Source organism: Monodelphis domestica, chromosome 8 (genome assembly GCF_027887165.1).
Source record: "Monodelphis domestica isolate mMonDom1 chromosome 8, mMonDom1.pri, whole genome shotgun sequence".
NCBI lineage: Eukaryota > Metazoa > Chordata > Mammalia > Didelphimorphia > Didelphidae > Monodelphis > Monodelphis domestica.
The window spans coordinates 112256949-112329037 of record NC_077234.1 but is presented as its reverse complement, the minus strand read 5'-3'; the positions used below and the strand labels follow the sequence as shown (position 1 = coordinate 112329037).

The window sequence follows — 72089 nt, the reverse complement described above, 5'->3', positions numbered from 1 at the left end:
CATGATCAGTACCTCCTATTCCCTTCTCCTTCTATTTCCCATTGGATAAAATAGTTTTCTATACCCAATTGGGTCTGTATATTCTGTCCTCTGCCCTCTTTGAACTAATTCCAGAGAAAGTGAATTTCAAGCATTGACTGACATCCCTTATACCTCTTTCTTATATGCCACTTTTATGTGAGAAAAAACATTTTTATTCTATTTCTTCCTTCCCTCTTCTCCTTTGGCATCCCTTTTTCTTAATTCATTTTTAAAGAGATCATCCCAACATAATTGACTCCTACTATGCCCTCTGTCTAAGTAGATTCCTTGTTACTGCCTTATTAAAATTCTTAGGGTGTCTTTTGCATTGCTTTTATTAAATCTAGTTCTGGGAGACTGGAAAGTTCCAGCACTTACAAGCTGATATGTTCTAAAGAGAAATGTGGTACCTGCTCTTCTTGTCTGTGATTTTGCCTTTACTCAGGAAGAATCCCTGTTCCTCTGCAGCAGCAAGGGTTCATGCTCCTTTTGACTTCTGAATGGGGACTAAATGCTCTACTCTCTTGCTCTCCTGCATTAGTGCTTCTTTTCATCTTGAAACCAAAACTGGTTATGGGTAATAACATTGATAGTGCCAGCTGCACTTTGTTGAATATCTCCTTAGGTTTCTTGTCTGTTGTTAGGTTCTATGGAAACATGTATGTTGAGAATGAAACTGTGTGCCAAGTGTGATCATAAGGGTATAAAATAAAGCCAAGCCTCAGTCAAGGGGGAGAAGTTTATCCTGTGAAACCTGTGCTGCAGATTGACTAGAAAGCTGTGTCCCATTCATCATTCTGCTGACACCATACCTCCAAGATCCCACCCCTGTAGGAGGCTGGCCCACCCCATAGCACACTATGATTTTATTAGCATGCCATCATATCATCTGAAAATGTGATAATTTTATTTCCTCATTGCATTTTCTAATTCCTTCAATTGCTTTTTCTTCTCTTATTGCTATAACTAGCATTTAGAGTACAGTATTGAATAGTGGTGATGATAATGGGCATCCTGGCTTCACTCTCCATGGAGAGTGCTAGTTAATCCCCTTTAGAAAAGCTTATGGTTTTAGATACATTCTCTTTATCATTGATTCCATTTATTCCAATCTTTTTAGTGTTTTTAATAAGAATGGATGTTGTATTTTGTGAAAAGCTTTTTCTTCATCTATATAGATAATTATATGATTTCTTTTGGTTTTATTATGGATATGGCCAATGATGTTAATAGTTTTCCTAATATTGAAATGCATTCCTTGTATAAAACCCACTTAATCATACTGTGTAATCCTTGGGATATGTTGATGTAATATCCTTGCTAGTATTTTATTTATTATTTATGTGTTCATATTCATTTGGTAGATTTGGTAGTTTTCTTTCTGTATTTTTTTTTTTGCTTCTTCTTGGTTTAGGTAATAGCATCAGATTTTTGTTATAATAAGAGTTTGATAGAGTTCCTTCTTCTGCTATGTTTCCTAATTGTTTACATATTAATGGACTTGCTTTCTCTTTAAATTTTTGGAAGACTTCACTTGTGTATCCATCTGTCTTTGGGGTTTTTTTCTTAAGGAATTCACAGTTGCTTTGTTCAATTTCTTAGATGAAGTTGTCTGTTATTCTGGACAATTTGTATATTTAAAAAAATTGACTATTTTTAGATAGTCAAATTTATAGGCATATAATTTCACAAAACAACTCCTAATTTTCATTGCTTGTGGATTCACCTTTTCATTTTTGATACTGGTAATTTAGGTGATTTCTCCCTGTATTACAGGGTTATTTTGGGTATAATAGAGAAAATGTAGATGATAAATGTCCAGAAGGTAGAAGGAGGGTGAGATGCATTCCCCTCCTTCAGTCTTCCTCAAAATATATCTCCCCACTAACCCTGCCTTTACTCCTCTCTAATAACTGATTTTAATGGGTCAACTCTTTTCCCTTGGGGAAAGAGAGAGAAATCAGCTCTCTCTTCCCCTTCAATATGACAAGGAAGTCATTTTAGGACAACTGACAACTTATATTCTAACAAATTGTGGTTACAGGTACGATAAGAAACATGTCTGTAGGTTGGATTTTATAGGAAAGAGTGTAAGTCCCTGTCTGTCTAAATATCTCTTTTCTCCCTCCCTCCAAAGTTGAGAGACCCAGGCTTGTCAGCCTGGTCTCAAAGAAGTTCAGGGTTTTGTGACCCCTGATCTTTATCATAGCAAAGCCAATGTCTAGACCAAGGATGTCACAGGATCTGTGTGAGATCTTCTGATGCTGTTCTTATTCTTTTCAGTTTCTGCTACAATTCTTGGGGTCTGGGGCAGGGGTGAGGGGAATGGTGGTTAGGATCAATGAGGGGTTTTTATGGCTCAGGAGGGGAATCTCTGATCATCCTGTCACCCTTGCTATCTCAAGATAGAGAGAGAGAGAGAGAGAGATAAACTATCTCCCACATGGAAGATCTCTTCCCTTAAGATTCCAAGCGTCCTCCACCATCCCCTGCTGTGGATGCAAACCTCTGCATGTCTTCCAAGCTCTGTCCTTCAATGTCTCTGAATCATTTCTCTATCACACTCCCTCAAATTAATGAATTTTTTATATTTTATTTTATTTTTCATAAAATCGGTTCTCTATCTTATTTATTAATTTCATGGTTTTGTATTTTCAATTATATTAATTTTCTTTTTAATTGTCAAGATTTCTCTATTGGTGGTTTATTAAGGATTGTTAATCAATTTTTAATCAGTTAGTTTCATTCCCAATTCATTGACCTGTTCTTTGTCCACTTTATTGATGTAAGCATTAAGAGATTTAGATTTTCTTCTAAGTAGTGCTTTGGCTGTGTTCCCAAAATTTTAGAATGTAGTCTCCTTGCCATTCTCTATAATGAAATTGTTGATTATTTCTATGATTTGATCTTTGACCTCTTCATTCTTTAGGATAAGATTATTTAGTTTCCAATTAGTTTTTAGCCTTTTTATCTATAGTCCTTTGCTGAGTGTAATTTTCTCTGAAAAGGATACTTTAATATTTCTTTTTTTCTGCTTTTGATGGTAAGACTTTTATGTAATATTACCTGATCTATTTTTGAAGGTATAATGTACTGCTGAGAAAAAAAAATATATTTATTTCTATTCCTATTCAGTTTTCTCCAGAAGTCTATCAAATCTAACATTTCTAAAATTATATTTGCCTCTTTGATTTCTTTCTTTTAATTGTCTGTGGTCTAATTTATCTAATTGGGAGATGGAAAGGTTAATGTCCCCTACTGATATTGTTTTATTGTCTATTTTGCATTGTAACACATAACATCTCCTTTGGTAATTTGGAATCTACATGATGTAGCATATATATGTTTAATATTCACATTATTTTATTGTCAAAGGCACCTTTTATTAATATTTAGTTATTTTCCTTATCCCTTTAAATTAAATCAATTTTCATTTTTGCTTTGTCTGGAATCATAATTGCTATTCATGCTTTTTTAACTTTGGCTGAAGAATGATAAATTCTGCTTCAGTCCTTTACCTTGACTCTGTGTATGTCTCCTTGATTTGAATTTGTTTCTTGTATACAGCATATTGTGGAATTTTGGCTTTTAACCCACTCTGACATCCTCTTTTGTTTTATGGGTGAGTCCATCCCATTCACAATCAGAGTAATAATTACTGTGTATTTCCTTCCTTCTTATTTTTACCTTGTTTATCTCCTTTCATTTGCCTGTTCACCAATGTTTGCTGCTGACTATTGCCTCCATGATTTCCCTTCTTCTTCGTTTTATTCTGTAGGGTAATATGGGCTTCTGTAGCTGAGTGTGGAGGTTATTCATGCCCCATGTGCCACAAACTTTGTGGCTCAGCCTTTGGACTTCAAAGCCATATGAGGGTACACCATAGATGAAACTGCACAAAGACAATAGTCATTCACCGAGAGACTACCACTATACCAATTCCACTGAGAATAGTTTCAAACATGTTCTGCTATTGACTCCATCCTCTCCTCTACTATGTTGATTCATATGTGCTTCATCACGTAAGATAATTTCCCCAAACTTTCTCTCATTTTTCCATTTCCTCGTATATTTTTCTCATCCTCTAATTAGTTGGGGGTATATAATTTAATCACATTCAACTTGATCCCCAATCTCTATGTATACTACTATTCATTGCCCTAATAGTGATCAAAATATGAAGTATTTTTAGTCTCATAAGTGTCTTAAGTACTTTAGGATAGTACTTAAGTATTTGAAGTACTTCAATCATCATAGATATCTAAAATATCATAGTTATAAACTCATGTAATAATTTAATCCATTTAATCTCATTGTTTCCCTTGTTAACCTTCAGTATCTCAAGTACCTTAGGTATCACTGGTATCATACCTTAATTATCCTAGCTATCACTTTCCCATTCAAGAATGTGATTAACTCCATTGAGTTCCTTGAGGGATTTTTTTCTGTTTCTTTCCAGTGTAAAATTTTATTACCAAATTTTCTTTTCATCTCCGATCATTTCTTGAGTAATACTTGGAAGTCCTCTCCTTCATTAAATATGAATTTCTTCCCTCAGAGTTTCATGTATCTTTCTCTTGGTAGATAATTCTTGGTTGTAGTTCCTATATCTTTTGCCTTGTATAATATCAGATTCTACCATCCCTGCTATAATCCTTTATACTTTCTCCTTTCCTCAGCCAAACCTCTAGCAAAATAGTTCTACAATTGGCATTTTTACTTACTCTTCTCTTGTTCTCTTCTTTAACTTTGGCCAAAAGCACAGTAGATTCTCCTCCTTCTCTTTATGTCTCCTTTCTTTAAATATGTTTCTTGTATACAACATATTGTGGAATTCTGGCTTTTAATCCACTCTGATATCCTTTTCTGCAATCTAGCTTCTGACTTCATCACTCAATTAAAATTGCTTTCTCCAAATATGCCTGTGATCTATTAATTATTAGATCAAATGGTCTTTGTCTCAATCTTCTTCCTTTTGTAGCCTTTTTCCACATTTGGTACTGTTTATCACTCTATTTTGTACAATCTCTCCTTTCTAGGCTTTGGTAACACTGCTCTCTCCTTGTCTTTTCTCTGTCTATCTGATATATTTTACTTAGCCTCCTTTGCTCAGTCATCATTCATCATCCATATAAATGCTCTGTCATGTCCACTAAAAGTGGGGGAAAGGGGATCAAGAGGTTCAAAATTATTTTTAGGTATCTACCATCTCTTTCCATTATCTTTTTTCTAGTTATTTAATGGCTTAGTTTTTTCCTGCTAAACTCATATTTCCAAAATTCTTTATTATTATGGAAGACGCCAACGTCTTTCTAGGCACTCCAATTTATAGTCTCTATATCACTGTCAAGTTCTCAGTCGTACTCAGACTATATGTTCAATCAATTGCCAAATATTATTCCTTACCTCTCTACAATTTTTTCATCTATGTCTCATCTTCTCTCTTAATATAGCCTTATTATAGCCTAAACAATTTATCTCAGGCCTTCCTTGCTTGTGAGGGGTATGTATGTGTGTGTGTGTGCACGAGAGAGAGAGAGAGAGAGAGAGAGAGAGAGAGAGAGAGAGAGAGAGAGAGAGAGAGAAAGAGAATATGTGTATGGCAATATGGAAGATAAGATAAAGAGATGACATCTAACGAGGTGTTGATCACTACAGGTAGCACCATTTCTTACCAGAAACTCCTATATCAGTGATGGTGAACCTATTAGAGATTGAGTACCAGGCCCCACCTCTATCCTACCCCACTCCCAGACCAAGTGCAATACTCATGCCCTCCCAGAGATCACATTCTGTACCTCTCCCCTCACTGAGTGCCAGGTCCAACCCTCTTCCCCTCCTTACGCCACCCAGGGGAGGGAGGAAGTACTCCCATTGTGCTGGGAAGGGGGGTGGTGATGTAGTCAGGCATAAGGAGGGGGAAAGGGGAGAAACCCAGCTACACCTCCCTCTGGCTTTCTAGTTAGGAACTCTGGTGAACTCTGTGCTGCAGGGACGGGCACAATGGATCCTTGGGTCCCTGGGTCCTTGGCATACTTGCCCACAGAGAGATCTATGCATGCCATCTCTGGCACGTGTACCATATGTTCTCCTTCATGGTCGTATACTGATAAAATAAGTCTACTCATAAACAATTACAAAAGTAAACAAATAAAAACTCTGTATACATGTACAAGTTTTTTTTTCTCCTTTTCCTCCCCTTTGAAAATAAGATTCTTGAATGCAGTACCTATTTAATTTTGTTTTTATAGACCCAGAACTTAGCATTGATTCTGAAATATTTATACATATATATGCCGAATAAGTGGTTGTAGATTGACATAATATTTATAGAATTTATATATTTTTAAGATATTTTATTTTTTCCAATTACATCAAATAGTAATTGAGAATTTACATTTTTAATGATAATTGACAATGATTCCTGAGTTGTTCTCAGCAATATATCTTTAATTATACCAAAAAAGTAATTAATTAACAATTCTTAGCCATGTTGAATCCCTCTGTATCACCTCTTATAGCTCAGTGTTCCCTGGGATGGTCAAGGTCAGTGAAAGTCAAGGACTTTGACTCGCTTAATATTAAAGACATTTTTAGAGCTAGCCTTAGCCCAGTCCACTCTGAGTATGATGGATTTGCTAGCTTCCTTTCACACAGAAATAATCAATTCTATTGAAAACACATTTCTCTCCCATCATGCTTATTCCTTTCATTACCACTGGAAATCTGAATTATGTTCTGGGTTTCCACACTTCTGATTTTTGTCATTTTTTCCCCTTATTTTTCAGAGAAGCTGACCTCCAAGACTCTTCCCAGCTGTCTTCTCACCAGGCTCACCACTACCTCCTGTGCTCTAAATCAGCCTTCTATGTTCTCTATTATCTTCTTTAAGGATAGGAACTCTCTTGGTTACTTATATTTCTATTGTCAGCCTTTTGCACTATGCCTGCACATAGTAAGGATTTAATAAAGGCTTAGTCACTGTTTAGCTAGCTAGCTAATGACCTGGAGTCATTATGTCTTGGTTCAAGGCCACCTGAATCCCCTATGCTCTAAGAAGATAAATTTCCAGAATAATTGTTTATCTACATTTTAAGGAAAAATCTCTTTACCTATTAGTTGCCAAAATCATTAAGATTCCAGTTTCAAAACCCTTCTTCTAAGCAAATTAACAAAGAAAACAGAACATTAAAGGAGAAGGAAAAGAGAGAAGGGTTACAATTCCTTTTTAAAAAACTATTAATACTTTTTGGAGCTAGGTGGAACAGTGCAAAGAGGGCTGGATCTGGAATCAGAATCCTTTTCCTTAGTTCAAATCTGGCCTCAGACACTTACTAGCTATATGTCTCTGGGTAAGTCACTTAAATCTGTTTGCCTCAGTTTATTTACTTGTAAAATGATCTTAAAATATGGCAAACCACTCCAGTAATTTTGCCAAAAAAAAACACCAGATAGGCTTAGGAAGAATCATATAAGACTGAAATTGAACAGTAATTATATTAATAATCTGTACATTTGATTTGTTCAAAGTCTTTTCAGACACAGCCAGCATAGAGCTCATTATGCCTAGCTATGTAAGACAGGGCTATGGTTCCTACCTTATCCATCATATCATTTGATGTATAAGGGAAAATATATTTTATTTGATAATGATTTTTAATGTAAAAATAAATATGAGCAAAAATTCCTTTGAAAAAAGTAAGAATTTAAAACAAGAATTTAAAGTACAGGGAAATCATGAAAAAAAAAATGCAAAGGAAGGATGACTTGCAGTTCCAGATCTCAAACTATACTATAAAACAGTGCTCATCAAAACAATACAGTACTGCCTAAGAGTCAGAAAGGAAAATCAGTGGAATAGATTTGGGGTAAGTGACTTCAGCAAGACAGTCGATGTCAAACCCAAAGACCCCAGCTTTTAGGACCAAAATCCACTATTTGATAAAAGCAGCTGGGAAAATTGGAAAAAAAGTGTGGGAGAGATTAGGTTTGGATCAACACCTCACACCCTACACCAAGATAAATTCAGAATGGGTGAATGACTTGAACATAAAGAAGGAAATTATAAGTAAATTAGGCGGACACAGATTAGTATATATGTCAGACCTTTTGGAAGGGAAAGATTTTAAATCCAAGGAAGACTTAGAAAGAGTCACAAAATGTAAAATAAATAATTTTGACTACATCAAATTAAAAAGGTTTTGTACAAATAAAACCAATATAACTAAAATCAGAAGGGTAGCAACAAATTGGGAAACAATCTTCATAACAAAAACCTCTGACAAAGGTCTAATTACTCAAATCTATAAAGAGCTAAAGCAATTGTACAAAAAATCAAGCCATTCTCGAATTGATAAATTGGCAAGGGGTATGAATAAGCAGTTTTCAGATAAAGAAACCAAAACTATTAATAAGCACATGAAAAAGTGTTCTAAATCTCTTATAATCAGAGACATGCAAATCAAAACAATTCTGAGGTATCACCTCACACCTAGCAGATTGGCCAACATGACAGCAAAGGAAAGTAATGAATGCTGGAGGGGATGTGGCAAAGTAGGGACATTAATTCATTGCTGGTGGAGTTGTGAATTGATCCAGCCATTCTGGAGGGCAATTTGGAACTATGGCCAAAGGGCGGTAAAAGACTGTCTGCCTTTTGACCCAGTCGTAGCACTGCTGGGTTTGTACCCCAAAGAGAAAATAAGGAAAAAGACTTGTACAAGAATATTCATAGTTGCACTCATTTTGGTGGCCAAAAATTTGAAAACGAGGGGATGCCCATCAATTGGGGAATGGCTGAGCAAATTGTGGTATATGTTGGTGATGGAATATTATTGTGCTAAAAGGAATAATAAAGTGGAGGAATTCCATAGAGACTGGAACAACCTCCAGGAAGTGATGCAGAGCGAAAGGAGCAGAGCCAGGAGAATATTGTACACAGAGACTGATACACTGTGGTACAATTGAACATAATGGACTTCTCTATTAGTGTCAATGCAATGTCCCTGAACAATCTGCAGGGATCTAGGAGAAAAAACACTATCCACAAGCAGAGGACAAACTGGGAGTAAAAAACACCGAAGAAAAGTAACTGCTTGACTACAGGGGTGGAAGGGACATAAATGAGGAGAGACTCTAAATGAACACCCTAATGCAAATACCAATAACATGGAAATGGGTTCAATTCAAGGACACATGCGATACCCAGTGGAATCCTGCATTTGCTATAGGGGGTGCGGAGGAAAAGAAAATGATCTTTGTTTCCAACGAATAATGTTTGAAAATGACAAAATAAAATAAATAAATGAATGAATGAATGAATAAATAGATAAATGAATAAATAAATAAAAAAGAATTTAAAGTAATCTGCCTACTTTCTTTCACCTGTAATTAGAGATTGCAACTGTTTCATTTTTTTCTGTCTTCCCATCAAACAAAAGCTATAATATGAGGAAGACCAGGAGGGAATTCTGTTGCATTAGAGAAACCAAATAGAATTTACAGAATTTTCTTCAGTTAACAAATCATACAACATCCTATATAGTTAATGATCACTCCTGCTACTGTCATCCTTTTTTATTATGCAGACATAAAAAGACAATTAAACTCCCCAGGAGGGTTTTATTGTCACAATCCAGAAAAAGAGTTTTCTTTTTACTAAAAAAATAAAGCAACATAGTAAATGGCAGCCCAGAAGAAGAAGTCGTGACCACTGACAACACACTGTCACTCACCTTCCTCCAGTGAATTAATTTGCCATAAACATTAGGAATCTCATCCTTCATGTCAGAAACAAAACCATTAGATCACCATCCAGAGGACAAAAGGGAATTACAGAGGCCTCTAGGAACGCTAATACTATAGTAATTATATTTTTCCATAACTGAATGGCTCAGAATTTTTTCTCATCTGTTGTTTGAATGGATGGACATCTGCCTATTGCATCTTTGTGTCCTGAGTGGATTCTCAAAATGCCAACAGATGCCTGAGAAACAAAACTAGGAAAAGATTTATTTTGAGGGCAGAAAAGTTTGCCTTGTATCCTTGAAATGTGTATATGCAGGATGCATCCTTATGATTATGTATGTCCTTGACCTATGAACTTCTTTCACTTATCGCTCCCTTTTTTATTCCCACCATCACTATTGTAGATTCTTGTTTTGGTCCTTTAGAAATTGTTCTCTCCATCTTTAGGGTCTTCTGTTACTATATGTCCTTCCCTCTGCTCTGATGAATTTTTCTATAATATCACTTTAATTGGGATGAAACACATTCCAACAGCTCCCCATTCCCTATGCATTGAGTTCTAAATTCCTAATACTGCATTCAAAGCCTTCCACAATCTGATACCAACTGATCTTTCCAAACTTATCTTTTTCTACTTTTTTATGCTCCACTCTAATTGGATGACATTATTTCCCATGGAACATGTTATTTCTTCTACATAGAATTCTCTTTGGTTACCCTCTCAAATTTTACCTGTCTTTCAGGATCTAGTCCAAACTTGTGCTTTCTTTAAAAAAACTCATCTGATCAAATTGTCTGTCCAGGAGCCTTTACTGCTTGCTTACATTCTTCCTAAGTATTGTTCATATTCTGATTTACTTCATCATTAACTTTGTTCATGTCATATAACCATTACTATATTATTATGAACTTAAAAATTACAATGATTATATATGTTTATCATAGTGCTAAGAAGAATTCCTTGAACATAATATGACCTATATATATATATATATATATATATTTATATACATAAATACCTTTATATATGCATACACAATGTTTCTGAATTTTTACTGCCATGGAATGTGCATGGTTATATAATCCTGCATAGATGTTTGTAACCACATACTACCTATGATTCCCTATTGCAAGGTCAGTAGAGAATTTCAAAGCTTTTGAATTTAAGTTACTAGAGATCTTTTTATGATTTCTAAAAGAAAATTGGCCTCATTGTGTGTGCATTGGATTCATGGAAGAACATTTTCAGCATTTAAGATGATTTACATGAAGTCAAAGAAAGAATGTTAAAACTTCAAAATAAATTAGAAATTTATGGTAAAATCATAAGTTTATTCTGTAACAGACATGGTACAAGCAGTTTTGCAATATGTCAATGCAATGGACTGATTTAAGACATGCAAAGAAAATAGAAGAATTGATAAACTTAGTCTGCAACATTTTCAGTGTACAATGTTGGGCAATAATCTTGTCCTTCAGGGATCAACCATTTTTCCTTCCACTGCTGTTAATGGCTTTAATGGAACATAAAATGATATCTGTTTCTTCCTTTCAGCTTAGAAAGCATTTTCCCCTTCCACACTTCTCCACATTCCCACTCAAAAAAAAAGAACAAAAAAAGCTAAATTGCTTGATTAGAGATCCCATGAAAGGCTGACTAATTTGAATCTTGCTGAAATATTTTTGAAAATACTTAGAAGGCTAAGGACATTAGCATCTTCACTCTCACCATGCAGCTTCCCTTCAAATGACTTTGTAATGTCACTGAACTCAGAACTCTGCTGAGCAGGGAATAGAACTATAGATGACTCCAGTAGAAAAGTGTTAAAGGACTGTTTGAATAAAAAACACTCACTGACATTTTATATTTGACATTGGGACTTAGCTTATTGAGAAGAAAAGTTCATTATGGATCTCCCTGAGTGAACGGAGTATACAAATATAAAAATAAGGTCAGTTATGTGTATGGGGGAAAGATGAGTATAGATGAATACATATGTTGAAAGAAAGATTAGAGAAAGTGGGAAGAAGAAGAAAAAGGTAAAGGAAGGAAAGGCAACAGAGAAAATGAAAGGGAAGAAGAGGTTCCCTTTTCTTGGGTCAAAAGAGGGTCATAGTCCCACTTTTAAAGGAAAGATTTAATTAAATATTTAAAAATTCTATCATCTTTAATTGATAAATAAACTCTTTGAGTTCAATGAGTTTGCTGTTTTAAATTTTTATGTTCCTAATGCTTAACATAGGTTCTTTCATATTTTAGACACTCAAATGTGTGTTAAATTGCAATGAAGAAATGTATTGATGTGAATAAAGTACTGGATTTGGAGTCAGAATTGTTGGAATTGAAATCTGTCACTAGCATTATTCCCTTACGAGATGCTGAATGAACTTAATCTCTTGGAGGTTAAATTTTCTCCACTATAAATTGAAAAGGTTCAATGAAAAGACCTTGAATGCCTCTTCCATTTGTAAATGTATGATCCTTCCATTTTAAGAATGGAAAATTACCAGTAAAGATATAGGTCTGTGTGAAAGGAATGAACCCATCTTCCCTCTAGCATTTTACAAGGGATCCCTGTGAATCCAGTATTCAGGGATCTTCCCAAGGAGTCCTGTGAACCCACTGTTACTTCAGGATCCTGCTTCCCACTTCTGAGTTCTATTTTCATTCCAAAGTCTTCCTGGAAAACTATGAAAACTCTTTGACCCATTGCTCTCTATCTCTACTGCCATCTATCCTTCCCCTTCCCTCCTCCACCAGAATTTAATTAGGGAGTCCTGTGAACTCTATTCCTCTGAGTCTTTCCTGAGTTTTGTGAACTCTACATTATCCAAGGATCCAATTTGCCTTCTCTGGCCTCTATGTTCCTAATGAGCCTTGTAGCATCCATTTTGCCTAACCTTGGTAAATGGGATGAAATATTGATCTATGCCTAATTTTCACCATTACTGTTTTCCAATTTTTCCCAGCAGTTTTTATGAAATAGTGAATTCTTTTCCCCAAAGTTTAGATCTTGGGTTCATAAAAAACTAGGTCACTGTGTTTATTTACAAGTGTATGTTGAGTACTTATTCCATTGGTCCTCATAGCTATTTCTTAGCCAGGACCAGATTGTTTTGATTGATCCTCCTTTATAATATAGTTTGAGAAGTGGTATAGCTGAGCTACCTTCCTTCATTCTTATATCAATTCCCTTGATATTCTAGGTCTTTTGTTATTCCAGATGAAAATTTCTTTCTGGTTCTAGAAGATAATTTTGGGTACCCTTTTACACATGGCACTGAACAAGTAAATTTAGGAATAATGGTCATTTTTGTTGTATTGCCTCAGCATACCCATGAGCAATTATTGTTTTTCTAATTGTTTAGATCTAGCTTTATTTGTATGAAAATATATTATAGTTGCAATCATATAGTTCCTGGGTTTATCTTGATAGGTAGACTCCCAGGGATTTTATATTGTCTACAAATATGTTTGAAGGGATTTCTGTTTTTATCTCTTGCTGTTGGGCTGTATTGGTAGTGTAGATATTACCTGATACTGATGATTTTTTGTGAGTTTGTTTTATATCCTGAAACTTTTTTAAAGTTGCTAATTATTTAAATTAATTTTTGCTTGATTTTCTAGAATTTGGGGGGTATATCATCATATCATCTGCAGCTAGTGATCATTTTATTTCCCCATTGCATTTTCTAATCCCTTCAATTTCTTCTTCTCTAATTTCTATAGCTAGCATTTCTAGTACAATATTGGATTATAATGGTGAAAATAGATATCTTTGTTTCACTCTTCATCTTATTGGCAAAGGCTTCTAAGTTATCCCTATTACATATAATGTTTGCTGATGGTTTTAGATAGATGCTACTTATCATTTTGAAGAATTTCCAGTTATTCCAATGTCCCATAATGTTTTAATAGGAATGGGTATTACATTTAGTCAAAAAAATTCTGCATATATTGAAATAATCACATGGATTCTATTGGTTTTGTTATTGAGATATTCAGTTATTTTGATGTTTTTCTAATAATGAACCATGTCTGCATTCATGGAATAAAACCTACTTCATCACAATGTATGATCCTTGTGATATATTATTATCATCTTGCTAATATTTTGTTTAATTTTTCCATTAATATTCATTAGGAATATTGATGTATACTTTTCTTTCTCTGTTTAGGTATCAACACCATATTTGTGTCAAAAAAGGAATTTGGTAGAGTTCATTCTTAAAATATTTTTCTGAATACTTTATATAGTATTGGAATTAATTGTTCTTTAGATGTTTCAGAGAATTTACTTGAGAATCCATCTGGCCTGGAGACATTTTTCTTAGGCAAGTAATTGATGGTTTGTTCAATTTCTTTTTCTGAGATAAAATTGTTTAAGTATTAAAGGAGGAATTTTTTTAAAATTATATTTTAAGGAGTTGAGGTAGCATGGCACAATGGAAATATTCCTAGGTTTCAATTGAGGAAAAATTTTGTTTGAATCCATTTCTGACATTTATTAGCTATATGGCTTGGGGCAATTCAGTCCCCAGGATTAAATTCCCAAGTCATAGCTGGTTTATGATCTGCATTGATGGAGGGATCCCGATGCCAAGGAAAGAAAATTTTTATGAAGTTAGGGCCTTGAGGAATAAAACTTTAATAAAGAGTTAGGAAATAGCCTCTGATTTGTGGAAGTATGCAGACCTGTCTGGTAAATACTAACTTTGTCCAAAAGCCTTTGGAAAAGGAATGAAGTACAAAATAGGGTTATGTCAAAGAATAAATTGAATCAAAATGTCAGCACCAAGCAAGTGAATCAGGTACTATGTTTAATGATGAAAGTCACCCTTACTCAAAGTTATCACTTCCATTAGTTTCCAAGGTGTCAGGAATGAGCACTTTTAACATTTTCTTTTTTAAATCTTTATGCAGAGATGCACACATTAAATGCATTTTCTACTTAGCAAAAAGAGGTCCCTGTGGGAAAAAAAGGATACTTTGAATCTTTGTGTTTGGTGGTAGTGGTAGGGATGGTGATAAAGGAAGATCTGGAGCAGAAGCCCATAACATTTCAGAGATGCCATACCAAATATTCATTTGGTCCTTCCTTCATAACATATTGATTTTTTTTTTTCTTTTTGAAAAATATATAGGGTAAGCCTACTTAATACTTTACCAATATTATCGACTATAAGGAAAGAGAGGGAAAAAAATGTGTGTAACTTGATTATGAAAAATAAAATAAAATGAGAAACAAGTTCACAAAGACATTGTACTTTCCCAGGGAAAGTATTGCCTTTGCATCACAGATTATGCTTTCTTATTTGTATATGAACAACATGGGAACTTGGGGATTAATAACTGAGGAACTGTGAACTCCAGAATGATTTTATAACTTTTGGACGTATGAACGTTGCCTGCTTGTGCTTTAGCTAACAAAGATTAGAATTAGGAAAATGCAGGTTATTCTCTATTAGTTGGAATGAGGTCCCATTGACAGGACTAAGCCATGAACTAGAAAAGGCTGATGATCCCAGAAAGATTTAAGTGCTAAATGAATGAGTAGTAATGGCTTTCTTCCACAGCAGTGTAATGTCTAGAAGAGTGCATTTGTCAAAAAGGAAGACAATCATGTTCTTTAGGCTGGCAAAAATTGGAAAATGAGGGGATGCCCTTCAGTTGGGGAATGGCTGAACAAACTGTGGTATATGTTGGTGATGGAATACTATTGTGCTATAAAGGAATAAAGAACTGGAGGAATTCCATGGAGACTGGAACAACCTCCAGGAAGTGATGCAGAGTGAAAGGAACAGAACCAAGAGAACATTGTACACAGAGACTGATACACTGTGGTACAATTAAATGTAATGGACTTCTCTACTAGCAATAATGCAATGATCCAGGACAGTTCTGAGGGACTTATAAGAAGGAATGCTATTCACATCCAGAGAAAGAACTGTGAAAGTAGAAACAGAAGAAAAACAACTTCTCAATCAACTGGGGAAATGGGGATGTAATTGGTGATGTATACTCTAAATGATCGCCCTAATGCAAATATTAATAATATAGAAATACGTCTTGATCAAAGACACATGTAAAACCCAATGGAATTACTCATTGGCTACAGGGTGGGGGGTTGGGGGGGGGAGAGAAGAGGAAAAGCATATGAATCATGTAACCATGGAAAATATTCCAAATTAATTAAATTGTTTTTATTTCTAAACAATTTTTTTCCTGATTAAAAAAAATTCAACATCTTAAAAAGAAAAAAGGAAGGCAATCTCTTTCTCTACTCTACCCCATGGATATTGTGAATGGGTGAGGCAAAGTGTCACATAATTATGATTCCTATTTGCCTTTTTAATAAATATCTTTGTTAAAAGTTGAAGGAGCTAGAAGTCTGATTTACTCAGAGGTAGTAGAGCAATAGGTTCTGGAGTTTAGCCCTCCCATCCCACATACATAGTAATTCCCCTAGGTTACTGAGAGAGATGCTAGCTTCCCTTCTAAGGAACCCTAAATGGTGGGTGAGCCTATGAGTCTTGAGAGAGAAAGCTAACATAGGGTGGGGGCACACAGCCCAACCCACAGAGAATGCAAATTCAAGTAAGAATCAATAAATCAGCCACTTGGCATTTAGAAAATGCTTATAATATGTTATGTATTATGCTAAGCACTAAAAATAAAAAGATAAAAATGAAAGGGCCTCTTCCTTCAAGGAAGTTACTTGTATAGAGCACTGAGCCGGGTATCAAGGAGGATACAAGTTCAAATTTGACCTTAGACATAAACTGGTTGTGTGAATGATGACATCACTTAACTCCTATTTGCCTCAATTTCCCCAACTATAAAATGAAGATTTGATTGTTTCTTAAGGTGTTGTTTTTCTTAGGCTTCAAATTCTCAAATAACCAAAACATGGAGAAAAATATATGCATATATAAGAGTATACAAAATACAAAATAAATACAAGGATATTTTTCAGGGGAAGCCTCAAAATACCTGAAGATTCATGAAAGGAATCAAATTTAGAGGATATCTCTTGAGGAAAGCTTTGAAAGGCTTAGATCCTACTAATTAGAATTAATGCATTTCCAAAAAAATAATTTAATCCATTGTTCCAGGATTATATACTACTGAAAAATAAATCATGGCAGAGAAATTGTAGACTTTGCCTTTTTAGTTGTTCTTTAGACCTGATAATGTTTTTGAATACTCAAACCACATGCTTTTTTTAAAAAGCCAAACTGTGTGATCACTGTTTTAGTGGCTAGAATCGTTGCAGTGCCTCTGAGCAATGCATTCTCTATTTTCCTAAATCATATCACATTAAGTGGCAAGTTCTATAATATATTGGTGACTACATGCTGATGGGCCAGCTGTACTAAATGAATGCAAATCAAACTGCTAAAAAGTTGAGAAATAAAAACTTTTTGGAGAGTAAGATACTATCAGAACTGATTTTGTGAAACATGAATGTGAAATAAAATAAGAAAGAAAATTTTCATTGGAGTTGAATAATTATTTTCTTGATTTCTGGGAGGAAAAGGGGAAATTTAAATCTACCTATTTATGTATATATATGTGTGTGTGTGTATATGTGTGTATTATATGTGTATTATGCATACATGTGTCTAAATCTGCAACTAAAACTATGTGAAAGGCTTTAAGTTACCTGGTTCATTGACTAAGAGGTTAGTTGATTTTTTCAGGATCACACTAGTGTTACTTTTTTTTTTTTGTGGTTGGACTCAAATATATTAATTAATGGTCACCAGGGATTTAATTTCTAAATCCAAAAATGAATTACTAAAGTAAATGGAATTTATTGTAGTTTATTTATAATATTTACAGTAGAAGGAAGATATTAAGGAATGAGAGAGAGAGAGAGAGAGAGAGAGAGAGAGAGAGAGAGAGAGAGAGAGAGAGAGAGAGAACTCTGGCTTCTTCTGATATCAGCTAGAATTTGTAAGCCCCAATCAGGGGAAGAGAATCTCAAGAATATGGGCCTTACCTGAAGGCTTCACACCTCCAGAAAGGCAGGATCACTAAGCTTTTCATTCACCAATGGTGACAGTCTAAAAGAAGTCTGGGTGTCTGCCTTCTGATCACTCCTTCAGAGTCAGTGCCTGATTCTCCGAACGATTGTCAGTCTTCCCTTCAGCTCCAAGTGACTGATCCTTCACTCCAAGCCTGGGTGACTGACTGTCCTCTTCAGTCTTTTTTTCCTCTATTTAAAGACCTCTTTCTCTTGTGTCACCTCCTCTAAATTTTCACATTTAGCAACCACAGCATATGCTTTTCTCCAGGACTGCCCATTCTTTAGTTCTCACCTTTTTTGGTTAGATTTTCTCCAGGAATGCCCACTCTTTAGTTCTCACCTTCTCTGGTTAGATTATATCTTTTTGGGTTACTTAACACCTATTTTGGTAAGTTAACCTTTTGTAGTTACTTAACACCTTTTTTGTAGTTAAAATCTAAAAATAAATTGTAGCTTACAATTCTAGTTTCACTATAAAGGAAGAGCCAAGTACCTTCATTGTTAAAATCAGGAGATTACAATTTTATCTTCACAATAAAGAAAGAGCTAAGTATCTTCATTGTTACAATCAGGAGATAGCTAAATCCAATCTTCACAATATGGATAGAACATTGGACTTGGAGTCAGGAAGACCTGGGTTCACACCATTCCTAAGACACTTACTAGTTGACTGATCTTAAGAATGTTACTTTTCCTCAAAATGTTACTTTTCCTATATCTAATCTTCACACTTAGGAGGTAGACTCCAAATCTAGGCATTTCCCATCTTCATGCCATGCTGACTAAATACCAGTCTCTACCTCAGATGCAACAAGAGCTTTTTATTAATGACCATTTCAATTATCTTGACAAGACAGATCTTTTATGCCATTTCCTTGCCATCTCCAATATTGTGCCATGACATGTACAGCTTATTCCAGCCTCTTCATTGCACTCCTCATCCTATAAGAAGTAAAAAAAAATAAATGTCATTCTTGGAAAAAAAATGTGTCAAGAAATTGCCTATAACTTCAATTTTAATGCCCTCTAAGTATTTTGTCCAAAAAAACCTCCTCCTTGATTACCACTGTAATAGAGATATACTTCCTGAGGGTGTCTATCGATTGTCCTAGATGGCTAATGGGTCAAGATTTATTCCTACCCTCCTTCCTCTTCTCAAGCCTTTCAGTTTCACCCTCCCCCTTTCCCTTCAAGTCATTCAGTGTGAACTATAAGATTTAAAGAAGATACTTCTTTTTTTTCATTCTCAAATAAGGAGGTCTATTGGGGAAGACAGGACAAGGATAGACGATGAGGTAAGAGGGATGGGGTTTTCCCTAATCTGTACAGGAGCCTTGGTTTTGAGGATACTTGTGAAATGGCAGTTCTGTCACAACTGTGACACAAAGTCAGTTAGATATTCCAATGGAATTGCCACTTGACTGATAGCTCTTCTGTCCTCAGCTTTCTGTCTTGCAAGCATGCCTCTTTGAGGCATGAAGGACAATTCCATTCAAATGTTCCCAGGAGAAGCAGTTGGAGCCAAGCCAGACTGGACTTACTTCTGAGCTAGGCTGAGAGGCTTTCTGAGCTAGGCTGAGAGGCTGGTGAACTAAGTTTTTGGTGTGGCTGATGGTGGTGGTTGAGAAAGAAGAACCTATTTGTATCTCTGAGACTTATCTGGTTGATTAGAATCTGACTTTGTGTTACAGTTGTGACAGAACTGCCATTTCCCCAATATCCTCAAAACCAAGGCTCCTTGTATAGACTAGGGAACCCTATCCCTCTTACCTTATCCTTGTAAAAATGGAGATTTTAACCACAGATTTCAATCCCCAGAAGTCCTTGGCACTTCCCAGAATGCCCTATAATCTCACTTGAGATCCACACCTGGGCTGAGAACAAAATGGGTATTTAAACTGTCTGTATCACCTACTTGGGCTCTCTCTCTGCTTCAGCTTCTAAGCAGAAGCATCAATCTACTGGGCAGGCAAGATGTAGTGAGTAGGTTGCATGGGCTTTTCTTATTTTGTATTTCTTTATTTCTTAATTCTAATAATCTTTAATAAACCTCTAAATATATAATACTTTTAGTAGAGAAACTAAATTAACTGCTACATCCTCTATCCTTGTCCTATCTTCCCCAAATAAACCCCTTACTTGAGAAATCAAGAGAAAAGAGTATATCCTCTGAATCTCATAGTTTACCCTGAGTGACTTGAATGGAAAGGGGGAGGGGAAGCTGAAGGCTTCTGAAGTGGGAGGTAAAGGGAGGGGGGTAGGAAAAACCTTGATCCATTAGTCATCCAGTATTGATCAATAGACACCCTCAAGTATCTCTCTATTACACCACTCCACATTATCTTCAACTATATATGACTGATAGTTTCTTGAGGTTAAGTCCTGCCATGCTATATATATATATATATATATATATATATATATATATATATATATATATATATATATCTTTAAATAATATTTTATTTTCCCCCTAATTCATGTAAAATTAATTTTTAAAGATTTTTTTAAGTTTTATGGTCAAATTCTAAAAATAACTAGTTCGAACTCCAACTACCTCAATTTCAATAAGTCCCTTCCTTTTAAAGAAATTTTCTCTTATGTCACCTCCCCTAAATTTTCACATCTACAAATCACAGTAGACTTTTTTTTTCCCAGGCCTGCCCATTCTTAGTTCTCACCACTCTTTAGTTCTTACCTTCTCTGGGTAGACTGAAACTTCACACCTCTTTTGTTAAGCTTGCCTTTTGTAAGTTGCTTGGCCCTTTAGTAATTTATTTAACCTTTATAGGTACTTAGCATCCTTTTGTATTAGATATAAAAATAGACCTAGGTTAAGGTTCTAGCTTCACTATAAGTATGAATTGGGGACTTTTCATTGTTCAGTAAGGAATTTACAACTTTATCTTCCCCTAAGGCACTGTCTAAGTATGGGTGGAATAATTTTAAAGTTCTCAATACATTCCTGATGAAGTACTGTCATTTGTTTAAATGGGGAATAGCCTTAACCAAATGTTCTAAGGTAGAATCTGAGCAGTTTTAAGATTCACATAGGTCATTTGCTTGTTAGGGCAGGAAATATATCTCATTAATCTATGTATCTTCATCCTAGCCCCAAGGTTCATATTACATGTGCGTATTTCCTTTTATTTGAATGAATAAATGAATGATGAGTACATAGTATTGGGTATGTCCTGCATGTCTGGAACATTCTCTTTTCACTTCTTTTGGAATCTCTGGTTTTTTTCTAGAATCAGTTTAAACATCTTTCTGCAGGAGATTTTTCCTTGTCTCTGAGCTGTTCATCCCTGCCTATCTTAGGTTATTTTCATTTGATTTTTATGTGTTGTATATACTTATTTGAGTATAAGCTGTCAGTTTCTTTAGAATGTAAGATCCTTAAAAACAGCTTAACACTGAGAAAGCACTTAATAATCAACCAACACAATTTTATTGGGCTCTTAATTATTATCAGGAAGGCAAGGATCTAAGACAACTCCAAGGGACTCAAGATGAGAAAGACTATCCATCACCATAGAAAGACCCGATGGAGTCTAAGGGAAAATTGAACCACACCATTCTTTATTTTATTTACTTCATGAATTTTCTCTAGTGTGTGATATGTGTCTTCTCCCACAAAATGATAAACATAGAAATATGAATTACAAAGAATGTGAATGTGAATGAAAAAATATCAGGTAAAATTTACTAAAATTGTAGAATATATATATATATATATATATATATATATATATATATATATATATATGTTAAAAAGACCTGCAAAAAATATTACTAGTTGACTGAATAAGAAAAAAAAAATTCTTACCCTGTTCTAGGCACTGTGCTAAACTGATGATAAAAAAAAAGACAAAAGATAGACCCTATAGTGAAGGAGCTTACAATATAATGGGGGAAATAATATGCAAACAAATATTCAAAGCAAGCCTCAAACAGGATAAATAGGAAACACCAGAGACAAAGGCATTAGAATTAGCAGAGATTAGGACATTTTTTCTGTAAAAAGTCTGATTTTAATTGGGATTTGATAAATGGTTCTTCACTGATTGATTAGAAACAAAAGACCAAGAGTTAAAGAAGGGGTGAATGAACAATCCTGGAACCCTGAGAAAACACAAAATCCTATTAAAGAGGTATGATTGGGTGGAGTTAATGAGTCCATTTAAATCCATGCCAAATTTAGAAGACTGAGGGAATCTTGAGCAAAAAAACAAAAGCAAAAAACTATTATCTAGTTCATTGAGATGTAAATCTTATCTTTAGCACATTTTTTTTTCTTCTTCTGCTAACATAAGTATTTACTCTTACTTCTCCCACCCTGGTGCCCCTAACTGGGTTTTTATGATCTGAAAGTTTATCCCTTGAGGCAGAAATATAAGCCTTGTTCTTTGCATTTCTGAGATTTCTTCTGAAGAGCTTCAAACTATAAGATTCTGTCTCAGAGACCCTGGGAAGTGATTGGCAATCCTCAATGAGCCATTTTCAAAGCATAGAAAGAAAAAAGGAAGACAGCACCAAGCAAAGCTGTCATGTTTTGTTTGTTCAAGTCGATTTGTGTGCAAAGGTGGCTATTTTACATTTCCGAAGGTAGCTTTCAGTTCAGAGGGAAAAAATGTTTTTCAAAATACTCATCTGTCAGTGGGGGCTCTTTAGCATTGGGGAATGTTGTTCCAGTCCATGTCAATTGCACTTTATGTAAATATTACAGGAAGATAAGAAGATGAAAAGGAGAGTAAAGGCAGCTCTGCTCCTCCCAGCTACAAGGAAAGCAAAGTGTTTTTTTTTTTTCCTTTTAAGGGTAATCTATTCAGATTAAATAAAATGCCCCATGCCAGGCCTTTTGAATCATTTGTAGAGTTGAACTTAATTTGAACTTTTTGAACGTTTAATCTGTTTAGGTAACTTTCCCAGTTCATTTTTCTTAGTTACTAAGCTTCCATGTTCTGTCTTGTATTGAATGGGAAACAAAAATATTCTCATGACATTTCAGACCCAATTTCACTACCTTAAGACATTTAAGTATTTCATAAACCTTCAAAATAGCATGTGGATTTGGGGAAACTTTTGAATTCCAATCCCAGAAATGCCCTCTAGGAGAGAGACTAGGTAAAATATATAAATAAAACCACGGGCATTTTTGCTTTTTTAAAAATGGCTCATGATAGATTTACATACTGATATTATATTTCCCACAATTTATTTTTGAGGTTTCAAAACTTACACCATGACTGTTAAGAAAGTATGAATTATTTGAAATGCCATTTTTAACTTCTGCCTAAGAAACATCAAGAAATCCATTAATCCAAAGCCTGCTGAGCAACATGATAAATATATCACATTTTTAATGCAATGCAGAATGCAAGTTAAGATAATGGTCTGTTTTTGCTATTTTGGTACTAATAAGACAGAATAACTCTGAATGGAAGATGAAATCATCATGTCTTTCATCTTAATACTGGTTTTCATTGGAAAAATGGAATAAAAATTATTACTTTTGTTTTCATTGTAAGTTTTTAGTGAGTGGATTTTTGCCCCCAATTTTTCATTTGCCCTGTGGTGTTTTTTCTACTTTCTTCTTCTTTTAATGAAGCACACTTGATCCTGGGTAGGAAAGAATGTGTGTTTTATTGTCTCTGGATCATGTATGGGCCTGGATTGTCCAAATTGGTAGGTAATGAACTCCTTTGCAAGGAATAAACTTGCTTTTGAAAATAAAATAGGAGAAAGTAAATCTTGTGATATTAGGAGTTGTTCTTCTAATGAAACATAGAGATTAGGGATTGGAGACTATTTAGAAGAGAATTTCAATTTAGGTAGTGGAGAAGACTAGGAAAAATTACAAATGGATTAGTCCATTGATTTGTAAATAGTTAAACAAATTGTGGTATTTGAATAAAATGGAATATTACTATAGAGTAAGAAATGATGGGTCTGATTAATATAGAATGGCATGGGAAAACTTAAGAAAATGAGTTAAATAAATAGAAGAAGGAAAATAATGAAAACAATAGCTACAACATGCAAATGGGAAGAATACAATAAAGACATTGAAATTGAATTCTATAAAATTATTGTGACTAAACTTAACCTCAAAGAAATAATGTTGCAATCAACCAACCAATGAACATTTATTTAGTTGCTGCTCCAGGGACTTTGTTATGTGCTGGAGACACAAAAGGAGGCAAAAGATAGTTTCTGTACTCAAGGAACTTTCAGTGTAATACAGGGTAGACTATATGCAAATAAATAAATATGCAAAGTGTTAGGGTCCGAGTTGCAGACCACCCAAGGAGCACGCGAAGACAATGCAATTCAAGCAAGGGAAAGCCTTTATTACTAGCACACTATCACTAGCATGCTAGGGGAAAGCTCCACAAAGCAGTTCCCTCCTCCCAGAGTTGGGACCCTACATATATACCTCACAATATTACTTAACATGGATGATTGTTTAAACCCTAGAGCACTTTATGGCTAGTTATTTCACTGAAATGTTGCAACTCTTGTTGCAAAGTCCTGAAACACCCTGCGGTCAGCTATCTGCTTAAATGTTTGCAACGGGGCAGCATAGCTGGAGGATGCTTTTATCAGACGGGTTGGAGGTCCTGCGCCCTTTTTCCTTTACTTCATTCCTCACTTTTTTCAGGGACCACCATGAGGAATCATCCTCATGGGAAAGGCCTCATCACGTGGGGAACCCTCTTCTCTAGCCATGGGTAGATATCGCTGTACTGAACCAAGAGGTTAAGGATACAAGGCCCAAAGGTTAAGAGAAGTACTAGGGGGCCTACAAGTTTTGAAATCAAAGTAGTGAGCCAGGGGGATGTCTGAAAAACCTGCTGGTACCACGCCTGAGGTTCGGACAGAACCAGGTCACAAGAACATAGGCTCTTCTGAAGTTCTGCCAGGGACTCTCCAATATGGTCTGTGTAGAAGCAACACTTTTCCCAAAGGGCGGCACAGAGAATTGAATATCTAGCCCTCTCCAATTAAGACCTTTGAGTCTATGGAGTCTTTAGCTACACTTAGTCAAACTTGAGGATGCACACAACCATTGGGGACCTTTGGGTGGGAGAAGGTATTTACTGTTGCTAGGAGTCACGAGGATGTAAGGGAGAAAAGGAATTTCCCTGACAATAGGCAGCCCGAGTTTCTTGGAGTACAGTGCCCATGTCATCTTCCCCCTCTCCTAATATGTAAGGGAAAAGGGAAGGTAGTCTCAGTATTCTGTAACTTCTTCACAGCTAAGAATGGGTGTAGAGTATTCCCTGCCTATGTTAGGAGAGAGAGGTATTGACTGTAGGCCATGTCCAGAGCATCAGGCTGGGAGGGTTGCCAAGGTTATGGTGGCATCTGGCATCCGGGTGACTCCCATGAGTGCTTTTACCCTAGAAGCAATCATTTTATCACTCTAGACATGGAATGTTTGCATTAATATCCCACAGCTTCAAGCAAGCATTTTGGTCAGACAGGGCTGGCAACGTTTACTTGCTGGAGCACCTTAAAACTGCCAAAATGAACAATTAAAATGTACTCATCTATCACACACTGATTGTCAACCTTTTGAGGTCCTTATTTCAGTCCCTAAGTATCAGTGTGGAACAATTATAAGAACTTCTTTCTCCTTCCTGTAAGCAAGGAAGGGGTTAATAGTTCTGAGCAATTTATCCTAAGGCTGCCTGGCTTGATTTAGATTTTATTACTTAGCAACCTTGTCCCATCCTTCTTTAATCAGTGAGTTTACTATAATTTAAAAGTTTGAATGCATCAAACCCGTTTTCATAATAATTCACTCTCAATGGATTTCTAGTTTAAACTCCACAAATTCCAAATAACTCTGATAAAGTCCTTTAGCAATGTTTCAGTGTAACCAAACTGAAGTGCAAAGCATTTACCTGCACTCCTCTCGAACCTGTCTAAAGTAGAATAGAACCTCCAGTTTAGTTTTCTTTTAGCTCAAAACATTGCTACATTCCTAATTAAAGTCCGCCAACATTTTTCCAATTTATAATTTGTTATATCTATTTCATACTAGAATTCATAGTATCAGTTAGTAGCTCTATTCATTACTCTTATTGAAGTGGAGCACTTCATAGAACAAATCCAGACACCCCAAATTTAAATTATTAACTTATATAGATACTTTATAAGATATAAAGTTATTTCCTTTCACATACAGGTCCTTATTTGGCAATCAAGCAAACCTTGTCACAGACATAGTTGTGAGGTCAGTGATGAGAGGACAATCCTCAGGGTTGTCCTCAGGGGTTGGTTACTTTCACATGTACTTAATCACTTCTCCCTAGTTAGCTACATGTTACCTAGCATTCCAGGTTAAACTCTTTGATATTCCTGAAGTTCCTTTTGTTTCTTGACCCTGTTTCCTGACTAATTCTCATCCTTTGACTAATTATAGTCCATTCTGTGGCCTGCCTAACCTGCTTGACCTCCTGGTGGGAAGGGGACTGGGTCTGTTTACTAAGAAGAATGTAGGAAGGAATAGATCTGCATTATCTACTTCAATTTAATTGTCTTCTCTTATTGGGACTACTTCATTATTTCTTCTGGCTTCTCTTCTTTACCATTATTGTCAGTAGAGGAAAGGCACTATACTGTATTTAATCCTCATGACAAGCCCTCTCGATTTCAGGGCTGGTTAAATTTGCCTTGTTAAGGACATACAGTTTGTATATCATAAGCCCTTAACCTTTTTAGGTGGAACAAATATAGTACAAATGTACACACAATTTATATCTGAATACATGTTCATCTTTAGATCACAAATTCCTTTCTATGCATTTTGCACATGTTTAAAATAATTCATATAACCTTAGTCAAAGAAAATACTGTTACCTCAGTACTAGTATTATTAAATCCTACGCACAGATTAACCACTTTAAAAACTTCTTGTGTTACATGATTTCTAAATCTTACAGCACATGCATTAAAATAAAACTGATTTGAAAGAATCCCAATTTTAAATTCTAGAATAAGTTCTTCTCAACAACATTACAGCTTCTTCTGGATGACTTTTACATCTATAAAGTAGCCATACAATTTCTGTCCTCATAGAATAAAACATTTCTTCTCTGTCAGGCAATCATATTTGGACAATTCTCAAAAATTCACTGAAACCATTATGCATTGCAAGATCTAACAAAACAAACCTCTAACCATGAGTTGTTTTTGTTGGTGGTGTTGGTGTTTTTTGTGCTCAGTAAAATATGGCAACATTTCACATTTAACTGACAAACAGTAACCACAATACATTACATTTGTACCATATCAAAATCATTAGCAATCCTCTCAAGTTGAGAATTAATTTTAAATGAAAATTGCTAACTGTGGAGTAAGAAAATGTCCCTTTTCTGCTCAGAATTTCTCTCTTTCGCTCCTTTGAGAGCCCATCCAAGGGAAGAAAGAGGGAAATATCATTGAACAGGTATTTGCTTTTGTCCTCTGTTGAGGATTTTTGACAGTGGATAGTTAAAACTTGCAACTCCACCCTTCTTTTCACAGAGAGGAGACTGTGACAAAGACAAAGATAAACAGTAACATATAAAGCTGTGACAAGCATGCTTTGAAAGAGAAAAAATAGGTGTTTTTAGGATCCATTCTTAAGAAAAAATATTTGCAGGGAGAAAATTCATTAAAACAGTTTCAGCATACTTGGGGAAGCTGTGATGAGCTAAGCCATCCAATTGGCTGAGCTTACTTTCTTGTTCCCTATCTCTCTCTGAACTGATCTTATCAAAAACTGACTCTTTTTGACTGAGATTTCTTAACAAAATGCTCTTGGAGTATCTGGCCAATTGAGTTGGAGGTGGGCTATTCCTGAGGCTCGCTGGTTTTTTCAAGGAAGGAACTTTTAAATCTCCTCCTATTCAGACTCTCTCTCCTGATTAGGAGTTTGCTGCTGGAGCAGGCACAGCCCCTCCCCCATAACCTACCCCGTTGAAATGCAGGTGGGGGAAGTGGAGGAACAGACACTATATTCCCCACCTTACCTTCATTCCCAATTTATGGGCACGGGCTTTGAAGTCCAGATAATGGCTCAGGACCAAGTCCAAGGGGCCTGACTGCCCCTGGCTCATGACTGGGATGGAGGAAAGGATCAAGGGCAAAAAAAAAAAAAGATGAAGAGAACAAGACAGACAAATAGACAAAAAGACAAATGAAGAATTCACTTTCAACTGCCCCCTTTTACTTGTCCTGTGCCTGGAGTGCACAGTGCCCATTCACTTAATCTGTGCCCTAATGCGTCCACTATGGGACTTACCTTGTCGAGGACTTAAACCCCAGTCTCAGGGACTTGAACCCTGGACCATCTGAGACTCGAACTCTAGTGCCCCTGACACAATGTTGGGGCAGAGGGACTCAAATACCCTCATGGTCCAGATGAGATTTCAAGGCACCAGACAATTCTCCCCACTCGTCTCACCGCAATCACTTCCCACCTTTCCCGACCTGATTCCTCTCAGAAAAACAGGAAATGTGGATACTCAGTGGTCCACACTCAGAAACAAGTGAGAATTATGACTTTTCCCTGGAGGCTTGGAATAGGACAACGCCTACAATCTGGGGGTATGGGATCTCTTGTCCACTAAGTCTTATGTCCAAATAGAGTCCAAATACACACATTCATACAACCATTCACACTTCCCCATTCTCACCTCTCGAGAATTGTCACAGGACCTGGAAAAAAGAGCTTCCCTTGTCAAGGTGGTTCTCAGGGGGTCACAAGGACAAGGCCCCAAATATTAGGGTCCAAGTTGCAGACCACCCAAGGAGCACGCGAAGACAATGCAATTCAAGCAAGGGAAAGCCTTTATTACTAGCACACTATCACTAGCATGCTAGGGGAATGCTCCGCAAAGCAGTTCCCTCCTCCCAGGTTGGGACCCTACATATATACCTCACAATATTACTTAACATGGATGATTGTTTAAACCCTAGAGCACTTTATGGCTAGTTATTTTGCTGAAATGTTGCAACTGTTGTTGCAAAGTCCTGAAACACCCTGCAGTCAGCTAACTGCTTAAATGTTTGCAAGAAGATGTGTTTATCAGATGGGTTGGAGGTCCTGTGCCCTTTTCCCTTTACTTTAAAAGTAAGCTGTATACAGGATAAATAGGAAATAATCAACAGAGGGAAGGCAATGGAATTAAAGAAGTTTGGACAAGGCTTCCTACAAAAGACTGGACTTTATTGAGATTTAAAGAGCCAGGAAGGATGTAAGTTGGAGCAAAAGTTGGGAGAGCATTCCAGGCATGAGGAACAAGCAAAGAGGATTCCTAGAGATGAAAATGATGGAATTTCTTGTTCCTTGAACACCTTGGAGGCCAGTGTCAGTGGACCAAAAAGTACATAAGCATAAGAAGCCTGGAAAGGTAAGAGTGGGATAGGTCATGAAAGATTGAATATCAAAAAGCATTTTATATTTGATCATGGAGGTAATTGGGGTCATTGGAATTTATGGAGGGTGATGGGGAGTATGACATAGCTGAAACTTTGCTTTAGGAAAATCACATTTGTGGCTGAATGAAGAATTGATAGAAGTGGGGAGAGACTTAAGAAAAGCAGACCTCCCCCTCCCAACCCAATAGCTCATTTGTATTCAAGTGGGGACAGTGACAGAGGAGAAAAGGAGGAATCTCTGGGAGACATTGCAAAGAGGAAAATAAGAGATTGAATAGGAGGATGAATGGTAATGAGGAATCTATGATGACTTATGATTTGTGAGCCTGAGGGACTAGGAAGTTGGTGCTACCCTCTAAAGGAATAAGAAAGGTGGGATGGGGAAAGGGTATAGGAAAACATAATGGGTTCCTTTTCTCCACATAGACTGAAAGGAAACTAGAAATGTAAGATTGGAGATGAGAAGAGAGTTTGAGGCTGAGTAGGTAAATTAGGGAAACTTCAGCTTAGAGATGGTAATTAAATCTATAGGGGTTGATGAGATCACTAAGTGAAGTAGTATAGAAGGAGATGAAAGGACCTGGACAGAACCCTAAGGGGCCCATGTTCAAAGAGCTGGATTTTGAAGAGCATCCAGTGAAGGAGAAAGAGAAAGAGCAATCAGAAAGGTTAGGAGGAGAACTACTGGAGAGTGGTGTCTTGAAAACATAGAGAGAAGAGAGTATTCAGCAAGAGAGAGTGACTAATTGTGTCAAAGATTCAGAGAGATCAGGAGAATAAGGATTAAGTAAAGTCATTGGATTTGGGAATTTAGGGAGCATTAGTGACTGGTGGAAGCAGTTTGGGTTGAATGATATGATCACAATCCAATTTTAAATGATTAAAAAAGAGAGGAGAGAAAGCAAAGATATTATAAGCTGTCTTTTTGAGGAATATAGCTTCAAAATTAGAGAAAAGATAAATGATGGTAATTAGAGACAAAAGGATCAATAAAATGGTTTTTCAGAATGGAGGGGGGCATAGACATATTTGTAGGCTGAAGGGAATGAGTCCATACACAATGTGAGATTGAAAATAAATGACAGATTGGGTCTAACTGCCAAATTATTAGAGAAGACAGGGTGGAATGGAATTGAATGAACAAGTAGAGGGTTTATCCTTACTAAGGAGTATATGAAACAGGGGTGAAGGAGGAGAAAGTGAGTGGCAAAATACTTTCCTCTCTTTTTGATTTAAGTGGCAGACTATGGGTACTGATATGTAATGTCAAAATGTTTTTTATATATATATTTTTGGCTGATTATTTCATATTATATAAAATTATATTATATTAAACTGTTTTTTTTTCCTTTATTTAAAAAATGTATTGTAAGGGATAGTTCTGTTGGAAGGTGAAACTGAAGGTTTCATTGAGAAATACAGATGATATTTAAAATGTTGATAAAATTATTCAAAATTAAACAAAAGCAATATGAGTGATTGTAGAAGCCATGGGGAGGAAAGATGCTAATTATAAGAGTGAAGAAATAGTGTTAAAATTCAAAATATCTCTGCCCAGCAGCAAGAGCTTCATTTCTCTGAACTAACTGAATCTTCCAGAAGAGAATATAAGTATACTACTAATGGTGACTCAAAAGCATTATTTTTTAAGAGTTTGGAACTGAAGATAATCTTGAATGTGGGATAGCAATCCTATAAGGGACTCATACTGTGGTGTCTATATCTACAAATCAAGATCAATTTTATAATCTATATCTAAAATTATAATTTCTGCTTTGTACACAGGTAGGGGGCACAGTGGATAGAGTACTGGACCTGTAAGGCAGGCCTGTAGGCAAATGCATCTGAAAACTCTTCCTAAATGTGTAACCTTATTCAAGTCACTTAAATGCTATTTGCCTCAGTTCCTGCAAGTGTGAAATAAAGATAATAGTATAACACCAATTCACAGGGTACAATGGATAGACTGCCAGGCCTCAAGTCAGTAAAACCTGAGCTCAAATCTGTCCTCAGACTTTTACTAATTGTGTGACCCTGGGCAAGTCATGTAACCATATTTACCTTACTTTCCTCATGTGTAAAATGAGCTGAAGGAAATGGCAAACCATTCCAGTATTTTTGTCAAGAAAACCCCAAATTGGACTACAAAGAGCCAGGTCTGCACCAACTGAATAACAACAACAAAAGCTCTCATGGTTGTGCAGATAAAATGAAAAGACATTTATCAAGTGCTTTGCAACCTTTCAAGTGCTATAAAAATATTATCCCTATTATTATGTCTAGATAATAAAAATCTGTGTATATATATATATATATATATATATATATATATATATTGTCTTCACATGTATGGAAGCTAATGGAAGTAGGTTAAGCCTATAATGTTAGACTTGCTTGTGTTGGTGTTACTATTTTGTTTTTCCTCTATTTTCTTTGTAACAAAAGAATAGCTCAAGGATATTTTGGAAATTAAAGTGTTATAAAAATGAAACATGGAAATTAAGATTTAAAGAAAAATACATTAAAAAATTTCTAATTCCCTATTGGAGATGATTTTATTTTTCTTTATACCTTTGGAAACATCGCCAGTAGTTCAAACATGTCAGCAATAAATAGTACTATTTTTATAATTCACTTAGGATGAAAAACAAGAATATATTGGTGACAATAGCCAGAGAAAATGTTCACAGCCAAGCGATGGTGTGTCTTGTTTATAGAACAGCATGGAGACCAGTGTCATTGTATAGAAGGTTACCAGATTAAGATGAAAGAAGACTGGAAAAGAAGGAGGATGCAAGGCTTTGATTGCTAAACAGAAGATTTTTGTATTTGATCATAGAGGTAATAGGAAGCCACAGGAAGAGGAGGCTGATGTTCTCATTCCTGTGCTTTTAGAAATCACTTTGGTGGCTCAGTAGAAGATGAACTGGAGCAACAGATTCTTAAGACAACAGGTTATTGCAGTAGTAGAGGTATGAGAGGAGAGTCTGTACCTAAGTGGTGGCAATTCCAGAGGAGAGAAATTATATAATATTATATACAAATTAACCAAGTGTTTACCTGAAATCTGATGCATTCTAGTTTTCATTCATCCTTGCAATATGCAGATATTCATTAATACACATTTTGAGTTTAAAATGTGTATAAATGCAAATAAAAAGAGACACAAAAACATTGCTTATGCACTAGAAGAAAAAAAATGTGGTCTGCCTTTTGGGCTGTTGCTTTGTATTGGAAGAGGACCAAAATGACATCTATATCAGGGTCAATGTACAGTGGGACCTATTGTGGCTGATCAGCCCAGTCCTAGCTAAGAATGTTCTACCACAGGTTGAGCACAGATTGTCTATATGAACATTGAGGATGGGAGTGTCTCAAAATTTTTACACCTCACATTTCTTTTGAGCTACTGCAATGCTGCCTTGGCTGTAGAGGATGGCACTTTCTTTGATCCTGATAGGTAGTCGTGTGCCAGTGTCTCCCATGTCTCTTAATGGATACCAAAAGTTTTAGGGAGACCTTTAGTGTCCTTGTGTTGCTTTTTTCCTGACCTGCATGACTGCTTGTCTTGTATGAGTTCTCTGTAAAATAATCTTGCAGGCAAACTTGTGTTTGCCATTTGAATGATGTGCCCTGACAACATTTGATTGATGGAAGAGAAAAATCTATATCCAGAGACAGAGAAACAGATAGATATAAAGACAGAGACAGAGAGTGATAGAGACAGACAAGGAGACAGAGAAAAACAGATAGAGGGAAAAGGGACAGAGCTCAAGTCATTTCCATTTAAAATGTATAATATTCCCAAATAAAAGACAAAATTTCTCAAGAAGATGAAATATTCTCATAGAGTTCAGGTGAAAGTTCATTTAACTTTTTCAATGACCTGGAGAATGATTTTCTTAAAATCAGTCTTATATTTTTCAAACCGCTGCCAAGAAGTATTATCCATTCATCTTGGTCAAAGGTGAACTCAAGATAGGCCTATTCATTGGAATTATGAAAGAATTATTTTCCCTCTAGTCTAATCATTACATTAATGCTGAAGAGCCTGAAGAGGACCATTCAAGCTGAATATTCAAGGGCACTTTCCTTTTTCAGGTCACCAGTTTAATTCTATCTAGAGAAAATTGACTTTTTCCATGAATAAATAGTAATAATAATGACAAAATAATTCCAGGTAATATTCTAAGCATTATATGAATATTTCATTTGATCATCCAGAACAAAGCAAAGAAAAAACAAGACCAAAAAAAAAACCCCTGGAAAGTATATACTATTATTATTCCCATTTTATAATTCAGAAAACTGAGGCAAACAGAGGTTAAGTGACTTACCTACAGCCATGAAGTTCATAAGGACCTGAGGACAGATCAGAACTCAAGACTTTCTGACCCCAGGTCCAGCTATTTTCATTGTGCCATCTATCTGAATTTCATACTAGAATACAAATAAATTGCTAACAAGGTTTTCAGCTTGAATGAAAAAAGGAACTTGAAATCAAACTATTGCCCTAATATTAGACTAAAAAATGAATGAAAGAAAAATGGAAAGGAAAGAGGATATTCATATACTTCTAGAACATGATGACTAATATAAACTATATTATTTTTAAAATTTAAAATAATATCTAATTTGAAAATTCAAATAATATTTAAATTTAAAACCTTTTCTACAAGAAATGTTCCTTAGAAAGTTTTATACATTTTCCTGATTCCAATCCTCAGAATTAAAATTAAATCTGTATAACTATTTTGTATATTAATTATATTTAATTATTATAATTAATTAGGTTAGAGATTCCTAAATATACTGACAACTACAAATACTATTTTATATTAAATTCAATTTGATAATTTATTACCATGCTTGTCAAAATTCAGCAACTGGGTTTTGAAAACCACTTTTATAAAATAGATAGATTGGACTTCCAGTCAAGATGGAGGCTTAGAAGCAGCAAAAGTTCAGACTTCTGAAAACCCTTCTTACTGATCAGAAACTGAATGCTCCTAGGAGACTGAAAATCAAACTTAACAACAGGATGTAGCCGGGAAACCCTCCTTCTGGACTCAGATCAAAAGGTACACCCCCCCCCCGAAAGCCAGAATCCCAGAAAACTTGGGTCTAAGGGAAAGACAGAAGAAAGGTCCCAGGACCTCTCCCCCCCCCCCCAATCCAGATCGCTGAGCCTCCAGCAGCAATGGTAACCTCAGGGCCAGCAAAGGTGCTGTTCTGAAGGGCTCACCTTGAAAGCAACCTGGGCCAGTCCCGGGGCTTCCAACACAGAAGGCAGGGAAGCAGTCTGAGAGAGACATGGGGAGAGCCTGTAGCCCAGTGGCTGAGTCCTTCTAACAGAGTCTCACCAGAGGTTTTTGCCTCAGGGCACATCCAGACCAACCCAGTTGAACCTAATCGCATCAGGAGCCCTAAGAGCTCAGGGAGGCCAGGATACCTCCCCACCCCCCTAAAGTACAGGGCCTCCAAAAGGACTGGAACCTCAGAGAGGGCAAAGGCACTGGGGTACCTTGTGGACAGTACTGTGCCAGGCACAGAGCATGGAAATTAGGCAGCAGAGAATCAACTGGAGAGAACTGAGAGCAGGAACACCTGAAAAGCCGGCAGGCAGGGGAGAGCAGACCCTGGACTTCCCCGGAAAGACAGGGCAGCTGCGGAGAACTGACAATTTGACTGGGGCTAAAGCCTCGGATCATTAGACAGTACACTGAGAGCCAATCCTCCTCACTCAGATTTCTGACTGGAAAGGGGAGAAAAAAATCATAAATATAGCAAACAGTGCAGAGGTGCAACAGCTACCAAACACCAAGAAAAGCAAGAAGAAGGGGGTGACTTTGGATACATTTTATGGAGAAAAAAATACAAAAAAACAGAGGAGATAGAAGAAGAAACAAACAAATGCTCCAATACCTTCCAAAAGAAATGGAAATTCTCCACAAGCTCTTGAAGAAGTTAAATTGGAAATTATCAAAAAGATGGAAGCCTTCTGGTAGGAAAAATGGGAAACAATGCAAAAGGAGCTCAGCAATCTGAGGGAACAAAATATGCAAATGCAGAAACAGCTAGAAGCGTCAAAAAACAGTTCAGACCAAATTGAACAGGAAAACCAGTCTTTAAAGGTCAGAATCAGGCAACTGGAAGACAATGACCTTGCAAAAGATCAAGAATTAATATAGCAAAGTCAAAAGACTAAAGAATTAGAAGATAACATAAAATATCTCACTGACAAGGTGACAGACCTAGAAAATTAAGGAAGGAGAGACAATCTGAGAATCATTGGTCTACCAGAAAAGCCAGAAATAAACAGGAATCTTGATATCATAATACATGATATCATCAAAGAAAACTGCCCAGAGATTCTAGAACAAGGAGACAAAATATGCATTGAAAGAGTTCACAAAATACCCTCTACACTAAATCCCCTAAAGACAACTCCCAGGAATGTAATTGCCAAATTCCAAAGCTTCCAAGCAAAAGAAAAATCTTACAAGAAGCCAGAAAAAGACAATTTAGATGTAAAGGAACACCAATCAGAGTCACACAGGACCTAGCAATCTCCACTCAGAATGACAGTAAGGCATGGAACATGATATTCAGAAAAGCAAGAGAGCTGGGTTTTCAACCAAGAATCAGCTATCCATCAAAACTGACTAAATACTTCCAGGGGAAAGTATGGGCATTCAACAAAATACAAGATTTCCAAGTATTTATAAAGAAAAGACCAGAGCTCTGTGGAAAGTTTGACATCCAAACACAAAGAGCAAGAGAAATTTGAAAACATAAATATGAAGGGAACAATAAAGGAGTAAAATGCAATCTTTTTCATTAAGTCAAGCTCTTTTCTATAAGGACTACATTTATATCAAATTATATATATATATATATGTGTATATATATATATATATATATCAATATGTGGAGAAAATGTAATGTGTAACATTCAAAATTGTATGCATCATTAGAGAAGTATGAAAAATCACGCATAGGGAAATTTTGGGGCATCAAGATGATATGGAGAAAGGGGGTATAGAAAGAAAAACTCATTGATGGTACTAAGATATACTAAGACCTTCTGGGCCTCAACTGATAGAAAGAAGGCAGGAGTTGCAATCATGATATCTGACAAAGCCAAAGCAAAAATAGACCAGATTAAAAGGGATAGGGAAGGTAAATATATTTTGTTAAAAGGGACTATAGACAATGAGGAAATATCACTAATCAACATGTATTCACCAAATGGTATAGCACCCAAATTTCTAATGGAGAAATTAGGAGAATTGAAGGAAGAAATAGACAGTAAAACCATATTAGTGGGAGATCTGAACCAACCACTATCAAATTTAGATAAATAAAATAAAAAAATAAATAAGAAAGAGGTAAAAGAAGTGAATGAAATATTGGAAAAATTAGAGTTAATAGACATATGGAGAAAAATAAATAAGGATAAAAAGGAATACACATTCTTCTCAGCACCACATGGCACATTCACAAAAATTGACCATACACTAGGTCACAGAAACAAGGCATACAAATGCAGAAACTCAGAAATAATAAATGCAGCATTTTCAGATCATCAGGCAATAAAAATAATGATCAGAAAGGGTACATGGAAAGCCAAATCAAAAATTAATTTGAAATTAAATAATATGATACTCTAAAATCGGTTAGAGAACAAATCATAGAAACAATTAATAATTTCATCAGAGAAAATGACAATGGTGAGACTTCCTTTCAAACCTTATGGGACACAGCCAAAGCAGTACTGAGAGGAAAATTCATATCCCTGAGTGCATATATTAACAAACTAGGGAGGATAGAGTTCAATGAATTGGAAATGCAAATGAAAAACTTGAAAGCGAACAAATTAAAAACCCCTAGAAGAAAACCAAACTAGAGATCCTAAAAAATAAGAGAGAAATTAATAAAAATTGAAAGTGATAGAACCATTGAACTAAAAAATAAGTCTAGAAGCTGATACTTTGAAAAAACAAACAAGATAGACAAAGTACTGGTCAGTCTAATTAAAATAAGAAGGGAGAAAAGCAAATTAACAGCATCAAAAATGAAAAGCGGGACATCACCTCCAATGAAGAGGAAATTAATGCAATCATTAAAAAGTACTTTGCCCAATTATATGGCAAAAAATACACCAATTTAGGTGATATGGATGAATATATACAAAAATACAAACTGCCTAGACTAACAGAAGAAGAAATAGAATTCTTAAATAATCCCATATCAGAAAATGAAATCCAACAAGCCATCAAAGAACTTCCTAAGAAAAAATCCCCAGGGCCTGATGGATTCACAAGTGAATTCTATCAAACATTCAAAGAACAGCTAATCCCAATACTATACAAACTATTTGACATAATAAGCAAAGAGGGAGTACCAAATTCCTTTTATGACACAAACATGGTACTGATTCCAAAGCCAGGCAGCTCAAAAACAGAGAAAGAAAATTATAGACTAATCTCTCTAATGAATATAGATGAAAAAATCTTAAATAGGATACTAGCAAAAAGATCCCAGCAAGTGATCAGTAGGGTCATTCACTATGATCAAGTAGAATTTATACCAGGGATGCAGGGCTGGTTCAATATTAGGAAAACCATGCAAATAATTGACCATATCAACAAGCAAACCAACAAGAATAACATGATTATCTCAATAGATGCAGAAAAAGCCTTTGATAAAATACAACACCCATTCCTATTAAAAACACTAGAAACAGGAATAGAAGGGTTGTTCCTAAAAATAATAAACAGTACATATCTAAAACCATCAGCTAACATCATGTGCAATGGGGATAAATTTGATGCATTCCCAATAAGGTCAGGAGTGAAACAAGGATGCCCATTATCACCTCTATTATTTGACATTGTACTAGAAACACTAGCAGTAGCAATTAGAGAAGATACAGGAATTGAAGACATCAAAACAGGCAAGGAGGAGACAAAGTTATCACTCTTTGCGGATTACATGATGGTCTACTTAAAGAATCCTAGAGATTCAACCAAAAAGCTAGTCAAAATAATCAAAAATTTTAGCAAAGTTGCAGGATACAAAATAAACCTGCATAAGTAATCAGCATTCCTATACATCTCCAACATAGTTTAGCAGCAAAAACTAGAAAGAGAAATCCCATTCAAAATCACCTTAGATAAAATAAAATACTTAGCAATCTATCCCCCATGAAAAACACAGGAACTATATAAACACAACTCCAAAACACTCTCCACACAACTAAAACTTGACTTGAGCAATTGGAAAAACATTAACTGCTTATGGATAGAACGAGCCAATATAATAAAAATGACCATCCTACCCAAGCTTATTTATCTATTTAGTGCCATACCCATAGAACTTCCAAAAAAATTTTTTTTTACTGATTTAGAAAAAAAATAACAAAGTTCATTTGGAAGAACAAAGGTTCAAGGATATCCAGGGAAATAATGAAAAAAAAAAATACAAAGGAAGGTGGCCTTGCAGTCCCAGATGTCAAACTATATTATAAAGCAGCCGTCATCAAAGCAATTTGGTACGGGCTAAGAGACAGAAAGGAGGATCAGTGGAATAGACTTGGGGTAAGTGACCTCAGCAAGACAGTATATGATAAACCCAAAGATCCTAGCTTTGGGGCCAAAAATTCACTATTTGGTAAAAAAAAAGTGCTGGGAAAATTGGAAGACAGTGTGGGAGCGATTAGGTTTGGATCAACACCTCACACCCTACACCAAGATAAACTCAGAATGGGTGAATAACTTGAATATAAAGATGGAAACTATAAGTAAATTAGGTGAACACAGTATAGTATACATGTCCAATTTTAGGGAATGGAAAGATTTTAAAACCAAGCAAGAGTTAGAAAGAGTCATAAAATGTAAAATAAATAATTTTGACTACATCAAATGAAAAAGTTTTTGTACAAACAAAACCAATATAACTAAAATCAGAAGGGAAGCAACAAATTGGGAAACAATCTTCATAAAAACCTCTAACAAAGGTTTAATTACTCAAATTTACAAAGAGTTAATCAATTGTACAAAAAAATCAAGCCATTCTCCAATTGATAAATGGGCAAGGGACATGAATAGGCAGTTTTTAGATAAAGAAATCAAAAGTATTAATAAGAACATGAAAAAGTATTCTACATCTCTTATAATCAGAGAAATGCAAATCAAAACAACTCTGAGGTATCACCTCACACCTAACAGATTGGCTAACATGAAAGCTATGGAAAGTAATGATTGCTGGAGGGGATGTGGCAAAATAGGGATATTAATTCATTGTTGGTGGGGTTGTGAATTGATCCAACCATTCTGGAGGGCAATTTGGAACTATGCCCAAAGGGTGCTAAAAGACTGTCTGCCCTTTGATCCAGCTATAGCACTGCTGGGTTTGTACCCCAAAGAAATAATAAGGAAAAAGCCTTGTACAAGAATATTAATAGCTGGGCTCTTTGTGGTGGCCAAAAATTGGAAAATGAAGGGATGACCTTCAATTGGGGAATGGCTGAACAAATTGTGGTGTATGTTGGTGATGGAATACTATTGTGCTAAAAGGAATAATAAAGTGGAGGAATTCCATGGAGACTGGAACAACCTCCAGGAAGAGCAAAAGGAGCAGAACCAGGGAAACATTGTACACAGAGACTGATATACCGTGGTACAATTGATCGTAATGGACTTCTCCATTAGTGTCAAGGTAATGTCCCTGTACAATCTGTAGGGATCTATGAGAAAAAACACTATCCACAAGCAGAGGACAAACTGTGAGAGTGAAAACACCGAGGAAAAGAACCTGCTTGACTACAGGGGTTGAGGGGATATGACTGAGGAGAGACTCTAAATGAACACCCTAATACAAATACCAACAACATGGAATTTGTTTTTAATCAAGAACACATGTGATATGTGTTCTTGTGATGTGATCCCAGTGGAATCGGGCATCGGCTATGGGAGAGGTGGGGAGTGGGGGGGGGGGGGGGAAGAAAATGATCTTTGTCTCCAATGAATAATGTTTGAAAATGACCAAATAAAATAATCAATATAAAAATTAAATGGGTAGATTGGTATTTTTCCTCTCTAACATAGCTTCTGGTTCTGAGCTTCTTCGATAAAATAAAATTTTAGTAGGTTTTATAAATTTTCTTTTCAGTCAACTTTGTAACAAATGTATGGACTACTTTTATATTATTAGTTTTAAATAAATTTATACTCAGATAATGGAGGAGCAAGATAAAGAAAAAATTGAATTAAATAAACATTTAAACATGTAATTAATTAATTTTGTGTTCAGCAAAGAAAGAAAGGAGGGAAAGGATAGAATGAAAAGAAAGAAAATAAGAGAAATCATGGAATGATATAGTATTAAAAGAATCAAAATTGCAGGTGACTCAAAGGACACTGGAAAGTCTCATTATCAAGGTATCCACATGGGAAAGTGGATGTAATACTGGGTCTGGAGTCAACAAGTCCTGAATTCAAATTCCATGTCAGAAATTTACTAGCTTACTACACCCTAGACAAGCCATTTAACCTCTATCTGCCTCAGTTTCCTCAGTTATAAAATGGGGCACGACATCTACCTCATAGAGTTGTTCTGATTTCAAATGAGATATTTGTAAAGAGCTTAGCACAATGCCTGTCACATAACAGTCACCATTTAAATCCTAATTTTATTATTAATTATAGATGTTTATAGTCTATAATATGCTACCAATTATGATAGTAAAATGATTATATAATTCATACACAGATTTGTGTGTGTATGAAAGAATTACAGAATTGCAATTGCAATTGCAAACAGAAAGAATTGCACCAATTATATATGAATAGTGATACATAATAAGAGATGGGTAGAACAAATTAAGAATCAGTACTTAATAAATGTTTAAAAAATTTTCAACATTACTTTTGGAAGATTTATGGGATTGTAGAGACAATAAGAATATATCATAAGAAAGAAGGATTTTGATGTATACCTTTGAGGCGATATCAAAGATTTATTGAAATGCTCAAGTAATAAGAAAAGCAGTGCGCTGTCATGGGAAGAACACAGGAATTGGAGTCAGAAGGAAGATGACCCAATTACGACCAATACTTAATGTCCATGTGACCATGGGCACTTGCCAGGGTGGATTCCTGGAGAGTCTGTACTTGAAAGCATTCCTGGTAGAGGGGTGCATGATGTGGCCATGTGCAAAATTTTTAAAAAGTAATCATTAATTCTGGAGTCCACATTCCTTTCATGATAATTTACTCAATATATCAGATTATAACCATTGAAAATGAAGGTGCTCTATTAGATTAGAAAATCTTTAAGATCCCTTTCAGTTTGAAAATCTGTTATCCTGAGAATACTGCCATATTCAACTCATTAAACCTAAAATTATAATTGAAGTATTTCCATAAAAAATCATCAAAAGTTAATGTCTCTGATATCCCCTTTTTATAATCAACTTTCATATTCCAGACATACAAAAAATCTTCATATATCTACATATTTGTGGGTATAAAATAAACGTATAATTAAAACACTTTGATTTTTACCAATTGAATTCTCTGAAATGATTTTTTTCCAGGGCTCTTTGGGAAAGCAAGTCAATCGTAACAAGGCTGTTTGTGGGCTCTCAGAGACTAAGACGTAGGCTGCTTTAGTGGACTATAAATTCAATAGGAAGCCAGTGGGGTGACATGGAAGACAAAATCAATTGCTAGGGAGATGAGAAATCTCTGAGGACACCAAAAATTGCAGACTTTTTTTTTTGCTATTATTGTATTGTTTTGTTTTGTTGGACTTAAGGCAAGGATTTTCCTGCCTTTTCTAAAAGAGCTCCATAAAAGTCAGTGTGCAAACTATAAACTAAAAACTAAACTAAAATAACATGACAGAATTCCCCACAGCTGAGTATTTTATTGATGATAGAAACTAAGGATGGTGAAGACCATGACAAGCAGAGTGAATATCAACCTAAGTAGCATTGCAGTAATTAGAAGATATCAATGACCTGCAGTTTGAGTTGCCCCTCGCTGTGTGTGCAACTTTTAATTGTACCTGGTTCATATACATATATAAATATAAATTTCCATATATCTATATATACATGTCTATATCTATATCTATATCTATATCTATATCTATATCTATATATCTATATCTATATCTATATATATATCTTATGTCTTTTCATTTATTTGTTAACTATTCCCCGTAAAGCTTTGGGTATTCATAGCAATGTGAGCAACAGGTTTATGGGTGGAATGTTTTGTTGCTACTTTTTACCACGTCATTTCAGTAAACACATTTGATGGGGGTTTATGACTTACATTTTAAGGAAAAATAGACTCATAAATTTCATAAATTACCTGAGTTTGTTGTTAACTATCCCTTAGAGAAGATATATGGCTATCGGAATTGGGTGAGAGATGTCCAGAGTGCTAAGCAAACAAGTGCAAGTATTTTTTAGAGGCTATCAAGACCTATCCAGCGGTGAATAAGAATCTTTTATGTAATATATATATATATATATATATATATATAATATAATAATATATATAAATATATATGTAAAAAGTAATCATAGGGGGGCAGCTGGGTAGCTCAGTGGATTGAGAGCCAGACCTAGAGACGGGAGGTCCTAGGTTCAAATCTGGCCTCAGACACTTCCCAGCTGTGTGATCCTGGGCAAGTCACTTGACCCCCATTGCCTAGCCCTTACCACTCTTCTGCCTTGGAGCCCATACACAGTAGTGACTCTAAGACAGAAGGTAAGTGTTTAAAAAAAAAATAAGTGATCATAGAGCCTTCCTTTGAAGACATCCTAACCAATGGAATCCTTAAACATGGAATGTAGTCCATTAATGCTTTTAGGAAGGTCTACAACCTGGGGTGATGCATTCTATTTGGATGGATATTTCTCATTGTTAGAAAAGTTTTCCATGCATCAATTCTAAATATGCCTCTTGACAACTTCAATTCACCACTCCTGGTTCTGCTTTCTAGAGTCAAGAAGAATAAGTCTTAACCCTCTTTTTCCATTATAACCTTACAAGGACTTGAAGAAAGGCAACACTCTACTCTGCTTCCAAACCCCCAAATAATTGCTTCTAAGGAAATACATAATTGAATTATCTCATTTAAAAAAAATAATTAATGAGATGGGAAAAGAAAAGTTTTTTTATCATGCACTTAACTATGGTTGATAAGTCTGACAGTATCCCCTGAACATTTCCCATCTCTGCCTAGTTATTATATAGGGCTTTTAAATTTGTAAAGCATTTTGTACATCTCATTTGATCTTCAAATCATGTCTTGAATCTAAGCTATTTCAATAGACTACTGTAGAGCATCCCTATCTCAAATTTGTTACATATGCAACAATAAACATCATCTAAATATGTGACAGTCTCATCCCTCTAGTTCCTATGCCAGAGTTTTAGAACTTCCCACCAATCTATATCTGACCACAAATGGGAACATCTTCTCTGCTTCAGTCAGAAAAAGCTACTTTCTAATGATTTCTAATAAATGAAATATAATGATTTCATTTTTCTCTCAAGCCCATTACAATATACATTCCCACAATGCTGATTTTGCCAAATTGATGTTTTTCCTTCAAAATGATACGCATATAGGTATGTATAGGATGCATGTCACTCTAACATCATTGTTTTGAATCTCTATTTTTTCTGAATCTTGAAGAATTTTCCACTATCTAGAGACTTTATCCTAAAATGAAACCCTGAGATGATTTTAAGCCATTACAAAACATACTTGCATGCACTCTATCTCTCATACAGATACCTACACACACACACACACACACACACACACACACACAGACTCATGCAAACAGAAAACCAAATAAACCTTAATTATCTTTTAGCATTTTAGATTAGCTATAGTGGGAAATAAAATAGTGAAAGTTGGAAGAAAGAGGTTGGAAGGGATGTGAAGAGATAAACAGACAGACAGACAGACAGACAGACTTAATGGGGAAGTTAAACGAGAAGATCTCCAGTGACTGAAAGTTCCATCTATTTGTTTCATACCATGGAGATTTGATATTTGTTCAGTTTAATGCCCAGAAATCATCACTGGTTGTTTGAATGAAATTCATTTTTTTCTTAAACGATGAGAATTGTGTATAATCTATGTATTCTCATGCTCATGTTAAATTAATTCCTGTGAAATGTTATTCCCTTCTAAAATTATTGAAAATCACATTCAAAAGAGTGGCCAAACGATGTCATTTTCTTGGCTACCACATTGTATTATTGTACATAGTTCATTCCAAAAGTCTTTGGTCTTACCTTTAATGAAAATTCTCTGCAAAATTTTGAAAGGTCATGATAATAATAAAAAAGTATTAAAGTTATAAATATCAAAATATTAATAGTTAGGATCTTTCTGTGTCAGTGGTATCTTTTAGATAAAATCTTTTGTGGGGATGCTTGGATGGATGTAAATGATTGAATAATCACATTAAATATTAACAAAATATTCAAGTAAATTTGCCCTGTATCAAGCAGTTTTATCTGATTATATCCTCTACCAATTTAGAGCTGCTATTCCCCCAATGTCTTTGCTTATTAAATTTAAAATAAATGATTCATTTCAGAGCTACTTTATCTAGTAGAGACACATTATATATTTTCTATGAATTGTACAAGATAGATAAACATAACTGTACTTTCTGATTCCATGTGAGGAAAAATGAAACAAATATAATTTCTGTCTCTAGAGTTTTCATTCATATCCTACTATTACATGTTGTGTAGATACATAGTTCATGTAGACTGAATGTTGGATATGGAGTTAAGAAGACTTGGGTTTTAATCTTCTGCATCTTACTGGTTGTATGACCCCATAAGAGTTGTTAAACCTCTCTTTGGGTTTAGCTTCCTCACTGATAAAGTAGGGAAATTAATATTTTAGTTACCTAATAGCACTGTTACAAGAGACTTGAATGGCATAAGAAATTCTAAAATGCTTTCCAAATAATAATCAACTCTGAATATAAATATTTTACTAGCATAACTATGGATTCTGATATACCTTTCAGGGAAATACACCCATTAATGCAAGCAATACGATTTAGTTCTTAAAAATAAAATATTGATTTGTCAGCAATTAAAAGATTTATTTTATGCTAATTGTGTGGAAGACTAATGATATGATGGCATCAGATATAATGAATCACTCATGGAATAGATAAATGAATTTCTTTTATTTCCCCCAAACTCCAAATAGAGGACTATAAAGTCCACTAAGTTTAATGAAATTCACAAATAACTGAGTTTTATTTTACTTTTCATAGTGAAAGACAAACAAACAAACAAACAAACAAACAAAAACCTCCTTCTCTATGTATCTTAAGGAAATGAAGCTTTTCATTAGGTGGGGAGGGAGGAATAATGGATTTGGAGGAAGAATAGCTGGCTCAAATTGAAGTCCTCCAAACTTACTACCTGCACTACTTCAATCATGTCATTTAACCACTGTCTCTTGGTTACCTAATTTGGAAGTGGGGCACTTTTGATTATATGACTACAATGGTTCCATCTAGCCGAATCATAATCTGACAAAATGCTGTCAAACCCAAGTAGAAACTGAGGCCATTAATTTTACATATCAACTTTTATCTTGCAAATTCCTTCAGGATAAGGATTAAAACTCTGACACAGATACAATATTCCTTATTAGGAATTCCCTTCATTTCCTTCACAAGTAAAATCACTGAGAGTTCCCTCTCTCTTACACACACACACACACACACACATAATTCTGATCGAGATACCTTGGAGGAGACATAATTTTAGACAAAGCCCCTGCCCAGAGGACTTTAAAATTTAGTTTGATAAAGACAAAACATAGTTATTACAGGGATCTCATCTTCCTACAAGCTCACATCAACTCCCAACTGTTCAGTACTTCACTCTTCCTGACTGGAGAGGATGGAAGGTGTAATTCATTGTCACTCCCAGATCCTTCACAAGGAAGGTACCCAAGACAAATCTTTCTTTGTTCTTCCCTTGGCTGTACTTTTCTGGACAATGTCATTCCCTTGAAAAGGCCACCTCACTCACCTGGCTCCACCCTTTCAGTTTCTTTTAATGTACTTTCTTTCCCTTTTAGATAGTGAACCACAAGGAAAGGGGCAGTCTTTTTCCTTTCTGTTGGGAGTTTTAAAGTGTTATGGCCAGGGAAAAGGCATGTCCCAGTGTGCCTCAGGGGTCCCTCCCCCTTACTTCCTGGTGTGGGATTGGTGGACCAAACCCACGCTGGGGGAGGGACCACATCCCTTGCCTCCTGGTGTGGGATTGGTCTTGAATTGGACCAATACCATGCTAGGGATGGGGCATGCCCCCTACTTCTGGGCACGGGATTAGTCTATATGAGGACCAATCTCTCACCTAGGAGGGAACTTTGAAAGTTTAACACAATTAATTTCAGCCAGTTGAAAATATGGTTTTTCTTCTTTCATTAATCGGTTAAAAGAAAGTTTTTATTTTATTCATTTCATTGTGTATCTCTAAGTCTTAGTACAGTGCCTGGAATGTAGAAGGTACTAAACAGTTGCTTATTGATGATTGATTACAACACAGATAATGAGAAATGAGTTCTAACACATGACAATATAAGATTAGATATACACTGAAGAACAAAGACAAAGGGAACTATCCACCAAAGAATGAGGAGAGATCATTGTGGCTTGTTTGACTAGAGAAGATTGTATTGCTGGAGGACTTGGAAGAATTCATAGGCCACAATGAAATTGTGCAGAGAGGATATTTCAACATAAGGTTAATACTTCTATAAACAAAGATAATGACCAATATATTTTTTGAATTTTCTGATTTATAAATAATATTAATTATAGATATTCCCAAGGTCTTTGATGTTAGTATCTAACATTATACCGTGATTTGGTCAAATTTGTTGGTTTGGTTTTTAGATAGAAAGCTGGGCTTGGAAGTAGTATCCAAGTAGATAATATAAAAAATGACCATTGAGGATATAGCAAATACTACATAAAATATCAAATGAAACTAAAATGCAAAACAATATTCCCCAAGCATATTTGGTTACTGAAAATGCACGAAGGCCAGAACAATATTATCTCTGAGGATTCAGAAACAATATATCAGCTAGTTAGTAAGTATTTCACTCAAAAAGAATTTTTCATGTTCAATTATCTGTAACACTAGTTCTATCTTTTGGGAATGGAAATTTATTGTCTACATTTTGGCATGTGGCAAAGCAGTAAGATTCATTCAGGGACACAGACAAATGAGGTTTCCTTTTAGGACAGTGAGAGGAAGAAAACAAAAATACTTTCTGAGTTCATTTTATAGAAAGGGATGCTTATTGTCTTACCCCTGGTACATAGAAAATGGTTAACTGTGGAAAGATATGATTTAAACAGTAGCCTGACATTGTAGCTACTCAAAAAAGTTATTTCAATATGACTGCAAGTGATACTGATTTGTAGTTTATAGAACTATTTCAATACTCGACATAGAACAAATACTGATTGAATATGTTACAAAAAATCACTGTACTAAATGCTTAATGGGATACAAAGATGAATAAGACAGTTTTAATTTGTCAGTAGGTTGGCATTATTAACTGTCTTAATTTGAAATTTAAAATTGATTTGATTTTATATTCTTCTGTTACACTAGTAGACTAAAAAAGTGCTACAATTAAATATGCAGATAATTGAGGCCAAAATGGGGAAAAGAACCAGACTATAATTATATTAAATCTTATTTCCATTTGTTGATCCTGAGTGACCCAGATTGCCTGCAGTGATTAAATTAATTAGATGATATTTGAACTCTTGATTTTACTTTGCCATTATAGCTAGAAGGAATCAGGGTTCTGTAGAATAAGAGAAATAGATTCTATATTCTGTTCATGAGTGTTAATGAACATGATTTGAGGGGTTAAAATTATATCTCAAAGATATCATCTTTCCTCACCAAAATGAAACATGACGGTATATGGAACTTGGATCTACAAAGAAAACTCTCATCTTCTGCATTCATATTTTTCTAATAGAAAAAATAATTATCAGATCTATGAGAAATCTGAGATAACTTTTCTTAAAAGGGAAAATACAAAAATGTGATGTTAATGACATAAGTATAAAAAAAGATTTCTTAATTTTCTGGAGACACTGGGAAGATGTCATAAGACATTTGGGGATCTCATTCTCTAATGTTAACTATGAACAAATTAAAAGGTTGGGTACAGAATGAGGCTAAACATAGATATAGATATAGATATAGATATAGATATAGATATAGATATAGATATAGATATAGATAGATATAGATATAGATATAGATAGATATAGATATAGATATAGATATAGATATAGATATAGATATAGATATAGATATAGATATATACATACATATATACTGCAACTAATATTACCTGAAATTTATGACACATAGTATTTCAGGTTTTTGGGTTAGGTGCTATTATTATTTCCATTTAACAGATGAAGAAACTGAGATTCATAGAACTTGAGTGATTTGCTCAAGGTGATCTATTTACAAAGTGCCCAATCAGAAATCAAACTCAGATCTCCTTGAGTCAAAGGCCAACATTCTACCTATTATACCTTTAAAGAACTACATATTTGATTGTGTGATTCCTTCAGGTATTGATTCCTCAATTGAAAGATACAAGAAAGAGACTGCTAGAAACATTACACCTATCAGATGATGGAGGATTACAGATGAGAGTGCATGGAAACTAGAAGTGATGACATTTAGGATTTGGTTTTTAAAAAACAGATTTTCTTATATCACATCTTTTCCTATCTTTCATCACCACATGTTTTCTGGATTTAATACAGTAAATTATCCTTTAGCATGAACCTATTCTGCATAATTTCAAAATGATGAACTTGTTAAAAATGGGTACTATGGAGACCAAATTCATATTGCCTCCATAAAACTTTCACAGGCAAAATACTCTTAGTTTGTTTAATGAATCATCATATATTGCGGACTCAAGACTCTTCATTATTCTGGTTGCTTTGGCCTAGATGTATTCTAACTTAACAATGACCCTTACTAATATGGTCTTCAGAGCAGAACATATGACTCCAGTTATGTTCTAACACTGAGATTATTACCTTCTCATTTCTGGAAACTATTTCTCTTAATGCAAACCTGGATCTCATTACCATTTTGGTTACTTTTCAGGTAGTAGTGGGGCATCATGGTGGCACACTTAATAGAACACTGTTCTTGAATTTAGGGTGACATGAATTCAAATGTAGCTTCAAACATTTACTAGTTGTGTGGGTGGCCTGAGTGAGTTATTTAACCATATTTTCATCAATTTCCTCATCTGTAAAATGAGTTATAGAAGGAAATGGTATCTTTGCCAAGAAAATTCCAAATAAAATGGGTTCACAAAGAATTAGTTGGACATGATTGAAACAACTGAACATCAATATATGGCTGACTTATTGAGAATGGTATTTATTAAACCCTCTCAGGTTGTTTCTTTTAAAATTAAAACTCATGCTATAATATGCTTATATATGTGATATATCTTTTTAAACTCAATATAAAACTTTAAATTAATTCCAATGAATTTCATTTCACTAATTTAGCCTGATACCTTAGGTTCTCAAGATCTTTTTGAATTTTGTTAAACTGTTAATTCTTGCAAACTTGTATTATGTATAGATTTGATAAGTATGTCATCTGTGTAGCTTTATTCAAGTCATTGATAGAAATACTGAACAGCAAAAAGCCAATACATAACCTAGTATTATTACATCAAAGGCCTCTTCCAAGATTGATTCATTTACCATTGCTCTGAGTCAAGTCATTTGACTATTTCCAAATACATTAAATTGCAAAGTAATCTAGACTATTTCTTCCTCTTTTCCCCACAAGAAGAGAATCAGATATTTTATTTTAAAATAATTTTTTCTGAATATTTGACTTCCTCAATGCCCCCAGTCTTGAAGTACAAAAGCTATAAATGGGCCTTATATTATTTCTCCTCAGGAATAGGTTCTTCTACCTACTGCATTTCTAACCTGGGCCACTTTTTCTCTTTAGGCAACCTCATATTCTCATCTGAAACATCCCCAGATATTTACCATATGACTTATGGTGCAGAAACCTAATCATTGAAACCTATTTTTGTTCTAAAAAGCTGAGATCAAGAAATGTCTCCCTGACTCCACAGAAATCTGACTCCATAGTAGCACTGGTTGATTACAAGTGTGTGTCAAAACATCTGGTATCAAATGCTTTTCTAAGAGATGGTAATATACTTCATTCTCATTCCTCTGAACTATTAACATTTTGGTAAACCATTTTGATAAATCTTTGTTAAAAATAAATAAAAGGAAATAATATTTGTCTCTCAGGACCTGTTCATCTAAAGCCATGTTGGCTCTTCACAATCCATAAGCTTGCTAAACATTTTAAAATGAAGCCTTAGGAATCAAAGGAATCAAAGTCAACATCTTTGGCCCAAGTTTGCAGTTTGTTGTAAAACGTGTGCTTCTCCAAGACTATGTCATGTTTTCTATTCATGCAAGTTATCTCACTGATGGAGACTCAGTAATTCTCGTTATCAGTTTTCATTTTCATATATGAGGATTGTGAAAAGGGAATTTTCCTCCCTTTGTTTTAGTTTAATTAATCAGGGACCTGGATGTCCTTTATCATTAAGATATGCAGGGGCACATGCCCACAGTGAAAGGAAGTTGAAACCAACAATTAATTAACTAATTAATTACCTATTAATCCCACAAGCATTGCCTCCCTAGGCAGTGCCCGGAAAATTAAGGAACTATGATTGGTTCCTGAGATATGACTTGGGAGAGCTAGTGGGTGACGAAAACTACTTAGATAGGCTGGAGAACATTTTCTCTCTGGCTCTGGTGATGCTTGCTGAAGGGACATTATGATTCTGATTAGGATTCTGAGTTTGGCATTGGTGACTCTTGTTGAAGGGACACACTTGCTTTGGTGTCTCTGAAGAGATTCTCATGGACTTCTGGCTAGAGAATGGAACTCTGTTGGTGAGGAGCTTCATTTCATCAGAATGGCAGATAGGGTGGTAGGCTAGGCAACACTCTACCTCTTTCCTACATTTCCCTCTGTTACTATCTCTATTTAGATGTAATAAAGCTACTAAAGCTACTAAGAGCCTCATAACTTAATTTTAATTATTACAGCATATAGGTCATTTGGGTCCAGCAACCTGAATTCAACCAAGAGACCATCTGCCTAGCCATCCTAACTTCAGGTGATGAAAATGATTGACTTAATACAAACAAGGAATTATAAAAGAAGGCATAATAAGTTTATAAAGATATAATTATTAAACATGGGGAGAAGCTAAGTGGCTCAGTGGATTGAAAGCCAGGACTAGAAATGGGAAGTTCTGGATTAAAATCTGGCCTCAGAAACCTAGTGGGGTGACTCTGGGTAAGTCATTTAACCCCCATTACCTAGCTGTTACCATTCTCAAAGGTTATTCTCCTTGGCAAAATAAACATAAACAAAATATGAAGCAACTCTGTTTTCTCTCTTTTGTCTGTTATTTCTTTCACCCCAAATAATAGTCCTAAGCTTCCTTTGATCTTTCTCTTTTCCTCTTTCAATATATAGATGTATACACACAATGTAAACACATATACATAAAAATTCAAATGCATATGTGCACTTATTTACTTATTGTAATGACAGAAATTTTTGCAATCTATAATAAACACATACACACAGATAAATGTACCACTGACAACCTTCTGGTTAAAACACTACAAATATTTCTCAGTATATACATGATACATACACACATATATGTTTAATGAATGCAAGGGGGGATCAAAAGATATAGAGAGAACTGTTTGAGATGGAGGAAATGATAAAAGACAACTGTGAAAACACAGTTGCTTTATTTTTATTTTGCTTTTATTCTTATGTATATGTATATGTGTATATATCTAATTTCTATATCTGTCTCTACTTTTTTAAAAACAGCTTGTCTCATCTTATCTTTCCTGACCAGCTTCAATTCTTTCTAATCTTTAGCATTTTGGACACAATTCATATAGAAACATGGCATATTTTTGCATTAATTCTTTCTTGCTTGTCCTTACTTTCATGTCTTCATAATAACTTTGCAGATTTTAAGTTGTCTCTGTTATCTGTGCATCCATATTAGTCTCTTCAGAAAACTTCCATTTACCCTTTATGTATTCTAAATTCCATTTTTCAAATTGATTTTTTCACTCCTGAGATAATTTACTCCTATAAAGTATTAGTCCATGAGATGTTTTCTGTTTTTTTTGTATGAATTCTTCAGTATATACTTTCCCTAGATTGCGAGTATGTTTGTCTTGGTCTGACGGCCTCTTCTTTGTCAAAAATTCAAAAAGATAGTAGTCACTTAGCCCTAAGGTTACTGTCATTTCTACCCTACTCACCAGTCACTCCTAGTTAATGGTGATATTCCAAGTAGAAGTACTCTGTACCCAATCTTCTACCTTTTGGAGCATAAATGTATCATTAAAGCAAATTAAGTAGTTATTAACTGCTATGATTTCTGGTTACTAATGGTAATTTCAGGTAAAACTGCCCTGTTTTGCTCAGATACCTGTCTTTGTCCTCTATAATTGGGAAGAGGGATAATACAATAATAATACAATAATACTTAAAAGTTTGTAAAACTTTTTCCATATTTTATCTCATTGATCTTCACAATGATTCTATTAGGTAGGTACTAAGACCCCCATTTTATGAGTCAATAAATAAAGGCTGGAATAAATTAATGATTTGCCAAGGGTCACAAAGTTTTTAACTCTCTGAAGAAGGATCTAGACTCACATCATACTGACTCTAAGTCCAGCATTTTTCCCACTACATTTGTATAATATGCTATAGTATAGTAAAATAGACAGTTTTCATATTGTTATGAATATCTTCTTAATGTGCTTTTGAGTATGAAAAGTTCATTTTAGTATTACATACTGGTTTTGAGCATATAATCCCGACAAATAATTTATAGAAATGTATTTGAAACCACTATATCCTAGGTCTGTGTTGATGAACCTATGGCATGTGTGCCTTAGAGGCTGCTTCGCTCCCCGTCTCTAGGTGGCTGAGGACATTTCTCACATCACCCTCCACCCCACCTTTTCCCAGAAGCCCAATGGGAGTGCTTCCTCTATCCCTTGTCTGAGGAAATGGAGTGTTGGGGGCCTCACATGCAGTGTGAGAGTTGCAGTTTGGGCACTACATCTCTAAAAGGTTTGCCATCGTTGTCATTTGCCATCATTGTCAAAGTATATTATTTATGCTCAAATTTGTAAGGCAATAGATGAAAGCTATATCAGGATTACTATAAGAAATGTATTTTTTCTAATAGCTCCTTGTGAATAAACTTGGTTCTCTTTAGTCCAATCAACATTTATTGTGGTACTGTACTTGACGAGAAACAAAAAGATGAAAAATTATAATCTCCACACTCATAAAATTTATATTCTATTAGGAGGATATGAAGTATGTATACAAATAACTATCATATATATTGGGATGTGATTAAATATGCAAGAGGCATTAGAATGGCAAGACATGGGATAGATAGTGGGATAATTTCAAGATGATAGCTAGCATTTACATGGGACTTTAAGGTTTACAAAATTCTAAGTTTTATCTCTCTGAATTCTCAATCTTATGAAGTAGATACTATCTCCTTATTACAAATGAGAAAACCTTAAAAATTATTAAATGAAACTGAAAGTAATACACATTTTGTCTTAGGCAGTATTTGAACACAAATTTTTTAATTCTTATTTTAAAAATGTCATTATCATGCAACACATTTCCATATTATTTATTGTTGTAAGAGCACAATCATACAAAACCAAAACCCCAAAATAAAACCATAAATACACTGATGTGAAAGATAGTATCCTTTGATCTGAACCCAACTGATTCTAACAGTTTTTTCCCTCCCTCTGGAAGTGGATAGCATTCTCTGTCATAAATCTTTAAGTATCGTCACTGTTGATTGCATTGCTGAGAGTAGCCAAATTTTTGGAGATGATCACTGCAATATTTCTGTTAATATAATGTTCTTCCATCTGCATCAGTTCATGCAGATCTTTCCAGATTTTTCTGAAATCATTTTGCTTGCTATTTCTTATAGCACAATAGTATTCCATCACTAGCTTGTACCACAATTTGTTCAACCATTCCTCAACTGAAGGACTTCCTCTCAATTTCCAGTTTTTTGCCACCACAAAAAGAGCTGTTATTAATATTTTTATACACGTAGGTTCTTTCTTCTTTTGTATTATCTCTTTGGTATATAGACCCAATGGTGATATTACAGGATCAAAGAGCATGCACAGTTTTATAGTCCTTTGGTCATTGTTTCAAATTGTCCTCCAGAATGGTTGAATCAGTTCACAACTCCACCAACAATGCAGTAGTGTCCTAATGTTGCAACATTCCCTCCAATATTTATTACTAGCCAATCTGATAAGTATAAGTCAGTACCTCAGCATTGTTGTTTTAATTTTAATTTCTCTAATCAAGAGTGACGTAAAATATTTTTTCATATGTGTTAGTGGCCATAAAACCCATGCTGACTGACATGGTCACAGGTGGAAACTGAGGACTGCAAAGTGGCCTCCAGAAAGGATGAGACACTACTCAGCCCCCTTGTTATGTGACTTCTCTCACTAACATCCCTTTCTATTGGAATTGTTATGATTATTGCTCTCTCCTTAGCTTCCTGAAAAATAATATGAGAGAAAAATACTTGCAGGACTAATACACATGTAACCACTTTAATCCCCCCCCCCCCCGAATATCACCAAAAGATCATACTTAGGGAACTAAAATCTAAAGATTCCCATGTACCCACTTAGGAGGAAAATCCCCTCCCTTTTTTCTTCTTTGGCTTAAATCTCTAGATTCTCCACCCCCAATGAAAGCCAGGGATGACAGACATATTAATCATTTCTCAAGCACAAGGTGGAGCATCATAGTTCACTGGTTTGTTATGTTTACAGGAGCCAAAGCAACATTACTAAGATACCTTAATGAAACATAGAAAAATGAAAACTGGAAATTGGAAATACCTAACTCTGGATTGTGTTAAATTTACCCTTTAACCCTGTACCTAGTAGCATTGTTTTTGTTACCTATCTCCTAAGTAATTCTAAATGATTATGTAAGGTGATTAAAAGCAATAATGATTTTCTTAGTGGGTCATCCCACAGGTCAGTGGGAACAGACCCCTGGTTGCCCTCCCTGTGACATTTATCTCTAGCAAGCTTTGCTTTGTTGTAGCAACTTGGTATATACAAGTTGGTCATAGAATGTTAATTAAACAATTTGTTAAAAGTTAATGTGTGACATATCTAATTATCTATAAGATATCATGTATGCTGAAAAATGAGACTGTGTGACAGAGAAATATGTAACCACTGAGGAATAAAATAAAGACAAACCCTGTGCCTGGTGGAAGAGCTCCCTGTCATGCCTGTGCAGCAGGTTTGAAACACTCAGCTGTCTCCCACTCCTTATTCCACCTAAGTTGTAACACCTAGTCATAAGGAACCCCTGACTTTGTAGACTGCTGGACATCCTTCAAAACATATGATTATTGATGGCTTTATATATGTAGATTACTTCTACATATCCTTTGATCATTTGTCAGTTAGGGAATGACTTGTGTTCTTATAAGTTTGACTTAGTTCTGTACAGATTTGAGAAATTAGTCCTTTATTAGAGAAATTTGTTATAAACATTTTTTCATAGTTTGTTGTTTCCTTTCTAATTTTGGTTACATTAGTCTCATTTGTACAAAAGCCTTTTAATTCAATATAATCAAAAATTTTTCATTTTATATCTTATAATGTTGTCTCTCTCTTGTTTGGTCATAAATTCTTCCCTTCTTCAAAGATCTACCAGGCAAACTATTCCATGTTTTCCTAATTTAGTCATGGTACCACTCTTTATGTTTAAATAATATACCCATTTTGACCTAATTATGGTATAGGAATACAGGTCTTTCTGACTCCATGCCCAGAATTTTATCCACTATAGAAACTAACTGCCTAGTTAGGTTAGAAAAGTAGGAAATACATGAAGGAGTTACCATCTGAATTGAGACTTGCAAGAAGAAACTTACTCCAGCAGTCAGAGTATAAAATTGTTTTAGGCATGCTCTGAGTTCATATTAAGTACATAGAGATAGGAAAGAGGAGAAACAACAAGGAATAGTGTCCTGAAGAAACAGAACAACTAAAATTATTACAAAGAACAAGTCTTTCATTAGTACAAGAGAGACAGAGTACATAGCACCACCACACAGAATCATAAACATATACCACACAGAGCCAGTCTCTGGGATTCTGGGAACAATGTCTCTAGGAAAATGTACCAGAAATGGTAATATCTATCATGGTGAGTTCCATCATGTGATCTTCCAAGGAACTAAAGAACTTGGGGTCTTATATACACTTTGGGAAATAAAGGCAAAGAAGGATAACTGACAAGGAGGTTAGGGAAGGAGGTTTCCAGCCAAGGGCTGGACTACTTGGGATAGTTATACATACAATGGGAGAAACTTCTTTCATTCATTCATTTATTTGATTTAGACTATTTCCCCATGGTTATGTAACTCAGGTTCTTTCCCTTCCTCCCTTCCCCTCTCCCATAGCCAAGGAGTAATTCCACTGGGTTTTACATCTATCATAGATGAAAACCTATTTCCATATTATTTATATTTGCAATATAGTGATCTTTTAGAATCTACATCAATGGGGGAAACTTCTAAGACAAAAGCTTACTTTAACTTATATCTACTAATTCTATCCAGAGTAAGATCATTGGTTACTTACTTGAAGGTTTATTGTTCAGACTAAGACAACCATCAGTCTGGGAATTCCTTGAAGTTTCTAAGGGACAAAAGTAAATTTGGTGGTTTCATAAAACAAGGTTATCATTAGGAATTAATCCATTTTGGTAAAATCATAAATTGTAAAAAGGGGCATAGAACAAAATAAAGCTAAATGCTGGTTTAACCTAGAGTGTGTAAGTGCCTTATTCTTCATATTTGATTCAAATGTCAATGGAAAACCACCAAATATTTTTGAGTAAGAATGAAAACAATCACATATATGATTTTGGAGTTTACTTTGGAATCAAAATATGAAAAATGAGCTAGAGTGGGTAGAGATTAGAGGTAGAATGGTATTTAATATACTATTATACTATTTGAAAAGGGAGGTAATGAATGGGACATTGCAATAGGATTAGAGGATAGAACTGGAGAAAGGAAAAAAGAAAAAATGAAGATTTGTGGGTGGTTCCCATCTTGTTAGGAGAGTAAGTCACAGAATAAATCAATAGACTTTTATTAAGCACAAATAACATGAAGATACAATGTGAAAAGAAAGGAAATTAGGACCTGGAGACATCAGAGGTTGCCATCTTATGAACTTCACCAAACTGTGAATTTTAGATTTTCTCCACCCTGATTAGTCTTTAAAATTCTAGCAACCAGGAATGTATACACCCCTACTTAAGGATTAAGTGTTGAGGAGGATGGCCTATGACAGACATGTGCTAGCAAGTGGCAAATAAGAAACAACTGACAGACCCCCTGGGCTGTCCTAAGTAAAGCTTAAGCTACTATTGGTACATGTGAGACACAAGAAGTGATGTAAAGAATGGTCTATATATTTTCACATAACTTCCTCTCTCCAGTCTCTCCCATGGAGAGGTGGCTCTCTCTCTAGTGGCTTGTGGCAGTGTGCTGGGTGCTTTGGCAGTTTGGCAATTTGCAGCTTGCCAGTGAGGTGACTGGAGAAGCTCTGTAGCATGGGTTAGGTGAGGCGTCTTCCCTGAGCAACTTGGGTGAGTGGTTAGACTTATTCCTCCTTTCCTTTACCTCCTAAAGCACTATCCTCTTAGGAGGCCCCTCATCTCAGAATAGACCTCATGGCTGTAAGCCAAGCTAGTTTTAATCTTCTGAGGAGGCCTTGTGGCTGAGTTCTCTGAACTTTCCTTGGCTTAGGTTAGGCCAGAAAAATCTTATACCCTTTTCTCTTTCTCTTCTTCTTACTTTCTTCTCTCTATTGTAATTAAACCACCATAAAAATCCCAAATTGACTTGAGTATTTTATTGGAATTGAATTAATCCCTGGTGACCACTAGTATAATTTATTCAGTCAATAACCCCTAATTTTACCCCTTACATGCCTGGAAATCTTTTTAACTTAGATCACTTCAATTTTAAATTACATCTTTTTAGCCCTTATAGCTCCTTTACATGATTGGATGACTCGTTCCAGAACCCTCATTAAGGAGTTGCAGTGTTCTTTAACCACACCATTCCTTAAACTAGGACTGTATATTGGGGATAGATTTTTTCACATTGTATTGCAAACCTGGCTCTCTGTTAAATTCTGTTTGTTTCATGTTCACTTTATATTCATCGAAATTTATATCAGTATTACCTATCAAGTTTAAACCAGTTATTTCTTCATTTCTTTCTAGGCTGTATGTCTATTAACTTCTTCATCATGTCCCTAAGTATGTATCTTCTTCTCTGCCTCCACTTCCTCCTCTTCAGGTTTCTTTTATGTGTGTTGTTTTTCCCATTAGAATGTAAGCTCCTTCAGGGCAGGGGTTGTATTTATTCTTTTGCTTTTGTTTGTATTCCCTGCACTTAGGTGCTTGGAGGATTGGAAGCCCTTCAATTTTTATTGACTGACTGAATGACTAATCAAACATCAGTATGATAGGTATATACTAGGTATTGACAACTGAGTCAGGAAAGTCATTCACCAAAATATCTGATGAACTAAATTTTGAAAGAAACAAAGAATTTTAAGAAATAGAGAGGCATGACAATGATGATGTATGGAGACTGGAAATGTATAATAAAGCTACTAGGGGAAGAGGAGGCAAATTTTTGAAAGGAAATGATGTTATCTCATAAGAGAGGATGAAATGGGGATAGAGTTGGAGCCTTGAAGTTTTTGTGGGAAAAAATTGTAAAGAATGTAGCTATTTTTTCATAGGATCATAGACTAACTGGATTTTTGCATTCCAAGATATTTTTAGGAAACTAACTTACATATTTTATAAATGAGAAAGAAAGGGCCAAAAAGAAAAGAGATTATTTTCCCATGGGTTGCCAATGATTTCTGACTCCATTCAGTGCTCTTTAACCACACCATTTGTTAAGCTGGGACTGTGAATTGGGAATAAAAGATATTTTTTCCATATTTTACTACAAACCTGGATCTCTGTCATTCCATTTTGCTGAGTGTCTGCTTTATATTCTTCTAGATTTATATTAGTATTAACTATCAAGTCAAAATTTGGTTAACTTAACTCCTGGACCTACAAAGAGCTTGATTTCTCATCCAGAGGCCTAAGGAGGTCAGATTTCTTTATAGCTTCTTTCTTCAGGGAAGACAGAAAATCTGGGAAATCCAAATTGTAACAGGCAGATTCAGCTTCCCTATTAAGAAACTAATACCCATGACCCTCTGCACCAATATATTCTCTCCCCAAACGTTGGTTTTCCATCAGCCTAGTGAAAAGACAGCTGTCAGGCCCACAGTCTCATGAAATGATACACTTACCAGAGATTGACATGAGGGATTTTTGTAGTTTGACCAATCAGTTCCCTAAAAATGGAACTATTGCCTTCCTCTTTACCACATATTAAGGTAAAAGCTTCATGGAATTGCCCGCAGTGCTGCAGACATGTTTAATAAAAGGACTCACTTTTGTTTATGCCAAAGAGTTGTTGCAATGACAGACTTTATCAGCAAACTTTTGATTTTACTCTCCAATAGGCACCTGCCACCTTAGCCTCGTCACCTTAGATGAATCAAGGCAGTTGTTTCTCAGGAGAGTAACTTGGTTCTGTGTCACATCTGAGGATGAAAAAAATAAGGACCCTTGGGAATGCGAACCACTCACCGGCTTCCCAGGTCTATGATGAAAACACTGATGAGTGTATAGCAACTGTGACATTAAAACATTGTAGATGTTTGCAGTATCTTGCTGTCTGTGCAGAAAAAGAGAAGTTGACCTGTGCACATTTCTGATCCTTATTCTAGGTTTCAAGTTCAGTTGAAATCTTGTTAGAGCTAAACCTACACATGCATAATCCAACTCACAAATCAACCTAGTATAGTGTGGGCAAGGCAGTATCACTTTTTTAAAAAAGGTGAAGCTTAATCTCAATGAGCTACTTAAGCATTTAAAAAAGAATTCATTCAAATCTCCAAATTCCTTTTTATTAAATTTGCCTATGGCACTACAGTGCCAGAGAAGCCAAACTGCATAATAAGGAATCTGAAGTTATTAGCATAATGTCTCAGTTGAATGCTGATAAAGAGGAAATAAGAGTAGCTGCCCAAAATGTTTATTGTTATAGTTAAAAATGATTTGTAGTATTTTTGGCCTTTAAGGAATACAGGCAGCTAATGTGAGAGAGTTTAAAATATTTATAACAGTTCTCTTGCCATCCAACTTGGAGAGTGGAAAAATGACAGCTATCACTCAGTCACAGAAGGTGATAGGTGGAGGGATAATGATAGAATGGGTAATGGGAGATTTCTACAAATCCTGAAGACCAACACATACACTATATGACTTTGGAGGCTTCCATTTCAGATATAGCTAGAAGGCCCTAGCAAATAGTCTGAAAAGATAGTGTCATTGGAAAAGAAAACTCTTAACTGTTAAATATGCTTTAAATTTTCTTATATTAGATGCCTGTAATCCAGAAGATCAGTAATGAACTATTTTATAGGCTTTTTAACTATTTTAAACAATGAAACAAACACTGTGAGATATGGACTATATGGAATATGGAACATATTTTTCATTGCTATGTATATTTATTTAAGAGATTTGACTGTTTTTTCTTTTAAATTGGGGAGTGGGATGATGGGAAAATAAATTATTTTAGTTGAAAAATAATAAATAATAAGTATTAAGAAGGATGAGAAAGGAAAAATATGTTCATGTTTAACAGCACTTTAAAAATATTGAAAATTGTAGCAACTTTAAATCCCCAAAATATAAACCTCAGAAATAATCTTTATTCAATTAAAAACACTTATTAACTATATTAAGTTTGAGAGACAATTATATGGATGGAGTATACAATAACAAAAACAAATAGGAACCCACTCACCTGAACTGTTTTATTTTGTAGATTTCCATATTTGTCCTTTTGATATTGATAAATCTTTGTTTTTTTTTTCTTTGTAACATTTCCTCTTTGAGGGATTCAATTTTAGACAACTTAGTCCATCTCTCAACCTCCATTAGAATTTGTCAAAAATTCAAGTGAAACTTTCAGTGGATATATATGGAATTTTGTCTATTGGATGCCTTAGAGTATCTCTAAAAAAATGTTAGATTTTTTTTGCTGTGTTTCATTTCATAGTCTTCAAAGTTTCATGCAAATTATTTATCTTATTGAAGCTGGTTAATGACCTTATGAAAATACTATGCTCTGGTGAACAATAAAGATTGACTATCTTATACAACTTGCTCTCCTAAATCCTTTTTTTTAGGATAAGACAATTTTGAAAGTAGCTAAGTGGTGCAGTGGATATGGCATTGGTCATAGAAGCAGAAAGATCTGAGTTCAAATTGGCTTAATTTCCCCATTGAGTCTGAGAAAGTTACTTGACTTTGTCAGCTTCAGTTTACCCATTTTTAAAATTAAGTAAAAACTAACAACTATATCACAGGGCTATTTTGAGAACATGAATTAGTTAATAATAATAGTAAAGGGCTTTACAAACATTTAAACCCTATTTAAATGGTAGCTATTATTGTTTAAATAAATTTTCATTTTGTGTATTTTATTTAATTTGGAGGGTATGCTTCTTTAAATAGATATGAGAAATTAATGGGGTAGGAGAAGGAAAAAAGAAATATGAGGTTCATTTCTGAGTTAACAAAATCTAAAAATGAAACTTGATTTAAATAGCAACTCTTGGATATAAACAAAAGAGATCCTCTACAGAATGATTTAACTAACTCAAACTGGATCGTATTAAATAAAGGCCAATATACACCTCGGTACTCTGTACTATATTGCACATTTGCAATATAAGGTCTATTCTACCATCAATACCTAAGCATTATTCAATATATAAGCATAACTTAATGTCAATGAGAGTTACTCAAGTGCAACAGTGGCAAAATAGACCCACAAATGTTCATCTTATTCAGCCTCAAGCATGAATGTGCATAGAGTCCAGTCAGCAAATTGCCAGGGAGAAATGAAGAGACCTTTAGCAACATTTGATATATTTATAAAAAGAATAATGTTAATATCTGCATGTTAATGCCAATCTATATCACTATTATGTTTATACCAGTTTCTCATAACTTTATGAAAATAATAAGTATTGAAAAATTTTAAATGCTGAATATTTTAAAACTTTTAACTTTTCCTGAAAAGTGGTTCAAATCAAGGGGTTAGAGGGGGAAAGGAAAGGCAAAAAATGGTAAATAATATTGGGATTGTTTAAAGATTCACTTCAAATGATGACCAACTTAATTCTTAAGAAAAAACAATGAAGGTCTTTTCTTAGGAACTCAGGGGATATTAAACATTGCAATCATATTGGAAACTTGCCAGAACTAAGTTTCTATGTAGATATAGGCACAATGAAACAAAGAGCTAAGTAAATATTTAACAAAAAGAGTAAGGTCAAGCAATATAATATCCAGTAGTTTGGGAAAATCATTGATGGCTTTAGTAATCCTAAATGTCCTATATCAGTGACATCAAACCTATTGCACAGAGGCCAAAGATGGCACACAGAGCATTCTGTGTTGGCATCTGCATCACCCTCTACTGCCCCACCCCCAAGTTCATTACAAGAAAGGCAAAGGGGCTTGGGGGAGCTGCTCTCCTCCCCCTCTTCACCACTCCTGACAACATTTATTTCACATCCTCCTCCCCTCTGCCCAGCAGCCCAATGGGAGGGCTTTTTCCCTCCCCTGTGCAGGGTAAGGGTAGGGGGTGCACCTGGATATTGGTGGGGGTAGGGGCAGGGTTCTTAGACTCTGGGGGATGGGCACAATGCCCAGTCTGTGGGGTGGGGGTAGGGTGGGGCATGGCACTCTGTCTCTAAAAGATTCACTATCACTGTTCTATATAATACATATACTTTATATATTAATTGCAAAACATTTTTGGGAGTTGGAGGAAGACAGGCTGAAGAGGTCAAGGTTTTTCATTTGAAAATTAATGAAGCTTATTTTGAAAAAAGAATAGTGAACATGTGAAACAATATGGACTAGGGGAAGAGAGACATCAGGTGGCATCTTTGCTATAGGTTTCTACTTGTGTGATCTTACACAATCATAGAATCACAGAAAATCAGAATTGTAAATTACATCTGAGACCATTAACTAGTTCTCTACCTCTCTCTATCTCTGTCTCTGTCTCTCTCTCACATGTATTTTGTATGTAAAAGTGCATATGTGATTTTATTTTCAGGCAGTCTTTTGTTTCTCATGAGCCACAGCTACTGTAGATTAAGAAAGTTCTTGCCAAAGTCTTTGGCATTTTCAAATTGTTTAATTATCAGAAACAGAAACAATTTAAAAATTTGAAATGATATTAAAGAAATGCATTACTGCATACTTTACTTCTGTATTCTAGGGATCTTGGGCCATCAGTGCCTGACTAAAAGCTGAAACTTTGTGTTGTACCTCCCATTAGGATGTGACCTCTTGGAGACCAGGAACTCTCTTCCTCTATGATCTATATCCTCAGCTTTTAGCACAATGCTTTGCATACAAGAAAGCCTTCTTTCATCTATTCATTAGATGAAAATGTATATGATTTTTTAGTTGAATTAGGTGTTTGCATGTATATAGTTATACACACATATGCATGGGCATAAAATATGTATGCACATATGTGTATACAAGTGCTACACACAAAAACACATATGTATGTCTTATTTTTTCAGTTTCTTCACTTAGAAATTATTTTTAGTTGCTTATCATACTTCTCAACATAATTCATAGATTAATAGCAAGGATTAAATGAAATCTTATGTAGCAATATCAGCAAATAATTCAACTCGATGATCATAGAAATATTCAGCTAATAAATGAATGAACAGAGCATTTTCTATGTGAAAAGCAGTGTACTAAGTATTGAGGATAAACAGGGGAAACCAGTTCTGCTCCCCAAGAGGTCACATTCCAAAGCAGGAAATAATACCCATGGAAAGTTTCAGCTTTTATTCACATATCAAAAGCTCCTGGTCCTTAGAATATAAGAGTAAAGTAGGTGGTGGTAATGGATCACACACACACACACACACACACACACACACACACACACACACACATACACACATGTATGAGTGAAATATTTAAAATATTTCCCAATTAAATTACAAATGAACATTCATTTAAAAATTTGAATTACAAATTCTCTCCCTCCCATCCTTCCCCCACCCCTGAAGAATTTGAGCAATATGTTGATTATGTATATGAAGTAATCCAAAAAATTTGGCCATTTTAGCCATATTATAAAAGAAAATACACATACACACACAAAAAAAAAAACAGTAAAAATAAAGTTATTTTTAAAGTATGCTTCAATCTGTATTCAGAGTTCATCAATTTTCTCTCTGGAGGTATGTAGCAGTTTTCATTATAAGTCTTTGGATCTTTGTCTGTCTTTGGATCTTTGTCTTTGTTCATTGCCTTGATCAGAAGAGCTAAGTTCTCCCCACGGGTCATTGTTATAATACTGTTTTTGCTGTGTACAGAGTTCATCAGCTTCTAATGGTCTTTTTATATTGCTCTATACCTAACTTTTGCCATATTGTTTTCCAATTTTCCCAACAGTCTTTTATTAAATAGTGAGATTTATTCCCAAACGGGGATATTTGGGTTTATCAAACACTAGGTTGCTAAAGTCTTTTCCCCTGTATAGTATGTACTGAATCTCCTCCATTGTTCCACCATGCTATTTCTTAGCCAGTAGCAGATTGTTTTGATGCTGCTGCTCTATAGTACAGTTTGAGATCTAGTATTATTGGGTCTTCTTAATATCATTTCCAATTTAAAAATTATGTTGAGCAAAAACTTTCTTTTCTAAATCTTCAGTGGATGTGGCTCCTGAGAAACAAAAGGCTACCTGAATCTAAATGACATAAATGGGAGACCTATGAATAAGGAATTAAAACCTTTACAGGTTAGGGAATAGGAAAAGATCTAACAAAATCATATTTAATAATTGGTAATACAAAGGTTTCATACTTATTTTTTTAAAAAATCTATGAAAGTATAGATATGTGGGGAAGTATGACTTGAAAGGATTTATTCTGAAAAGCACCTGAGAATTTTATTTAACTATGGGTATGTAGTAGTCATAGGACTGGACCTGTGATATAATTGTCCTTGGGAACTCTGGGGTGAGAATATTTCCTGTACCAACATGGGATGGCACCTGTGCATATTCTCTGCATCATATAGTCTTGGTTATCTACAGGAATAAGAAGTTACAAGACTTGATCAGGCCAGTATAACTATTATATGCCATTGGCATGATTTCATCTCAGGGTCAATTTTAAAAACTGAATAGGGATTGCTAATTCAATATGAATGAACAGTAAAATTTTTCCTAACCCCTTTGTGATTTGAGGCCTGGAGGTTCCTACCTGTGCACCTGAATGTCCCTGGAATAAGCAGAGACTGAAGAAAGTCATTGGCTATGAGGAGAAAAAAAAGTTATAAAAATAGAGTTAGCCAAAGATAGAGAATAGACTGATCTACAGTGACCTGTCAGAGCCTAACCATAGTAGTAATAAATATGTCTATCCTCATTGCAATGGTCTGAGAGGACATAGGTCAGGCATTAGTGACTAAGAGAGGTCATGTGAGCACTGGGCATGCTTTGAATTTATCTAAAGCAATTTTTTCTAAATTTATAAAAAATAAAAAGAAGAAAGCAGTAGAAAAAAGCACAATTAGAATAAGGACAACAGAGAAATAAGCAGAGAAGTAACTGATAGAAACAGATAAAGACCTATAATCTTACTAATATTGATTGTCATTGATTGATCACTTTTAGGTTTGGGAAAATTTTTATATAACTCATCTAATTTGATCTTCAGAATAGTCCTGTGAAGTAGGTGCCATTATCTCCATTTTACTGATTAAGAAATCGAGGCCCAGAGGAGTAAAGTAATTGTCACAGATTTAGTAGACAGCTGAATCAGAATTTGAACTCATCTTCTTAGCATCAAGTCCAACATTCTATTCACTATGCCATTTAGCTCCCTTGAATGATTATTTCCACTTTTACAAAAAAAAGAGTAATTCAGACTAGATGACCTCAAAAGGTCCTTCCAATTGTAAATCTATAACCTTAATTACGTATATTCATGATGAAATAGATCATGTTTAAATTAGCCACTGACCTATGCACATTCAACTAACAGTTCACTCACAATTCCCATTTTCACTTATAGATAAACTTGTAGAAGACTCTCCAGAATTTTCCAGTATACTTAGCTATGTGAAATGTTCTATGAGGTACCTCTAGTTTGGGATATATAAGATTTATTTATCATGAGATCATTTCTATTACCTACATTTCAAAAACCATCCAGAAAAAGATAAATATCAATTTCCCAACAGTATGACTTTCTCCAATGAGGTTATCCTAGATTTCTAATTCCCTATCCCAATTCTCACACGCACAAAAAGGTTATAATCATTTAGCCTTCATGATAGCTGGCTAGAGTGGCACATTTCTTTAAATCTTACTGGCAGGAGATGTAGGCTGATAATTACTTGATCCCAGGAGTTCTGTAGACCTAAACTGTCCATACTAAGTCTGGTACTAATATAAGGAGCCTACAGGAATGATGGATGTCATCTTGCAGTCCAAAAAGGAGGTAAATCAATGCATGATGAAAATTTAATTTCCAAAGTTTCTTTACCAATCAGTATTGAGATTAGACTTAAAAGTAGTTGGCACATTTTCAGTCTAAGTCAAATAGTGAGACTTTTTCTCAAAAGAAAATATAAGGCAAAGCAAAAAAAAAAAAACAAAACCAACAATGATAATAGAAGACTTCAAAATTGGAAATTGGATTTGGACAAGTCATAAATGGAGTAATACTACTTAGATATATCAAGGACATTAGGCATAAATATTGCTAAAGAAGTTCATAAAATTATGCTTATTTGCTCATGTAAATTCATATCTTTATTGATGCAAAATAATTATTTTAATCATTTAGTTATTAAGTAATGGTTAAAAAATCAACTGCACAAGAACATGATAACAGATAACACTGATGAATAATTCTTTCAATTTTATGTGAAAGCAACATGGGATATCCACAATAAAAACACCACACATTTATATAGCATTTTTATTTTGTAATATTCTTTACATATATACAAATATATATTTATATATGTACATATATATTCTCATTTGATTTAATTTAGGGGGGAAATGACAGGTTTAGATTTCTAGGTTACTCAAGGTACCTTACTAACAATATTACTATGGGCAGGTAATTGTGTTCCTCTAATTCTAATTTTCCTCATCCACAAATAAAGCAGATTGGAATAGGTAGTCACTGACCATTCCAGTTCTAATATTCTGCAATTCTTTTTTTTCTTCTTCACATAATGAGTACCTGTGGAATTTCTCTACTTCAAATGCAGTCAATATTCACTTTATATCAAGCAATTCACCATTATCTCCTAAACCCACCCAACCCCATCCTAAATATTAACACCTGTATTTGCCTCTTTCTTACCAAAAAAGCATTTACATGAGAAGTTGTCTCAACTCCTTTGATCTATATCAAAAATTATTTGTATCTTCATTCATGTTTTCAGAAGCAGTGGGTTAATTTCTTAATAAGGTTAATTTTGTCTTTATTTTTGTCACCTTCCATATCCTAAGAAAGTTTGCTTTATTTACTAATTCCATATTCCCTTCCATCATCTCTGTTTCTGTCTTTATTCTGTCTCCCCATATCAGTCTGTCTCAGTTTCTCCCGCTTTCTCTCTCTGTCTTATTTGCTTTTGTTCTTTCTTTAATTTTATTTGTTTAATTCATTTTGTTAACTTTCATAAATGAAGATTTTTGAGAAGTGACAAATGCATCTGCAAAAAGAAAAGGAGCTCAAAACTTAGTGAAATGCCAATCAACTGAGATGGGGAGACAGTTCCATGGAGCCTTGGGAAAAAACAGTTAAGCAGCTTGAGCTGGCTAAAAGGGATTCCTTCTCTGGCTGTTGAACCAGAAGGTGCAAGATAGACTCTCTCTCTAGCTATTGCCTTATCCATAAGACTGTGTGCTGAAAAAGACTTTTGGGTTTTAGCCCAGAAGAAATTTGTCAGCATTGCTGTCACATCTCCCTTTAGGGAAAGATAACTTTGTTTCCTGGATCCAAATATATCTTGAAATCTTCAATAAACAGGATAACTTGGAAAATTTAGAGAGACCTATTTTCTTCTCACCTCTTCCCTCTCCTTACCTACTCTACCCCAAAGAATAAAAGACCTCTTAGTTAAAGGATTTGATTGTGGGATTTGGTTATTAGGAGAAACCTTCAAGCTTACCATCTCTGAGAAGAACATTGCTAAGACTGTTGAAAGGGAACAGGAAGTTGCCTAGGGGGAGGGGCTCAAGATCCATTTTTTTCCCTGGCTTGCTTCCTGGTGTTACCTCTCTAACATTTCCCCATTAAGATAATTCCCCTAGTATAAATATCTACTACACTTTTTATCATTTGTTTAATTTCTAGCTCCTTATGATATTGCTTATTTCCCCAACATTTCACTGAAATTACACTTTCATATGTTAGCAAATCTAATGTCATTTTCTAAAGCCTTTATTAATCATTCTTCTCCATCTCTGGCACCTTTGAACTTATTGCCCAAATTTTATTTGAATGCTCTTTACTTCCATTCTTCCTAAGAAATCTCATTCACATTTTCTCCTACCATTCCCATAATTCCTTATCTTTCTTTTCTATTTCCCTTTTCCCTTTCTCTCCCACTCTAATGCTTAATCATTAACATTGAACAGGGCCCTTTGCACAGCATGTATATTTTCCTATTTAGATTCTCATTAGGCATATATTTTATGCATTTTATTTCAACTGTCACCTCTCAGCATAAAGTTCATGAATTTTATTTCTAGGTACAATCTGCCTCATTAGTTTCAGATTCATATTTTTAAAATGTCCTCTGTATATTATTTGGTGATGCTATATATCTGAGAATAATGAAACATTATAACATCTGAATAATTAAAGTTGTGTGTCACCCAAAAGGGGAAAAGAGAAGCTCAAGGTGATCTTAGGTAGACTACAGTGTTTTACTAATAAGAAACTGCATAAGAAAAATACCATAAAGAATATCATCATCACAAGCATGTGTGACTGGAAAGGAAAGGTGCCTGGCTATATTACAAGACCAAAGGATAACCAAGAAATATTCTGACCACACTGCTGTCCTCATAATGTCAAGTAATCTATCAAAGAATCCAATTTAAGAATTTTCTAACTCTAATGTCATCCAGATGGCATTTCTTCATTTTATCTGCACAGATGCTATGAAGAAGATTGCCAAAAGACTTGACCAAATCAAGAGGAGGCAGCATGGTTTAATAAAGAGAATATTGGCCTGGAAATCATTGTTCTGTCACTTATTAGATGTGAGATCTTGAGTAAATCAATAAACTTCTCTGAACTCTAGTTTTCTTATCTATAGAATGAAAGGGTTGGACCACATGTTATCTAAATTTCTTTTCATCAGTTACATACGATGATTCTCTTTCTGCTATCTACACTGTCTTCATGTTTTGCCAAAACAGAATATAGTATTATGAAACAACAGAATTAGATGATGTTGCTATAGTTTATTCCATAGAGAACTATTGTTGATTTTAACTTTTTTCCCCAAATTTAATAATCAATGAACAGTTACAGAATGGTTTGACATAATGATTGTAAATATACTGATGCCATTTGTGGAAACTACTTTTTGTTTTTGGAAAGAATGGTAATATTTTCCCATGAACATTTTTATATAGCCTCTCTTTTAAAATTCAGCAAGTGTAGCAACAGTTTTTATGTTATCAATTCTTCATGTTCTTTTAGTATCCTAAGATTTAGTGCATCTGGACCAACTCCATAATTATGGATGCTAATAATTTCCTCTTCATATTTGCCTTTCCAATTTTTAATTTTTTTGATGATTTAGAAAAAAGTCAATGGTAGTAATCATTGACATCAAGAATAGATTTGCCTTCTTTCACTAATATTACCTTTAAAACTATATTTGCTTAAAATAATAATCCAATTCCTTCCTTCCTTATTAATCTTAGGTCTGGTAGAAATTTCCCTTTTCACCCCTGAAAAAAATAAGTATCTTTAGCTTTATTTTAAAGTCTCTCATTTGGGGAGTGAATTTCAATTATTTCTGAGCCTATATTACTCTTTTTGAATTTATCCTTGTCTATGTGTTGTTTTCCTCCCCTAGGTGGTTTCCTTCTTAATTATTTTTTTTATACTGCCTATCATACCAATTTGACTGATGCAGCTAACTTATAATTATCACATATTTTTTTATTTCCTATTCCAGTTAGGAGTCTTTATTTTATTTTTTTCTTTTACTTCTTTTCAAAAAAGCTTTTTTAAAAAAATTCCATAACCCAAAAGATAATTACATAACTCAAAACTATAATTTGACATTATAAGACTTCACATTGACTTTAGATTTTATTATCCCTTTGAAACTACATTATTCAATAAACACTTTACTATGCCCTCTCTTGATGGATTATAATTTTAAGATGGGCTTTATCAGAAAATATTGTTCTTCAACTTTGGACTCAGTCATTTTTACCTCCACTATCCAGCACAACAATCACCTTAAACTTCACTAAGGAAAGTGAAAAACTCAAAAATGTTTTACCTAACAGTGGAAGACATTTTGTGATCATCTTCCATTTTTCCACTGTGTTTCCTGGTTGACATTTAGTCAACATTAGTCTTCATTATATCTCTAAATGTTGACTCTGTGGCAGTACACAATCCCCTAAGAGAAAATATGACTCCATAAAAATTGTCTATTATTGTTCCTGAAAGTGAGTATACACCCAATAAAAGACAAAATGAAATGAAATGCTTGTTTATTTCTCTCTCTCTCTCTCTCTCTCTCTCTCTCTCTCTCTCTCTCTCTCTCTCTCTCTCTCTCTCTCTCTCTTTCTGTCTCTCTCTTTTTCTCTCTACCTCTCCATTTGTTTGTGTTGTTGGCTTTTTTTTTTTAATTTGGGGAATTTCCATTTGGACCTTTCTTGACATTGACATCATTTCATCTTAATGACAGAAGAAAGGTAAATAAGGCAGATACAAATTAGAATAATTAACCATATGGGTAAGCTAAAACTGTTGCTTACTTAAGTAAGCAATAAACATGAATATATTTGAGCTAATATATATTTGAATGCCAAAAGAAAGTATGAGGAAGGTCCATGAACTCCATGGAACCTTTTTTTTAATTTGGATTAGCAAGATGGATTCTGTAATAAAAACTTATTATAATTGTTATGATCCATTTATTTATTAATATTTAACTATTCAAAGGAATGACAACTATTGAAAATTATACTACTCTTTTCCCAAAATTAATCGTATCATCAATTACTAAAATTTTGTTAATTATTTTTCAAGAAAATGTATAGGTATACAGTCATTAA

General features: G+C 34.9%; 1 long non-coding RNA gene across 1 annotated transcript; it reads right to left on the bottom strand.

The window, feature by feature from the left end:
• Nucleotides 1-18602: 18602 nt before the first annotated feature.
• On the bottom strand, nucleotides 18603-57213 carry LOC103095238 (uncharacterized). Its single transcript, XR_008913843.1, has 2 exons — nucleotides 57172-57213; nucleotides 18603-18743 (listed from the first exon to the last, which is right to left on the bottom strand). It is a non-coding gene; the product is annotated as an uncharacterized LOC103095238 (long non-coding RNA).
• Between the last annotated feature and the right edge of the window lie 14876 nt (nucleotides 57214-72089).